Below are 72,089 nucleotides of genomic sequence, written 5' to 3'. Positions count from 1 at the left end.
TCATCCGGGAAGAGGTCCAACACGCTTTGGGCACTTCTATGCCATCCGAGGCACCCCGCGAGCCACAGGCGATGACCTACTCCACGGCTGTTCGTCGACCCCGCCCTGCTCCAACCCGTCTACAAGAAGCTCCACCGTACGGCCGTCCACTCTCGCCGCCGTCCCCACTGTCACCGCCGTCGACCGTACCGCCGTACACAGCCCAAACCCAGACGCCGAGGAAGACTGACGTTTGGCGAACGCCAGATCATCGTCCGCTGTGCTACCATTGCGGAGAGGCCGATCACATCTATCGTCGCTGCCCGTACAGGAGACTCGGACTGCGTGGTTTCTCCGTCGACGCCCCACGCCCCCGACCCGGCCAGCGCCCTACCGAGATCGACGAATACCTGTCCAACACCAACCGAGGACCAGCGCGCTCACACCGATCGCCGTCGCCCTACCCATACCAGTGGCCTAACCGCCGTAGCAATACTGATTTCGCACGTGGAAGGTAGAAGCAGCAACTTCTGGAGCTGAAGTTGCTCTACGGCGAAAAACTGGAAACCCTCCAACGACGCAAGGACACGCTGAAGACAGTGATTCACGGCATGCCCTCATCCCGACGACCCGACCTAACCCTGACGAGACTCCCGAACATGACGACAGCTACACGGCGCGACGCGTACCCGACCTGACCGAGACGTCCATTGAGAAGACGACGACAACAACGATGCACAGTGCCCGACCGTCAACACGTACAAGCAGAGATACGACGCCCCGACGAACCCGGAACGCGAGGAAGACTGCATCTGACGTCAAGGTGTCCATCGACGGCTTTGACGTAGTCGCCCTCGTAGACACGGGAGCTGACTATTCTGTAATGAGCGGACCATTTGCGTCTAAACTGAAGAAAGTTATGACCAGATGGGACGGTCCGCACATACGCACAGCAGGATGCCACCTCCGACACCAAGTGGAACGTGCACATCGCGCGTCACCATAGACGGCACAACGTACCCTGCGGCGTTCGTCGTTTTGCCTAACTGCTCCCGCGACGTAATTCTTGGAATGGACTTTTTGATGGACAACGGTGCAATAATCGATCTGCAGACTAAGTCAATAACTTTTTCCCCCCATCACTCCATGACGCCGGAACCGAACCCCGAACGACGTGCTGCTGTAACGATTGCCGATGCCCATGTCACCCGGCCACCCCGCGCAAGCTTGATGGTCGCAGTCTGCTGTGAAGATGCTGCTCCTGACGTCGAAGCTATCGTAGACACTGATGAAAGGGTGCTTCTCGACCGTGGTGTGTCTGTCGCAAGAGGCATTGCGCGCTTCAAGGAACACCAATCCCACATTTTGGTTACTAATTTCACCGAGGAGTACCAGCATCTAAACAAGGGCGCTGCAATTGCATTCCTCGAAGAAACGCAAGAAGCAAGTGACGTGATCACGGTCGCCGACTTGGAACGCACTCCCGTAGAAACCTTCAAGCTCCCGCAGCCCTTCGACGTGAATCCGGCGCTACCGCAAGAACAACGGAATAAATTATTTGCTTTGCTGCGTCGCTATAGCGAATGTTTTTCGTCGAGCGCAAAACTACGTCAGACCCCTCTAGCGAAGCACCGAATAATAACCGAAGATGGAGCCCGACCTACCCGACAGTCACCGTACCGCGTCTCTTCACACGAACGGGAAGCCATCCGGACTCAAGTCGACGACATGCTCAGCGACGGCATCATACAGCCATTGAAAAGCCCCTGGGCTGCGCCCGTCATACTCGTAAAGAAAAAAGACGGCACATTAAGGTTTTGCGTTGACTACTGGCGATTGACCAAAATCACGAAAAAGGACGTGTTCAGCCATTGCGAACTTCCCAAGGCCGAAAGACAAGAAGGGCGTGCGAAGATCTCTCGGGCTGTCCGCATACTACCGGCGCTTCATCGCAAACTTCGCACGCATTGCAGAGCCACTCATGCGCTTGACGAAAGATAGCACCCCTTTCACCTGGGAAAACGACGAAGAAAAAGCATTCTTTGAGCTGCAAAAACGCCTGCAAAGCCCGCCCGTGCTCGCTCATTTCGACGAAAATGCCGAAACGGAAATGCACACGGACGCCAGTGATATAGGCTTGGGTGCCGTCCTGTCCAAAAGCAAAGCGGCTGCGAAAGGGTAATTGCCTATGCCAGCCGAGGTCTGTCGAAGGAGGAGAAAAACTATTCTGCCTCGAGAAAGAGTGCCTGGCTATTATATGGGCGATTTCAAAATTTCGCCCATACGTGTATGGAAGGCCATTCAAGGTTGTAACAGACCACCATGCGCTGTGTTGGCTCGCCAATTTGAAGGACCCCTCTGGCCGTCTTGGGCCGTGGAGCTTGCGCCTGCAGGAGTTCGACGTTACAGTCGTTTATAAATCCGGCAGGAAACACTCCGACGCTGACGGCCTGTCCCGCACCCCAGTCGACCAACCACCACAAGACTCTGATGAAGACAGCGCGTTCTTCGGGATCGTGACGGAGAGCGACCTAGCCGCCCAGCAGCGTGCCCACCCCGACTTAAGCGTCATAATCGAGTACCTCGAGGGATGCAACGTTGCCGTTCCTAGGACCTTCAAACGCAGCTTACCAGCATTCAGCCTAAGAAACTCCGTCCTCGTGAAGAAGAATTTCAGCCCCGGAACAAGAGCGAATCACCTTCTGGTTATCCTCGCGGACCTTCGTGACGAAATTTTGGAAGCGTGCCACGACGAACCGTCTTCCGGACATCTGGGCACAGCCCGCACTATTGGAAAAATAAAGGCGAGGTACTACTGGCCCGGCCTTACCTCTGACGTCACCCACTACGTCCCGAGCTGCCGTGACTGCCAGCGACGAAAAACGCTGCCGACAAGACCCGCCGGACTTCTGCAACCGATCGCCGTCCCATCGAGACCATTTCAACAGATTGGAATGGACCTTTTAGGCCCGTTCCCTACGTCACGATCACAGAACATTGGATTGTCGTAGCGACAGACTACATGACGCGCTACGCAGAGACCGCCGCTCTTCCGAGGGGGACTGCACAAGAAGTGGCGAAGTTCTTTGTAAGCCAAGTTGTGCTGCGACATGGAGCCCCGGAAGTCCTAATCACAGACCGCGGAACGGCATTTACTGCGGAGCTGATGGCTACAGCAACACGGATCACCGAAGAAAGACGGCGTACCACCCCCAAACGAACGGACTAACAGAACGTCTGAACAAGACAATCGCAGATATGCTGTCAATGTACGTTGACGTTGAACATAAGCCTTGGGACGAAGTGCTCCCGTATGTCACGTTTGCGTACAACACGGCTATCCAGGAGACGACGCAGCTGACGCCGTTTGAGCTTGTCTACGGTAGAAGGCCGACTACGATGCTCGACGCCATGCTTCCGCACGTAGAAGACGACGACCTCAACGCCGACGTCCACGGATATCTTCAACGTGCGGAGGAGGCCCGCCAGCTCGCTCGAGTTCGTATAGCGGATCAGCAGCTGGTGGATGCGGGCCGCTACAACCTCCGACGCCGAGACGCCGAGTACCAACCAGGGGATCGTGTGTGGGTTTGGACTCCCATCCGACGACGCGGACTCAGTGAGAAGCTCCTGCGACGGTATTTCGGACCCTACCAGATTCTACGACGTGTTGGCCCACTTACCTACGAAGTGATCCCCGATGGTGACTCCGGCACATCACGACAACGCACGCGGCCTGAAGTCGTCCACGTGGTTCGCTTAAAACCTTTCTACGGACGATGACGAACTTTTATTTTCATTTGTTCGGACTGTCGCTTACGTTAGCATTGGGTCGATGCACTCTTAGAGGGGAGGTAATGCCGCGAACCATACATTGGGTTTGTTTATTTGTGTTTTGCTTTTACCGCTCGGCTGCGCCGGTCTGTGTTATCTCTGCGCCAAGGGAAGCGCGTGTTCCATTCTTTCTTTCTGCGCCGCATGTGTTATCTGTTGTGATAGGGAGAGCATTCCGATCTAACGTGAACAGCCCAGAATAATCTTCTTGGATCTACTATGTTCTCGATGTGAATCGACGTTTCGAGAACCACGCGCATAAAAGCCTGCAGAGCAGACGCCGTGGCATTCGATTCGACGAAATTCGCCTGCCCAAGTCACTTTGTTGACCGCTGCTTCGCCGCCTCTGTATTCTTTTGAGTGGTTAGGGGAGCACAAGTTCGCTCCAATAAACGTGTTTCTCATTCAACACAACTGCATCGCCCTTGTCTTCGTGACAATATAGGCTATTGCCAGACCTTGTTTAACTTTGGCCGGGTGGTTTAATGGAGTCACAGACAGACAGACAGACAGACAGACAGACAGACGGACGGACGGACGGACGGACGGACCAAAATTTCGGTGTTGGAGTCACCCAAAAAACGCTATCGTCCTTAAAAGCGCGGAAGGGAACATGGAAGCATGGAAGCAAGAATAAAAAACGATGGAAGCTCAGGCTAACGCGTAAGACGAAGGAAGCGAAGCCGTACCAAACCTTTACGACCACCACGACCAGTTAAGTCTACGATAGCACCCTACTTGCTTATTTGCAGCTCTAATGACCTGGTGAAGTACGCTGTTCAACTAGTTGTTCGATCATATTTAAGAGATGTATAGCGCAAAAAAAAAACGAAGGACGACGTCTTTTCTTCGACCTTCGTCTTTTCTTTGCGCTATACATTTCTTAAAAATGTAATGACCTTTACTCCATCACTGTTGCTAAATTAGTGAGCGTCCTTCATTCGTGTGGAAGTGTTAATTGCTGGACATTAAAATTTAGGGGCGCGTGCTATGACGTGTCTTTCTCGTTGGGAGGAAGTGTTGTCACGATTACGGTGAACGCTGGGGTATTTTTTGCCCATTTTCGCTGATCTCTCTACCAAGATATGCTTGGCTTGACAAAGATGACCCAGAGACGCTGGGAAGTCGCCGCGAGGGACGCAAACACGAGGGCTTGGCATTTTCTTTGTTTTTAAAGTACCGAGCGGCCAGTGCGAGGCGCATTCTCAAGTGCACGCGCTAGGAATTTTCTAGGCATTTTTTACCGCGGACAGCGAAAATACGATTTGCTAAACAGCTTCGCTATTAATTATAGTGTATTGAAGACACAATCAAACGCTCTGCATTGAAAAAACGTTCATTGTTGGCATAACTAACAGATAAAACCGCTTTAATAGCGTAAATTCAAATATTGTTCCGACGAAATTTTGAAAACCAAGGAAATAAAAAGTAAAGAAAATATTTAAAAAGAATTATAAATTAAAGATGAGCATCGTATACATCTGTCAAGTTAAGGCAGATGAAAGAATGAGTCCCAAAACAGATTGATTGATTGATTGATTGTGGGGTTTAACGCGCCGACGCAACGCGGGCGATGAGGCGCGCCGTAGTGGAGGGCTCCGGATTAATTTTGACCACCTGGGGATCTTTATCGTGCGCCGAAATCTCGTACACACGGGCGTTTTTGCTTTTCGCCTCCACCAAAACAGATTGGAAAGACGTATGAATAAGAAAAACGACCAACCATGCCGTCCTCATAAATAAATACGAAGCTGGCGTACTCAACGGACTAAGCGTTAAAATACTGTATATGGAGGTAGTTGGTAGAAGTTTAAAAACGCAAAATACAGAAACTTGAAAAAGCGATGCAAAAAATTAACATAATAATACGCACCTTAAAAAAGCTCTTCTCCCAAAAAGTGACGAAAAGTACAAATCATGCGTAAAAACTATCAAAACACCAGAAAAACCGCAAAAACAAACCAGTCCAGAGTTTACGGAATACCGTCTGGTCAGGTAAAAGCATGGTTATGACGATGAAACGTATGTCACTGACCAAGTCAAAGAAGCGGTTTGACGTTTCGGTAACCCTACGGGTACCTTGATCACAATGAGCATGTGCGTGGCAAACGAAACTATATATTGGGCATGAGGCGTCGCAATGAGGTGGCATAGATACGGTGCAGATTGCCGTCTGTTCTGTTGATAGCGTTGGCCGTCGTCTGAATGTTGAGGGATTCGAGCAGCAATCGAGAAGACAGAATGCGCTCGGTTGTCAGAACTTTCTCCTCGTTCCAGTCGACCACGTGTCCCATTTTCTAACAGTGCTCCGCCAGTGCACTTGTTCTTGCATGGCCCTTGTTTACGTCGTTCCGGTGCTGCGTTAATCTTCTTTGAAGATTGCCCGTTTCGCTAATGTACACTGATTTGCACTCGGCGCAGGAAATCTTGTAAACAACACCTGGAAACTTCGAGCGTGAAAGGGGGTCTTTTACGTTGACGAGGTCAGAGCGCAGTTTGCTAGTGGGTACCTTCCGGAGTGCGTAGGCTTCCTGTATACGCTGAACGATAGTCCACTCGGGGAGCGTTTTACGAGCGTGTCCAGAAAAGGAATACAGCCATTGGATTCCTCTTCAACAGTAAAGTTGATCAAAGCCTCTGTATCATTCAGATGCTGTTGGAAGCGCCGAACATGCTGCTTGTCCAAGACGCAGAAGCAATCGTCGACGTACCGTACGAAGAGCTTCGGCTGTGGTAGGAATGATTCCAAGGCTCTTTCCTCAATCGCTTCCATCGTCAAATTTGTGGTCGTGACCGAGATCGATGCCCCCAAGGCAGTCCCAAATGTCTGCTTGTAGATGTCGCCGTTATACGTAAAATACGTATTGCTTATGCAAAACTGGAGGAGCTTGCAAAGCTCGGCGCCATCGGAGTGCGGTCTGGAAGCCGTTCGTCCAATTCCAAACGTTTTCTGCAGGTTTCGACTGCCAGTTCGACAGGAATGCTTGTGAACAGTGAACACACATCGAAAGAAACCAGGACGTCGTTATCTTCCAGACCTGTGCCCTGCAGCTTGCCAGTAAAGTCTTAGTTTCGTAAGTGCGTACCTGTATTCTCCAGCAGCGGTGCAAGGACCTTGTGCAGGTAGCGGGACAACGGGAGGAGCGGTGAACGTGTAAAATCTACAATTGGACGTAACGGGGTTACATCATTGTGAATCTTGGGAAGTCCATAAATTGCAGGCGCCGACCCGTTCGTGAAGAGAAGGTGATAGTATAGGCTTTTCTTTCACTGAGGTAAGCCACTGAATATCTCAGAGAGCAGTTTCTGCAATTCCTTTTGAATTCTCGAGGTAGGATCTTTTGCAACTTTGGAGTACGTCGTACGGTCTTCGAGAAGTGCCGACAGCTAGTTCTCGTAGGCAGAGCGGTCCAGGACGACTGTAACGTTTCCTTTGTCGGCAGGAAATGTTACAGTCATTCCCTGTGCATTGTATTACAGTCATTCCCTGTACACTGATTTGCATTCCCTGCGCCTAATGCAAATCAGTGTACACTGGCGAAACGGGCAATCTTCAAAGAAGATTAACGCAGCACCGGAACGACGTAAACAAGGGCCATGCAACAACAAGCACACTGGCGGAGCACTGTGAGAAAACGGGACACGTGGTCGACTGGGACGAGGCGAAAGTTCTGACAACTGAGCGCAATCTGTCTTCTCGATTGCTGCTCGAATCCCTCATCATTCAGACGACGGCGGACACTATCAACAGAACAGACGGCACTATGCCACCTCATTGCGACGCCTCATGCCCAATATATAGCTTCGTTTTCCACGCACATGCTCATTGTGATCAAGGTACCCGTAGGGGTACCGAAACGTCAAATCGCTTCTTTGACTTGGTCAGTGACATACGTTTCATCGTCGCAACCAAAAACAAACCAGCTATGGTCTGTGCCTGCCATTTTCAAAATATACACTATTGGCGCGGTTGAGGCACCTAATTGCTATAATAACAATTAGGTGCCTCGCGGTCAAGAAATAACAACAGAAAATTATGCAGCCCTTCTTAGAACAATGACAATGACGACGGCTTGAATGCTAAGCTTCGTCCTGATAGATTTTAGTCGCCTTTGGCACAATTAGAGTTGTCGAAAATTGCAAAATTGTTGAAAGTGCACGACAATACACTACAGACCAAGGACTACTTAGCTGCAGCAAGAAACAAAAGACAAACAATTTTAAGTCGCATAATATTATTTTCAATATGTTACATCTCCAGTCCCCGTTCCCTCTGGTTACGCTGTTTTCTTCCCGGTAACAACTCACATGATGTACACACGGGTGGTTTCATATTTTCAAATCGAATTTTTCGCATTTGTGTCGCTGACGCACGTCCTGTTGGTACAGCGGGTTCAGTCGCTGTGACCATATATCACCAATGAAATCCACTTTCACTTGTTATAAAGCTGCAATAAGTAGTTACGTAATGCTCGTGCTTGAGCTATTCGTGACGACACAATTTAAACAAAACAAAAAAGGCGAGTTCAACCCGCTTCCCATTATTCCCCTTTTCGGGTCGTGAGCCAGGTAGTTGCATTAGACGAAAACAAACCAATTATTAGCAGTACCCGGCACTCAAACAAAGCGATGCCATGTGGCATATCAATTCACCCCGGCACCGCTATTCCCGCCTGTACCGTACCACGATGCAGGGATTGTTTTCTGGTACCTATTTTATTAATGTAAATTGGAGCTTTGATTGTAAGACAGGTTTACCTTAGGCAAAGCGTAAGAAAGTGTGGCACGGGTGCATTTACATCCGTTTATTATCTAGTTAAACAGCAGGGACTGTACTGTAAAAGTTAACACAAACAAAGGTGGAAATTATTTCACTTGAACCCCGAGCGCGTCTCGTCAGAACCGAAAACTTCCTGTTTGCCTTCCTCCCCACCTACTACAGAAACGATGTACCCGCTCACCCAACAGCACGTCTTAAAACACAACGATTTCTAAGTGTATACAAGGAGAACGATATTCAAAGGGCTGTGGAATTGTACTAAAAGGGGATCCTGTTGCTTAATGTTTTGTCATGAATAAACAATTGATGCAGTTGCGTAGGTGTTATGGTTTTGGTAAAACACCACCTGCGATTGAAGGACTGGGCCAAAGGCCAGAACTGCGGGTCATCCAGCTTATATTACTGACAAGAGCCTCTAGTACTGTTACTCGGAGCCTATCGCATCCCTGAGGCTTGGAATGTTTTTTTTTTCTTCCCTTATGCGTGATTGCGGAGAATGATAAAAACGTCATGTTTGGTGTGCGGTAACAATCCTAATACTAAACCCCCGCGGCTAAATCTAAACGGATCATATTGTGCACTCCAGGTGAATTGCTATAAGCACAATGTTGTTAGCTTCCAAAGTAATGTCAGTAATTAGAAACCAGCGTCCTTTTTCAGTACTCCGAACGGTTCGACCCCAGGAGGTCCAAATTAATCCGGAGCCCTCCCTTACATCGCGCCTCATTGCCTGTGTAGCATTGATTCGCTAAACTTCATACTGAATCAATCCAAACTCGCGACCATGTTGCGCACGAAAGTATAACTGGTAGAAGTGCCACATTTTATGTTTTACAAACGGAAAATGAAAATAACTGGGAGAACATAAACTTGAAAAAGCGAAACAAACAACAAAATGAAAAATAAATTTTTCCAAGAATGGCGAACGCCGCTTCCTAATTATGCGTCTGGGCATTCGAAAATAGTAAAAAGAGGCATCGCGATGTCTACCCTAGGATCAGCATTAAAAACGTCATGCCACCATACTGCGGAAAAAAGCTTTGGTGATCAGGTCAGCCGCCTTCAGGAAGCAGAATTTCCAAACCATGTTATAATTTCGGTGTGTCAGACCTTAGCCCGAGAGATTAAGCACGGAAGAAACGAGGTACAGAAGGAAAAAGAACGGGGGAAAAAACTGGCCGTCATGCCTTACATGCACAAGTTGGCACATGGGCTGAAAAATGTCGGGTCAAGATATGGTGTAGAGGTTATCTTCTCGGCAAAGAACAAAATAGGCAGGCTGTGTTCCATGGTGAACAAGAGTCGTCCACTTGGTGTCAGCCAGAACACGTGCGGTGTTAATCACAAGCGAGCCATTGTGCCTTGCAAATTAGGTGTTGTGTACCGCATTCCGCTGTCCTGCAAAAGAGTGTATGTGGGGCAGACGGGGCGTTGCCTGAATATCAGACTAGGAGACCACGCAGGGACAATGAAAAACTGCACGTATGCAAATCTGCCCGCACATTGTAAAAAGTGTGAAACGCGTGGATGTGAACCACTTTTCGCTGATACCGAAGTGCTCTTCGAGCACAGAAATCAGAAGGTTCGGGAAATAGTAGAGGCCTTCTACATTAACTTTTATCAAGATGACTGCGTCAGCCAGACTTCCTTCAAGCTCCACGAAAAGGAAGCAAAGATAGTTGGGCATATGCTTGCGTGAAATGTCAATTACCCGCCACGTGCGTCTTTTAAGTTGGAATCTGTGCTTGTTATTTAATCTTTTAGCGTATATGTCTCTTTAATCGTATGTTGTTCCTCTGCGCGTGTGCACACTTGCGTGTATATATTCTTTGGTTTTCTAATAAAAACTAGTTGAGAGTCAGCGCTTGTGTTGTACATCCCTCCGTCTTTCGTCCTGTTGTTTTGCGCGCTGTGTGTGTTTCTTTCATGGCGAACAAAATGAGAACCAAGCATTTTATGCATGCTTTTTATGTAGATAAGATCAAAAGCCAAAAGCCGGGTGAAGAAACTGGAGAACGTGAATTAAAATAGCGGGAACGGCAACCGTGTAACCCCCTCACCCCCCATTATGACATGAACGCAGTGTGGTCGGAAGTAACATTCATTCTTCCTAATACCGTGAACGGACGCAATAGATCCAACAGAATGTTTTGAAACTCGGAAATACCGAAATTAAAGATTTAACAAACTTGCAAAGATCGATTCGCGAAATGCAAAGTGTTTGTAATGACTCATCCGAATACAGACTAACATATAAATATCTCCGAGAAGAACCCTGGAACTGCGATTTAAAAAAACAATGCATATATGGCCAACCATGCAACGCCACGCATTAGCAAGTCAATGCACAATTGGCGTAACATGAGCAATCTTTTTCAAAGTGGAGTTTCAAATATTTCGTCGAACAGAATTAGGAAAACCTAACAAAACTAAACAATATAAAACAATTTATTTCAAGAAATAAAGACTGCGCATATACTCGCCTCCCCGACAAATCAAGAGTAAAATAAATACCCCTGCATTCCTACAAAATTCTAAAATATTCGAGAAAATTACACTTGATACGTAATTTCAACTTACATGTACATAAGAGGTTGAACATTATTCTAAACACAAAAAAATATGAGAACATAAAAATAGAAAAAACGAACGAACGAAAAATAAATATTCATATTTTCTATTCCTCTCAAAGTGTACTTAAGAACCCGGAAAAAAAGCACGAAATTCAGAATAGAAACAGTGCATTCAAGAAAACTTGAAGCACCCTGTATTGCCATAAATGCCCTATATTGGCGAAAGTAGCATGTTTAACCGCTGGAATAGCGTAAATTGAAAGTTTGTTCAATCGAAATTATGAAAAAAAAAAGAGATTAGGAATTTTTGAAAAAGTAATTAACAAATAAAAATAAGCATCCTACAACATTTGCCCACACACGAAACACAATAGGAGGAGCTTGAAGAGGTTCAGTGGATTAACGGATAAGAAATAGCGAGAACGGACCCGCCGTGTATTTCATTGAATTTCCTCAGAAATGTAAAATTGGCAGAAATACACATTGTGTTTTCAAAATACTATAAATTTAGGTAACTGCTCAAAGTTGGAAATGCACAAAGTTGTATTAACGACGTCGAAAATACGTATCTTACACCTATTTCTCCGGAAAACAATGACAAAAATCTTGGAGAGCTAAGAGAACGCGAACAAGAAAAGCGTGCACACCGAGCATTTGTGCTATGTGGCTCTCATTTTCAAAAAATGCACTATTGTCCCGTATGAGGCCGCAAATCGGTAGAGCAGCGTAAATGTATGTCGCGGGAAAAACGAAACAACAGAAAATCTTTCACCCTTCCATAAAATGACTACGTTGGTATGAACGCGAAGCTTCCTTATGATGTATTCCGTGAACAGCCAATTCCACACTGCCAGTTTGTGCTACTGCGGATGTCTGCACCAGTTTTCAAGAACCACAACAACAACACTTGGGTTGCACTTCGTAGGCCTAACATTTGCGTTTGAAGTCTATCGGGTGCTTCGGCACTGCTATTTGGCGTACAGTGAGTACATTTTCTGCGGGGTTGCCTGTCCAAGATATGAAAACTTAAAGGGACAGACAACCGATTTTTGTCGAGTATATATTCTCTGTCCCAAATGAAAGGGCCTCACTTAAAGCACATTGACGAGAAATGGTTTTGCTGATAACGCCCTAGAACTTTTTAAATCAAATTTTTTGATCTACGAGCCGTATGTGTCCCTCCGAAAACTAATGCTGGCAACCATGACATAGAGTAGCTCGGCAACATACTTTTGTTTGTATGCGAAATAAAACACAATATTTAAAAACTTGTTCCCAGCTAAAAAAGTTTGAATCGCCGGCTTTCCTGTTCCTTTATGTGTTTTGTTAATGCAACAGTCTATTTTGCACGCATGCGCCATCTGTTGGGATAGACGATAGGTAGAATCTGGCTTCACGTTGTGGAGGCGGGGAGTTCGATTCTCCCCGGGCGCGACGTTTTTTTTTTTTTTTTTTTTGTTAAGCTGCCGTTGGCGTATTTGGAAACTGAAATCAAATATTTTGGCAGAACAAACGCCTCTGCCTCAGGCAGAATCGTCAAAGCTCCTTCACTGGGTCTGGTTAGTGAACGCTGCCGTTGATTCAGGGCATGGAGGCTCAGTTAGCCACACTGAGAGCAACCCAGCGGTGGCGGGCGGCGTGTCTAAAAAAATTTCAAAATAATGCAAAAAATACATATACAATTTATGTTTGTGCAAATACTTGTGTTAAAAGGTTTCCAATACGTAAATAAACATTAAGGCAGTTACAGTAGATGTTAGGTTTGCCGGTCACGTGACAGGGACACATATTGTAGTGCCAAGTTTTGACACTACGAACCGCCACCCTTCCGTTTTCAGGAAGTTTGCTGCCAAATTAAAATTATTTCCGCCAGTTTGTTTAGAAATTGCTTGTGGTTACCGGGCTATATAAAACGCTGGCTTTCATGTGAGCTCGAGAACATATACGCGACAAGAATCGGTTGTCTGTCCCTTTAATATCTGGCGTTACGCCTAAAGGCCAAAACTAAAACGCGACGTCTGGCCCATCGTCGTAAGGCTAATGTCTTAACGGTATGCAGAGCAGCGTCATTCTCGTTGTACCTCGATCAATCGGTAATGGCTGTCGACGTTAACATTGACGGTAGGCCTAATATCACAGCGTCGCACGCCTGCGTCAGCTCCTCCCAATAGTTGTGCTTTCTCGGCTCACCTTTGTGGATGTGCGCAGAGAGAGCCTGGCGCAAAGCGGTTGTAAGCACCTGTACTGCAAGCAGCGGGAACAGCCAGTGGAGCGTTTTCGTGTCTGAATGGCACCGTCTGGGCGCGCGAATTGCCCGTGCAACTTTTCTTCTTTACCTAGGTCTCGCACATACCCGCCCTAGGAAATTACCCATGCGGAGATATTTTTGGGGTAAAATGCATGCGTTGCTAATTCTTCATGCCGCAAAAGCATTTGGGTCACTGAATTTTTTTCACTGTATATGGCCTAGACAGCACAATACTGAGAACTTAACTTTATTGATAACCGTCCCGTTCGTCGTAACTGCATGCACAAGGGATTTAATTTCTCGCCGGTTCTTTCCCGGATATCCAGATTACTAGTGGTTTCACACATAAACGGCACTTTGCGGTTCGCATTGAATATATGATGATCATCTCGCTTTGTGAGTAGGAGCCGATGACAGTCCTAATATGTATCTTATCTCAGACATACTACAAGGCGTCAATAATACCCTCTCTCAGATACCTACGGCTCTGGGCTCAGAGCTCCTTCGTTAAAAGACCTATTTTCTCTTTTTTCACAGCAACCATGAGCTCCCTCCAGGAACGCACCTCTTGTCCGATAAGACTACGATTTTATTTTAAAATGGGACACATTCGTATATGAGCGGTCCAGTTGGCTAGCAACGAAGTGCCAAGTTTTGGGTTACTCAGCTTACTTGCAGTTATAAATCTTCATTTTATGTCTTTTGTGGAACGAATAGCCCAGAGTAGGAAAATCAGGCTGTGTTACACTTACCCAATCAGTATTGGTAAGCAGATTTGCGGGTTCTGCCTCTCTGCGACCTCCTACGCACTCATATAAAATATATGCTCTTAGCCGCGCACTTTGCCGTGCTATTACCACTTATGAAAGATTTGAAAGGGGCCAAGAAGACAAAATTCACGTTTGATTCATGGGAATGACTGCCTCATTAGAGTACCACTGATAGCAGTTTTACTGTAAACGTCGCTGGAATAGTCCATAGATACATGGAAAAAAATCGATTGGCCATACCGACCCCTATCTCATTTCCCGTATTATGCCGTATTATGTCCAGCTGTGCGATTGGCCTAGGCGGGCCAGAACACGCGCAACATACCGCTTATAAGCTTGCAGAACGAGCTTTTCGCCCATAATTATTGAGAGGGCGCAACTAGCTATGTTTACAATATCTACAGCAAGTGCGCCGCGACAGTAGGTCTCGGCACAACTGGAATTGCCCTTCAAAAAGTCTCCTCTTTCTCCTCTTTACCTCGGCACACGGGGACTGTACTATTTGTGGGCTTTGCCCATACACGCCGTTGCACAGCTACCCCAGCGGAGCAAGCGCCCTCTCGGCGTTGGCTATGAACGCGCAGGGTGCTGTGAGAGATACTGGTTAACCCTTTCGGCTCTCGTGGTGTCAATTTCCGCAATCACATAAAAGCTCCTCTAGCGCATAGAGAACGAAACAAAAACTGCTAGTTTTGGGGGGAATTGTTCATAACTGATGCCGATGGCGATAGATATCACTGTTGTTTCAATTGAGGGGAGCCCCAGGCTTCAAAGAAGAAGAAGCTCCGGTGAAGACGATGGCGGTACGAGTTTTATTCCGAAGCTTCTAAATCTATAAATACGTGCATTAGGAAGCTGATTTTTTTGGTGGACGGGGGGAGGGGGTTAATGTTGTCGTAAAGTTTAGGAAAATATGGAAAAGTGATGTCTCTGCTCGACATAATTTTTTTAATTGCCAGATGCCCTAAATAATTACCTGAATAATAAATCTGTAATTAGTTCCACTTCGAGCGCTATTTTTGTTTACGGGCTTATGGGACCCGAAATTCCAAGAAAACATTGTTTTGCTGAAGATAAAAAAATCAGGACTGAAAGGATTAAGTCGTGTAACGTGCACGATGTCAGAGCGTGCAGTGCGACTTTAATTGCCTGCAGCAACAGGGGAAATCTCATACGTCCCATCAGGGACTTAACGCAGCACACGGTAGCGACCAGGGTACAGGGGCAGTAGATTTCTTCGCCCACGGCGGGACGGAGTCTAAAGAAGCATCAGAGAATCCGAAGCAAAGCGCGTTGGACGGTGACGCTTGCGTAGGCGCACTTTTCGCGTGACTGCGATGCAGATAGACGGGCACGGGTGCTCTGCCGTGCTAGATCCGCCCGCGCTATGGCGTCTGGTGCGCACTCGGAAGTATCCAAAACTGAAGCCACAGATGGGACCAGGCTGTCGAGTGGTGGAGTAGACTCGCCACCTAACAAAAGGTAAAACGGAGAATAGCCAGCCGTGTCGTGTAGAGAAGAATTGTAAGCGAAGGCAACTTAGGTCAGAACAACACCCCAGTTGCCCAACCCAAGGACACTTAGAAAGGCAACATATTACTTAGGGTAGGGTTAAGACGCTCGGTGAGTCGGTTGGTCTGAGCATGATACGCGGTTGTTACCTTATCGCGTGTTGAACAGAAGCGAAGAATATTGGCGACGACTTCGCATAGGAACGTTGGTCCACGGTCTGTTAACAGTGGGCGAGGGGCGCCATGATAAAAGATAAGGTCATGAATCAAAAAGTCTGTGACCTCGGTTGCGAAAATTGTCGGAAGTACACCTGTGGTCACGTGTGAAGGTGACACGTTTACTCCCGCTGTGCTATCTTTATATCAAGGGGCTTCGGGAACCAGATTGATTTATTGATTGATTCCAAGGTTTAACGCGCCCACACAACGCAGGCGATGAGGCACGCCGTAGTGGAAGGCTCCGGATTAATGTTGACCAACTGGGAATCTTTATCGTGCGCCGAAACCCTCGTACACACGGGCGTTTTTGCTTTTCGCCTCCATCAGAAAAGCAGCCGCCGCGGCCTGGAATTGAACCCGCGACCTTGTGCTCAGCAGCGCAACGCCTTAGACACTGAGCCACAGCAACGGGTGTGAACCAGAATGTTTCCCTCATCCCTGATATTGATTTGGATGTACGCACTCACATGCCCAAACTGTGTGCAGCATTTTTTTTTCGTTTCATTTCCACCGACAACGTATACCCCATCATATTGTGTATACATTCACACGAAGTCTTAGTTCTCAAGCAACCTGCTCTAGCCTAAAAAGGCAAAGACCTGCCCTTGAGGTATCAGCTAGGGGAGTTTTTTTTTCTGACGTCTAGTTTCCTTCCCTGTGCATGTCTAAGGACGTTTCAGCTTCCGTTTTAGCTCTCAATTTATTTCTTTCTGTGTGCCTTCCTTCTTTTTTGGTTACGTTGCTTGTTTTTAATTATCTACTGTTCTTTTCATATTTAGGCGTTAGTTTTCTAGTCTTTTTTAGCCATTCATGTACACACGTCTGGTCGTATAGGTACATAAAAGCTTTAGCTGTCCACCCAGGTTATTCTATTGCTCGCTCTCAGCCTTCCCTCAAAACATATTGCACTCTGAGATTCTCAGACCCTAAAATACGCCTCGCACATATCGCCCTGCACTGCTTCGTAAATTGTTTTACCATGAGCTCCTAAAGCCTAAAAGCCTACCGTTCTCTGGTTTACTTCAACCAATTACAGAGCTTCTGATTTTAAGCAGAGTACTGCATTCGCAAAGGTAAAGCCCAGGATCATCACTTCTTTCCCAATACTTCTCACTACTTCGTATTTGTTATACCTTCGAAGAGCTCTAGGCTTCAGTATATTTTTGTTTCGCTTTCCTTTATTCTTAAGTTCTTCATTTGTTACGAAGTAGCTGTCTCATTCCTTTATCTATACTTCCGAAATTTCTGTGCCTTGACTCTGGGTTATTCGTCATGTAGGATTGACACTGCCTCAGTGCTAGTGTCATTGCTGGTGCTGGTGTCATAGCGGCCTTTCGAGCTGATCCAGTGTTTTCCGCATGGGGTACTCTCTAGGTCTTCCCGCCCCCCAATTGGACCTGGTGCGCCGCCGCCCATATCTGTGCAGTGAATCTTGCAGCCCACGCGGTAATGTTACATGGCGCGACTAGAACGTTCGTACTTTCCCTTTCCTGGGGAAGCGCTTCCCAGGTAGCACGTTTCTGTACCACTGAATTTTTCTGCCGCCATCTCTATTTCACGACGCTTCATTTTCTTTCTCATCATTAAGGTCTACCAGTGCGGCGTTAAAGTGTTCCCCCGAGGCGTATTCCGCGTGGTTCCATCTAGAGAGCCCGGCGCTTTCGACGAGTACGATGGGAAGGACTTGCCTAAGCCCATTATTACCAGACGCGACCAGCGCAGGTATGTGCAGTCAGTTTGGGAAGTTTTTCGTGCATGTATTTTCCGTCTACATCACCAGACTATGCAGAAAGTTCAAAGCTACCGGCAGATTGCGACTGGCGAGACCGGCATTGCTCGTCCCACGGAGGGATCCACTGAATCAGGCGTTCAGCGGTTTCCTCAAATACCGCCCCCACTGGAACTCGTCATCGCAGCAGAAATTGCGGGCTGTGATTTCTCGGCCGCTTTTGCTATCATGTTCATTACTACATCTTATCCAATCCACGTGGACTTTTTTTCTGCTCTGTTTTACTCCACATGGTACCAGGCGTTGCGAGAAAACTTTTCCATCCTAAAAAACCGCTGACCTGCAGGATGCATAAAATACTGGCTCCATCCCGCCAAAATGCCCAGGTGCCCATGAAGAGCACCTTAACCTAATCACAGTATAAGGAACAAGCAGCGAGAACCAAAATATACATCTGGAACAAAACAGCTCATAGATAATAAATGACCAAAAAACTTAAGCAAGGACACTTACCGTATATCTGGGACTGATAATTTCAAAACGCTATATTCTCAGACGACCCGAAAGCCAAAACCGTATCAGAAACGGCTGAAGGGCAAAAAACTACCTTCAAGCTACTGCCTCCTTTGCAAGAAATAAACAGGATAAACCACACATAAGCCTGCTTTAAAAGCAGGCCTTCCCATAGGCAGGAGTACAGAGAAAAACCTCCACATGCCGACTTGAAATTAGCCCTATTTTCCGCACCCGATGCTGTGCAGTTCATGCCAATAAATGAACTGACGATTTCTTTACTTCCTGATGCGAAATTTGTGTGCGGCGCGATAAGCAGTCTTCTGGGTACGCGCATTGTGCTATTTTCTTGCAGCGGGTTGCCGTAACCGGCGAGCATGTTGTTGCAAGTCGTGTTTGAACCTCCTGCGCCAATGTCTGTGGTTCGAATGAGTGGCAAACCGAGCAACGCAGGGGAAATTGCGAGAGGGAGGAAGTGAGAGAGACAACGCCACAGCCACGCGTACCACCCCCCCTCTCACACCTTCGCCGAGTCCTCTGTTTTTTTTCGGCCTTCGGTGCTAGGTTCGCTGACTGGTTGCGCGGACGGCGACGGAAACCTACTCCGCCGCCACCGTGAAACACAGCTAGAGGGCGCAAGAGGGCTTCGACCTAAAATGAGGCGCACGGCAATTTTGCAAATACCTCCGTTACTTACATTATCGTCTTTCGACAGGCAGCAACACCGGCATGCTTCGTCGGCGTCCGTGCGATCGCACAAGCCAAACCAGAGTCTGTTCGTCTGTCAGTCTGCGCCCCTCACCCCTTGTACATCGGACCTTTTACCCGCTCCGAAGGTCCCCACCACGGACCCTCCAACTTTTGGCGGTATCATAATAGGAATTGTGCACACGTGCTTGCGGCCCATCGGCAGATCCAAGTGTAAAAATGTTGGAGAGGGAGTCCCCGCTCAAGGCAGTCAACACCACCTACACAAGACAAATTCTCCGATATATGCGGCTTTATTATTGAACAACAGAGGGCAATTTAGAACGCTGGTTTACTCAAGCATGCTTGGACCAGCGCCGGCCTGTTGACTTTCATTGTGTCGGTTTTAGGAAGCGAGTCGAAGAAGAAAACGCCTCCGTAGAGTCGCTTGTGCGCGGGCATTTTTTCTGAAATAAGAAAGCGCCCAAAAATATATATAGCTAACAACATATCAAAAAATGAAGTGCAGTAAATGTTCTGCAATGGCATATGGTTTATATTACTGCGTGAGACATGGACGAGGAACGTGGGTGAAATTTTTGCGCGGCTTTACCTCGCTCCGCGCCGACTCTTCAGTGCAGCGAACGACAGAAGGTCACACGATACACAGAGGAAAGAATTCGGGGAGAGATCTGCAAGGGCGGCACCTTCACAACGGAGCCATCATTGCCAGAGTGATGTCAAGTTTAAGCATGCCGCTTCATCTGCCTTGGCCTCGTCTCGGCTGCACCCGTGGCTCCGGCCACCTATACCACCCGTTGTAGAACGGAGTGCGTCGCCAGTGCAGGGAGGAAAAACAGCATGCCAGATCAATGCGCGCGCACAAGGCGAGAACACCGCCAGATGATGCGGATTATTACAAATACACCAATAAATCATGAATGAATACTGTTAACATTGCCAGAAAAAGCTCTTTCCTGACTGATCAAAGTCTGCAATTTTGTGCCACTGAGGAAGTCTACCCCTTATAACAAATAAAAGGGGAAGAAAGTAAACAGCGCTATAACTTTTATGAATTGACATCGAGAAAAATCCTATGTATCCTGCCGTGGACATGTAGGTGGGAGAACTGTTTTGGAGTATCGTTGAAGTGTCAGCGCAATCAATAGTACTGTTACACAGAAGTCAAACTTAGGCTGGAAGGTGGTGCGCATATGGCAAAATAGCAAAGGCAAGCGGAAGTTGCCAGGTGTGCACGGGATATTGGTGCAGAAGGCAATGTTACGTTACCACAGCTAGGGCCTGAGCCCCGGAGTTCAAGTACAGGCACACGCACTTGCTTGGGCGACCGACCTGTCGGCGCGGGGTGATACTCAAGACAACTCAGTTCTGCCTTACTGTTCGATAATGTATGCACGAGTGCTTCTTGAAAATAAAGGGCGGAAGTACAGTTAAAGAAGAGTAATTTCCCACACGAAGAGCGCAAAAGAATGCAAGCTTCGCCGTAGAATTTGTAGTAATACATACGTAAGTTCTCTTGAGGCTCAGCCCTGTCAGCATCGCTTGCTCCGGCTTCAGAACTCCACTCTGCAGCGGTTCTGCATGCAGTTTTCGTATCATGCCAAAGCTGTTTTGAGTTTTAACCACCTTAGTTGTCCCGTTTCTTCGCGTTAGCAGAGTAATTGCCTGGCTCTTGCTCGTTTTGTTGTCAACGAGTGTCGGCGTACTGTAGCCGTTACTTCCATTCTAAAGTTTCGTTTGCACTTGCTCGCCGCTGCACTAGCTTCCCACTCCATTCTATTCTGGGGTGCGTGGTGACCAGTGCGTCGAATGCGAGAGGCTGTGGGGAGCCGCACCTGCTATCGCCGCCCGAAAAACAGGCCACCAGTGTCACCATCCCTGGTAGCTCGGCAAGAAGACATCCAAGAGGTTACAATTCATTCCTGCATCACGCTATTCTTCATCCCCCCTACCCTCTGCGTCCTCTGTTCTCCAATTACCCTCGGTGCAAGGATCGGCGGCAAAAATTTGTTCGACTTGGGGCAGTTCTGGCTCAAAGAATAGAGTGTGCGAAAATGCTAACCCTTCCCTACGGTAATAGCTTCCGGTAATTATAGAAACAGAAAACCCCAATGCTACTTTTCGCCGCCTCCGAGCAATGCCTTACGCCAGACCTTCTTTTTGTATGCAAACGCATGCAAGGTTCCCCCTTTTCCCTTACAGGTACGGAACAAAAAAAGTATCATGCAGTTTTTTTACAAAAGAGCCGAATCTCCCTAAAGCGAATTTTCGAAAAATACGGGAGTTTGTTACCGAACCAAATACAACGCTGTCAAAGCTATTATATGATATGTTTGAACTAGGGGAAGTTTATGGACCAATCGAATTACAAATTGTGCGGGGAATTTGGGCGATATTCAACTGATATGTTTGGAACTAGCTCATATTGAAATTGAATACTGCAGTTGATGCTGCATTCGGATGAAAACTTCATTTAAATCGACTTTCAAGAATGGTGCGATTCAGTTTTGGCTGAAAAGGCATTGAACTTATGCAACGTGCCTTCAAGAACAGTGGAACTATAATTGGACAGCAGGTGAGTCCTCCTGGCATCCATTGGCAGCTCGTTTAGAACTCTTCCGTAGGGTGATTTTGTTGGGCCCTCCTTAAGCCCCTCACGAAGTAAGCAAGCTCTTCACTGAATTGCCATGAATTTCCAAAACGCCTCACAAGAAGGCTGCTCATATCTTTACCTTGGTGAACTGGTTCCTACCTTCAGAGGGGGGAGGAAGGACAGAAGGGGGGGTGATGTGCCAGGGCTTGTAAGCGGCGGCCATTTCGTTAAGTAGTTAAATGGTGTATGTGGGAGTAAAACCATAAACATTTCCAGAGTTGCTCCATAGGGACGTGTGCAGACAAGACGAAATCATTGTTCCGCATCTTCCAGTTTCATTTTTTTCAACTTGCCGTCGACATCGGGGGACAGACCTTTCACCGATCTCTTCATTGCCGCCTGAATTGAGGATAATCCAGCTCGGAAAAGCAACAAAAAACTTCTATAAAAAGTCAAGAACCAGTCTGAGCAATCGAGGCAAAAGCTAACTCCATTGGGCAAGTGGATGTGAATCATTTTTACCCGTAAAACCGCAGGATCTGGCCCATCTTCGATAGGAACTATGATCTGCGTGCGCTTTTCCAGAGTGTTACACCACCTATTTTCTTGCCACCTGTTTTTTAGAATAAGGGCGAAGAGATTTTCCTGTCGCTGCAGTGTTATCTGACTGTTTGTATTACTGGCTCTGGCTCAGTTCGAACAAAACGCCTCATTTAGGGACCAGAATTGTTCATGCGTTCCCAAAGCTCCCGCAAAAGCCGTTAACATGGCGATAAAAATGCACAATTAATTGATAATTTCTCTAAAATTAAAACAAAAAAGGCGTGGCGAGAAAAGTGTACGCGAGGACATCTCTCGTTGCTAGAAAGGAAGCTCATGCCCGAGCAAACATGGTGTCTGGCGGAGACGTGGGATAGGCAAATGGGCATTAAGCTGAAAGGCGTATACTTATTTCTGATGAGAAATGCGTCAGTTGCGATTAATAAACAGCGCGGAAACAGAAGACGACAGGAGGTCACACAGACAAAGCGCCGGTCTCCTCCCCACACTTCAAAAAAGGCACGAAATAACGCCGAAAAAATTGGTGCAGCTGCACCGCTTTGGCAAGGTAGACAAAGAGCGGAACTGGGGATCCACCTAGCTTCTTCAGGTTTTGCCTAATTTTCCTAGGTTTTGCTGGACTTAGCCAAGGTTTGTTAGCTTTTGCGAAGTTCCCGAAAGGATAGGCTAAGTGTTGAGGGGTGAGGCCAAGTTGAGACGTTCTGGTCGGTCGTCGGAAGAATACCCGATGGCCGGGGTGTCCCGACAAGCGAACACCTGACGAAGACCCGGACGACGCAAGCTGCACAGAGACATGACGTCATTCTTACTGCGCTTCTTTTTCGTCCGTAGTAAACATGCTTCGGTCGGCCCATAATTTGTGCGAATAAAAACGACGTCCTTCGCGCGGGGTCACGAGGCGCCATGTGTCAGGGACGGGGCGACACGAAGTTGCCGCTTCGGCGCAGTGACGTCAGAGTTAGGGGAGGCTTGGCTCCGCCTACGCAGCTTTTCAAATTTATGCGATCGGAATGGTTTACGTGCTAGGCGGCTCTTGCCGAAGTGGTTTGTTTAGTGTTTTTTTATAACACCACTGGACCAAGCTTCAACTCCAACCGCTCCTCTGTTAAGATACCGCAACCAGCTAAACCTTCTCTATTCGTTGTTACCGCACATTGTTTGCGAATAACATATATCCTCCGTGTGTGAGTAGTGTATTGCTTTTACAGAGCCCCCCGTACCGTCAAGGATAGACTTCATTTTCTTTGCCAAGTCAGCCAGGCTTCTGGTATCTTGTCCACGAGGTTGGCTTCGGAGGACGACAGCGGCCGCTGGTGATTGTCCGTAATGGGGGTGAGGAAGTCCGGCAACCGCTACTTCGGAGATTTCTTCCAAGTGCTCCTCGAGCAGCAGATTTTCGATCTCTGCAGGTAACACCTGCTGGTCCATGCACTTGATCATCTCCTTGAGACGCTGCACGATGTGCAAGCGGCCGTCGTCATCGTAGTAGCCGGCATCTCCTGCAACCACCGAATGAGGTTGTCGAGAATAAAAAGCTATACGAATTCCTACAACCTACAACCAAGTGGACACACAGACACTTGGGAGTAAATTAGAACTTTCTATACATCTGTTACGAGTAAAACACCTGCAAAAATACCAGAAGGCTACTCGAAACTTTGGGGTGAGAAAATCAAGTTTTAACAAACTACTATTTTAAAAATACATTAGAAGAGACTACCACAGACAGGTTTTTTTTTCGCGCGCAGTGAATATAATGCTTAAATTGGCTGCTAACTTTGTTTTTGTGACAACACAACGGCGGAAACTTAAGCTGAGAGAAAGTGCCGACCCGCGGTTAAAAGTCTTCCGCATAGTTATGCATATACAAAAAGGCATGTGTGCGCAAGCCGCGCAGGTTCAATGTAAAACAATGTTTGGGTTGTTACTGCGCGAGTTTCAAAGAAACTATTTTTGGAAACAACTTTCCTAGTTTGTGATGTATGTCTGGTGCTTTGGGTGTTCTATCGAATGAAATTTTGTCCTTTTCGTATGTCATTTTTATCATCTCTTTTAAGATTCCGCGACTTTCATTGCTTGCGTTTAATGGTTTATCATTTGCGCGATGTGTGTGCCCTAGTAGCGTACTGTTCTGCTTTTTTGCGCTTCGTTACGTCTACATGGTTCACACATGTCTGAGCTCTTTTGCAAAGTAATAGGGTTGGCTGAAAACAGTTCCTGTGGTTATTAGACATTTGGGTACCCTACCCGACTTGCACCAGCTTTCTTCGTCGAAAACATCGGCCGTCTCCTTCGGCCTCTGGTAGTACTCCTTCATTATAGTAGGAATGCGAAAGCAGATTTCTCCGGTCTGGTTTGCGCCAAGGCGGTGACCTGTTTCTTGATCGACAACCTGAAAGAACAAGTTCTCAGATGAATATATCCGTTTCTAGTGAGACCACAATAAAACCCTGCAACACCAATCAGTGGAAGCTGCAATGCCGTAACAGAATCCGCGAAATAACCATGCAATCGTTGAGTCGTGAGTAAGAGATGGCGGGTAATGGACAACATAGAAACGTGCGTAGTATCTGAGCGTAGATCGTTTGAGATCATACAGGTGACATAGAGGTATAAAGAGGTTTTCTAAACAATTGACGATCTTTCGCATTTGCGGCAGTTGTAAAAAGCCGGGAAAGCGTGCAAGCGCTAAAAATACAAACAAGAAATACTTAGTCAAACATTATTCAACCAAAAGTAACCTATATCATATCACTGTTGAATGTTGATATCACCCCTCGAAAATTTTAATAGCCATGCGTTATCGAGAGATTCATGTCCACAAAATTTCCCGTTCTGATATCTAAAGTTCCAGTAATTGCGCCGGAAAATAACATTGAAATATTCAAGACGCGAAGGAGATGCCAGAATTAGCTCCGCTAAGCCGGCCTAATTATATAGGAATCCGCTCTTTCGGTAACCAATTGTGGGTGTCAGGGCAGCGCTTGCCCGTATGCAACTCAGAGGTATTACAAGGAAGAGCTTTTTACTCCAGAATTACTCAAGCAGGACGCAGTCCTTAAATTCAATAAGGGTATTTGAACAAAATTGCTAACAGTAAAAAATAGTACACTAAAAAAAACAGCGACAGAAAGTGTTGTGCACCGTCGAGTACGCGGAATGCAGGGGTTCTGCTTGCATACATTCATCAAGACGTGAAGGTTCTCCAGAAACCTCTGGCGAGATGGAAAACATTGTCGATAAAAGAGGAAATGTCCAGGTGAGCGACAATGGGTTGCTGACTTTCCCAGGAAACCTGTTAGTACAGAGCATGGTCCACACCAGGAAAAAAAACGGCTGATCAGCTTCTAGTACCGTAAAAAATATTCCTTCACGGTCATGCGCTAGTTAATCATGCGCGACCATAAGAATACACAAGCGAATAACAAAAAGCTCGAGACTCTACTTCGTACTTCAGATGGCCGCGAGAAGGTGCTGCAACAAAATTGTTTAGAAAAGCAACAAGAATATTCCTGGTACTAGGAATCCCTCTTCCACTCGAGCCTCCCTTCGAGAAGATCCTTGAAATCGATTTTGGCATGTAAATCAAAGACTGTGCTTGATTCCTATGTCATAGGAATCAGTAAAACGCTGAAGTTAAATGTGCAGCGAAATGTGCGGCTGGGCATGATTTGCGGGGCGGCAGCTGTCTTGTGAGTGTGCTTGGCGAGCAACGTCCTGCTTGTGGGTCGCTTTGGCGAAGGTGCACTGGCGTCATTTCTGCGTCGGATATGACGTGAGTGAAATGTTGAGGTGTCGCGGCAAAAACACTTTCGTGTTAAAATATAAAATCTGAAGACGAACTACCCTAACTATAACGTACTCTTTAGTACTAAAGGTTTCTTCCCCACAAGAAGCCCCTGTGTGGAGGGGTGCTCCCTTTACTGGCCGCTTGCTTCAATGTACTGGCGTCACTTCCGTGACGGAAATGACGTCAGCGAAATCTTCGTGTATCCGGAAATACAACACTTTCGTGTTAAAATTCGTTATTCTCCCCTCAGCCTAGTAGCGGGGACACGTAGATTGGATGGCAGAATGAGAACACGGCCATAAGTGTTTTCTGTTGTAGTATGTCTTGAATCGAGCCACATGGAAGACGTAGAGGCGCGGGTGTCGTCTTACTGCCCTATAGGCACAATCTGGAAATCGGTACACTTGTCGCTAGGATGCCATGGAATTCTGCAGGGCCCAATATCTTGTCATAGAATCTTTTCGCAGATGCCATTAAAGCCGACGCTTCATCTTAAGGGTGATGCTCAACGTCTCCGCGTCGAGAGTGTCAGTGTCCAGCGGTCACCAGGTGTTTTTACTTCGTAGTGCGGACTCAGCGGGAACGGCGTGCCATGTCTTAACCAACTGTGTTACCACTCTTGCACGCCAGACTGGTGCGCCGAGTATATTACAGCACTTGCACGTGAGCGTTGAGGTATTTGTATTTGAAGCATAGCAAGGAGAATCGAAGTCGGCTGTGTCCCGAAGGCCTGACCCAACGAGCACTCCGCGTAGTATTCCTGATAACCGTATTGTACGTGAGAACGATGACAGATGCGTTGTCATCCCGCATTTTATGTTCGACGTGTACACAAATAGCATATGCTCGATGGTATTAGGTAGGCGTTATGTCTGTCCATTCTTTGAAAGGTAGTGCATAATTCTCTAGTGCAAGACCGTTTGCACAACTCTTCGGGAAAAAGGCTCTGTGCTGTCCGCAATACAACACCAGGGATTTGTTGTGCAAGCTCACTTGATGGACGGAGAAAGCGGCGACTTATTGTACAGTAATAACTTAGGGTTCCTTCTCCTTTGTGGTACGTGACGCACTCGGTGGTTACAACGATTCATATATTCTCAGCTTGAACGTCGATCGGATGTAGTGGCGCGCATCAGTTGAAGTAGTGCTTCGTGCTAATCTTTCCAAAATACGAGCTGTGCGGACGTACCCGGTAGCCTGGTCATCGTGCCGTGCTTCCAATATTTTGTGCCGCAGGTCTGCGTTCTTGAAGAGCAGGTACTTGTATCTCCTGGTTGGATTAAGTTGTTGAGTAAACGGGGTTTTTATGGATTAGGCACGAAAGTTCCAGCTTCAAAGAGATGGGTCTAAGGATTCCGGAAATAAGTGTTAGGTATCCAGTGTTTCAAGCCGACTTCGGAGACGACGCTAACACTAATGCTCCGAGAACCAAGTCAGCCAGACGGCTCCTTTAAATTCCCTAGTCCACTGAGACAATCGTGTTGCCCTTAATCATGAGCAGCAGAGGCGTGGGCGACATGCGAGAATGCGCCTAAAACAAGCCGCTCTTTATGAGAGGCTGAACAGTGCTTTCTTATTTTTGGAGACTGAGATAGGTTTTAGCGATTTACTTCCGAGAGTTTTGTGGAAGGAGAAGGTAACCATATCTACATCACTAGCGTCTTGTTCGTTTTGGTCTCGGCATATTCGGCTTAATTTCTCGACTCCTAACGTGCAAAGAGGCAATTTGATGCTTCCCGAATGTTTTCTGCTGCATGTCGTGCCAGCGAAAAGGCACGCTTTCTTTCGTCTGCACGTGAGTGGGTTGGTTCTGAGGGCGAAGTCTCCGACGAAGCGCCGTTATTATGTGCACAGCCCGAGAACCCTACGAAAGGCCTTTTTTGGTGAGTATCGCGAAGTTTCTTTCAGCTGATGTTTTGGGCAGGCCAGCGAACAAAAATTTGGTCCCTTCTGCAAGGGAGTATCATTTTACAAGCCTTCAACCCAACGGTCTGATGCCATGCAGTACTCAAGCCTTTTTATACGCTCTCAGAAGCTCGGCGAGAGTAGCATCAAGGTATAAAGACAGCGGTGCTGCATTAGGCCTTCCAGCACAGCTTCCACTACACCATAGAATGTTGCTGGGGTTCTGTCAAGCACGAACGGCGGCAACAGTAACTAGTGCTGTTCCTTTTGATGTTGCAGCGCAGTCTTCTTTCAGCCCTCTTTCTTCATTTCTATTTGGCAGTACTTGTTTTTTCGGTTCATGGAAGAAAATAACTTCGCATGGGAAACGTGGTCGAGATCATCGTAATTTGGTGGGAGGGGGTACACTTTTTGGGGATATCGTTCATACGCAGGCAAAGAACATAACGCAACCTAATAGAATATATTTCTTCCGCGCGTTGACACCTGCCAAATTAGGAGGTTTCGATGTTTGTATGAAGCCCTTGCCCCGCAAGGTTTCAATGTGAGGCCCTTTATGATCTTCTAAAGACCCACGGTGTGGTGGCGGCCCTGCACGTCAGGTGGGTGGTGTACAATGTCAGAAACTCGGCTTTAAATGCATTCCAGGGCGGCAATGACCTCTAATGATAACTGACTAAAAAACATTAGGTCGACGAGCATTTTCCTAAGTGTTTCCCGAGCTTCAGTGGTTATACAATTACACTTTCACAATTTGCTGGAACCATTGGTTGAAATTCTTACAAGGTGACCTCGGAAATGCTCGTGCTAGGTCTGTGTCTGAAAATTTGCGGGGTTGGTCACGGTCAGTTTCGGCGTATCCCATCACAATGTGAAATATCACCGGAAGCCATTGTTTCCCAGTGGCTCTCCGGATTGGTATTGTAGATATCTATACGAACGTGGGCAAAACGTTTCACCGGGTAGGCAAGTGACCACCATCATCCCACTGAATGACCGGCTGGTAGTTTAGGTTATAGAACATCGTGCATGAACAGACAATTCCCCCAAAAGTGTACATGTAAGAGCCGCCGTGGGGGACACGATTACGTTGGTACGTTTTACCAGCCGAAAGTGGGCACGGGGGGGGGGGGGGTGCGACTCTGACACTGGCGCGCTCGCTATGGGCGGGCCGCGAGCAACAATTTTTATCCTTCGTAGGTGCAGTTCCATGGCAACATCCTCTCACGACAAACAGCTGCAGTGGCTGCCTGAGAAATACCAGGATTCAAAATACTGAAGTGAATAAAAACCAGAGATGTTTGGGCCATCTAGCCACTATTACAGTGGTGAGCTGCTTAAGCAAAGGGTATTTTGGTTACCAATTCAGCTTAAAGGGACTCTGCAACACTTCTAATAAACTCTGCAGATCTTTTTCTTACGTCTGGAAGCATTCTCAAAGCTATAGTTATCAACAGTCCGGAGCGGCACTGCGTCATCCGCTCATCCAGGCCGAACTGCCCGCCTTCCGGTTCTGATTTGCTTTGACACTTTTTTAAAGTCGCTATCGAAAGAGTTTATTGGTTGAAAGGTAAGGCAGAGTCCAACACCCGCTACATAGTTGTGCTGACGTAATTCGAGCGCTCAAAAACAGCAACACTGGTGAAACAAAAAAAAATGTTTAAGAGCAGGTTTTTAATTTTTTTTCCGAGCTTTGAGCTGTCATATTTCGCTGAGGTACGTTGTCAGGACCTGTTCTAAGTAGTGGACGTGCTTTAAACATCGTTCAGAAAGATGTTAAGATTAGAAAGAAAGGTTAAATTGCTTTCCTTTTAAGGGCAAAGGCTTTCTCAAATTTACAAGTTGGTTGTGGTTCAGTGTGTGCCGACAGCGCAAGCACGACGAAATTTGATGAAGGGGGGAGAAAGAACCTGCGCCAGATAAAAGTTTATGTTCAGCAATTTTAACACAGAACCACAAATTTACACCAAAACAGCGAGACAATGTGTTTGACAATAAGACAGCAAGACAATCTATCAGAATTGAACGTATTGCTCTCTTTGTCGATTAAATAACACTTTGCGTCACTTTATGAACGCTTTTTGAAGGAGGCTGCTTGTTTTCAAGCTTCAGGTTTCCTGCCACACGTCATTACAAGTATGGACAATAAACACAGTCCTATAGGCAATTACTGGAGTAGATTAATTCGTAATACGACCGGCAAATTGTTTAACAAACTGTCCGCTGTGGCGCACATTAATGGGTGTAGCGCAAGGTTATAATGTAGCTTCTCTAGCGACCCGGATGCCCCTCTGCGCGTCCAAAGGAATCGAGAAAAGTTGTATGGGTTCTTAAGACGATGGGCGAGATTGGTTATATTGGCCTATTCCAGCCAGCTTCACTATCAATGAGAGTTGACCTAGAAGTGATACCACGGGACTCTCTGCCGCAGCCACCCCCCCAAACCTCTGCACGATTGTCCGACGCAACGGCAAGCTGCATGGGAGAATAATGCAGGCGTCGCTCACCTTGCTAATGAGTGACGCTAATGCGTTAAAGCGGAAATGTTCGTACGTGCACGCAAAGCGGCCGGCGGAACCAATTAGAGAACGCGAAATTCGGCAAGCTAAGCTTCGGGAGAAGAATGCAGACTGACGACAGCGACGGGCGGCAATGGACGCCTCGCCTTTACTACGGTGACGGCTTTTCTAAAACTGACGAAACGACGATAGTGAGTGCTCACAATACGGAACGTTCGGCTAACCATCTTTTTTGATTGGCAAACTGTGCTTTAGCTACTTTTGCTTGCTTAACCGGCCTGGACAATTTAAGCCGCAGCGGTTCTTACGGCGTCGAATGTGAGCGGAGCAGATGCTGTAATCGCACAGACGCCCTCCCCCGTCCCCCTCCCTGAGCTATTGCAGAACCGATAACTTCTGGACGTCGAGCAATTTCTTACTCCCAGGGAATCGGCGCACGGTCATCACTTGGATACCCAGACTAAGGAACCACGCCGGGTTTATGAGAAAACGTTTGGTAATACTACACCGCTGGAACCTCCTCGCAATATCCGCGTACTCATGAAAGACATACGCAGCGGGAGAGTGCCCAAGAACGGTTAGGTTTGTGCACCAAGTAACAAGAATGTCGCCACGTTAGCTTCGTTGCTCACTTTCTCGCTTGCTCTCTCACCTATTTTGTGGTTGCGAACATTTACGATGTCAAAATTTTCTCATCCTGTATGGCCCATATCTAACACATTTTGATGTCCTTATTATTACCCACGCACGTACAAACGTTGCGTTCGCAAGGTAAACTATCATATGTAGTTTGCGCTTGTCTCATGAAGTACGCTACCCTTGCCATTCGAATCCCACTTTGCGATGATAGCAACACAATATAGTCTTGCAAAGCTTTGAACCTCTGAAACATTCTTTCTGCGTTTTTTGTTCATCATATTCAGTGACTGTGCAAAAACCAACTGGGTTAGTCACGTTGTCTTTGTGAAATACCGATACCAAGCTTTGTCAGAACAGTTTGGAGAAATATCTTGGCGCGCCTACCTTAATCTGTGCCGAAGGAACGGGGAAACCAACGTCCGTTCCCCTCCCGCTATGCATAGACGGTGAGCAAACGATGGCCATGGCCTCGGTCATGGCGTAAACGTTCATCATACAGTCCGCCCCATCGAAGACAGAAAGAATTTCTGAGCACGCCGCCTCCGAGAGTGAATCGCCACCAACGCCCACCCTCCGTATGCTGGGGAGGCGGATTCCAAGGCGGCGCATTTCAGCCGCCAGCGATTTTAGAGCCGTTGGTAACAGCCTCACCGTCCTCACCTGCGATAGAAACGAGATCTGAGAAAAGACGGCACTACAAGTAGCTGTGGCGTGAGATAAATACAAAATTGAAACAGCTATGAAGAGTGCACATCTCTCTCGAGTAAACTCGAATATTCAGTGTGGTCGCCATACTGCAGCGTGTCATATTATAAAAGTAGCAATATCTCTGCCGTTGCAGCTTGAATAGATATGCAGGGTGTTACAGGGACGACTAAGTAATTTTAAAAAATGGTATTTTGGTAAAATTGGTTTTCTGCGCGAAGGGGTCACAGTCTGTGGCGGTCACAATAAAACGGGTTCCAAGTGCTATTTATTGAAATAGCTAACTGTAATTTGTTAATTACCTTTCTAAATTTTCTAGTTAGGTGGTTGATTGTCAAGAGGAAAATATAGAGTATAATCAAGCAAACCGATAATCATCAGTTAATTACCTTTCTAAATTTTCTAGTTAGGTGGTTGATTGTCAAGAGGAAAATATAGAGTATAATCAAGCAAACCGATAATCATCAGTACATTTGCAAAATTGTAACTGCATGCAGAGCTACACCGCTCAGAATCTCAGCTTTCTAGATGAGCGCGACGGGATCAGTGCCACAGCTGAGCGCACAGCAAAGTCACGTACGTGCGCATGTGTCACTCGGAGATGTACACATCTTACGCCCACCACGCCTTATCTTCGGCGTGTTTTCGCCGGCAAACGGCGGCAAAGGCGCTACATATTCTGCTCGAACCAAAGATAAAGCATGTTGGCCGTATGACGTGAGCAGCTCGAGTGACATGAGGGCGCGAGCGTGGCTTTGTGGCGCTCAGCAGTCGCACGAAGCCCATTGCGCTCATCTGGAGAGCTGAGGTTCTGAGCGCTGTAGCTCTGCACACAATTAGAATTCCGCACATAATGATGGTTATCGGCTTGCTTGATTATCCTCTAAAATTTCCTCCGGGGAATGAAACACGTAACTGGAATAATTAAGAAGGTAAAGACAAATTATGGGTAATTATATCGCAAATAACACTTGGAATTTGCTGTATTGCGTCCGCCACGGCACGTGACCATTTCAGGGAAGAATAAGAATTTTACATTGGAAAGCCTATTTCTCAAATTTAGTTAAAGTCTTTGAGCAGTGGGACAGTCGGTTGACCGGCTCCAACAAAGATCACCAACAACATCTGGTAGACCGGGCGAGACAGGCCGCCAAGACCCAGGGCTTCCTGGACTAAGGAGGTCCCTCACCTGGCGGTCAACCCAACAACATTAACTGCTCAGTTAAGTCTTTATTCCTCCTTCTACTTAGTCTTCCCTGTAACACTCTATATTGTGTTCATAATGTTCAGCACAATGGCGCGGTTATCGTACGTATGTCGCAGGAAGCATTCCTTGGGTAACTCCGGTTGCTATACCGCGTTCATTTCCTTGTTATCGCTTTTCCTGAACGCGGCATTGAAAAACACACAGAACCCAAATAAGTCACCGTGCGCAGCCGCGTCCAAAAGTGGTTTACACTTGCTCATTTGTTATTTTGGAAAAACCCAGAACACATCAACGAAAGTTTAACATGCACAAGACAGGTGACACACGATTTTCCAATTAAGGGTTGTTATGAAGTCGTTCGTTAATATTAAGCAAATACCAGTTTCCAGATTTTTGTTCTTTCGGATACCAAGATGTGTAAGGTAACCGGAGGAAAAAGAAAAGAAACCAAGGTGCCACAGTAAAAAGTTGAATCTACGCCCTAGGAGAATCTACATAGGTAACAAGCAAAACCACGAAGCAGAGTTACATGTATGTACCACCTTTGGATATTTCATGCCCCGTTGTCAGACTCCTAGCTATATATACACCGTTAAATGATGACGCGAAATGCTGTAAAACGTTTGCGTGGTTTCAGTTCAAATGTAATATAAATGTAAGAATGTAAGAATGGTACATTAATGTAAATGTAAAGTACATGTAAAGTAAATGTAAGAATGGTACATTGCAACTTACGGCTAGAAGTACCTCGTAAGGTTGGAACATTTGGTCAGCTAGCTACTTAAGAAATGTTTTTAGTGGAGAATGGGAAACGACGTTTTCTCTTATGGGGCTAAAGCGTTTGCTGGATGGGCTTATGAAGGAGTTTAGAGAAAGATATGCTGGCTAAAATAACCTCCTCTTGTTCGTAACCCCTAGAACCTCTTTATTTGAAACTGAAAAAAGAATTTCGATTCCCGGCCGTGGCGGCTGCTTTTCTGGTGGAGGCGAAAAGCAAAAACTCCCGTGTGTACGAGATTTCAGCGCACGTTAAGTGTCCCCAGGGTGTCAAAATTAATCTGGAGCCCCCCAGTACAGCGCGCGTCATAGCCTGCGTTGCGTCGGCACATTAAGCCCTACAATCAATCAATCAAATCAATCAGAAATAAAAGTTGCCACCTCTCCCGGCATGCGCGCGTAACGGGATTGAGGCATTGCATCTTGCGCCATCCCCCCCCCCCCTTAGCCACAATAAATAAGACCTGGTCCGATATTTTGTCGGTATTCACACAATAAAATGTCTGCCATAATTTTTTCTAGCCAAATCGTGTTTCAAAAACACTGGAAGGCAAAAAATATAGCGATGCATGTTCCAGTAAATACGTGATTGAGTTTATTGTTTTATAAGAACTTCATTAGATGGCTTGATAGGGATAACATCAGAATATGGTGCAAAAGTAGCCTAAATCCCTAAAACATGTAATTGAGTGGCACATAACCCACATTTCTTGTTTTAGGGGTGCGCATGATTGACTCGAAGTAAAATGGCAGATTTTCTGTAGTCGAACCTCCCAGCTCTGTCGCTGCAAATATTTAACTGATGGAATCTCACCTTTAATGGTACATGCGCGAGTGACATGTGTAGCAAGGCGTGCCTCAGTACTATACGTTTGCGTTTATAGAACGTTAGTCAATATTCCACCATTTGTGTCCGCAAACCACAACTGGTATGCGCAAGATCAGGACCTGTAGTGTATATGCTGGAGCGACTGAGTCAAAGTTTCAAATTTCGCTTCCGTTTTGTGACTAACGTGATTCACCGTTTGAACTACACAGGTACAAGATTTCTCTATGATTGTGCGCCGATAGGTTGGTGTATTAACTGGAGGCATTCGAACATAGTGCTAACTGCCTGTTCCGCTGTTTCTTGCAACTCACATTTTTTCACATTTCTTGCAACCTGTAATATTCACATCGTATCAACCAAACCACACCGCTGGATGAAAGGCGCACAAGCTGTCATACACCGACCGTGTCAATACATAGGCAATGTCGTGTGACGGAGTCGTCACAAGCTCTATCCGCGTGGACGTTGCGATCGAAGTTAGTGGATTTGGTTGCAGTTTAAAAGATGGAGAATGAAATGCTCTGGCGCACAAAATTTAGGCTGGAGACGTATAAACACTGCGTGCAACAGGGAACCGGCCTACCCAGATATGATAAAACGCGACAAAGGTGAACTTCACAGACGCAGGCGCCATGTGTCCATTCGTCCGTCTTAGTGTGGCCTTTTACCTTGTACTTCCTGACGAGCTCAGCGAAGTGGTGCACGTCTGCCTTGGGTGACATCATGACCACAAGGCCACCTAAGAGCACCGCCATCGTAGTTGTGACCAGACCTGAGCTGTGCATCATTGGCGCAGATATCAGTGTCCCGCCACTCTCGTGCTTTGGAAAAAGGGGCCTGGAGTGCAACAATGGCAAAAACAATCAACATAGTTTGATATGATTCAGCAGGAAACTTGTAAATATGCGGTAACGCACCCCTACTTACGTTAGATAGCTGAATATTCTGCTTTCTGCAATGTATTGCTACCAGAATTTGCCTCTAACGTGGGTTGACGAACGTAGGGAGTTACCTTGAAAGACATCTGGGGTGCACTAAGTGCCATTACTAATGCCCCCAAGCTAGCGCTGCGATTCCTAGTTCCTTGAGTGCATTCTAATATAAATATTGTTCTGTAACTTAACAAGTAGTATTTCGAAAACGAAAATGTGTCTATAGTGGGTGACTTTATCATTAGTCTGCTTGATTCCGCGAACCCCATCACTTTGAACTATGCAAACGAACGGTTTTTTGGCTACATCAGTGAACCCTCATCAACATGCTTGCATCTTTTGTAGATCATTCTTCCCATTCCCTCCGTGACCAAATTATTCGTACTCCCTAATCTCGCATGCAAGCGGGAGCCATCAGTTTTGATATTACTGGTCCCTTTCCGGCCTTTTTTTACGTTCACGAATGGGCACACAACAAATACAAATCCTACAAGCAATCCATCTTTATTCATGGAAAATTTATAAATATGTATCGAACAGGGTCTGGGCCAGCGTCTGAAAAGTCCCAAATCCTGATGACGCTTTGCAGATATTTTCTGATTTACAATAAATTCTGTTCATGACTGCACAACGTTACCATCTTACTAACTTCCAATAGCCATTAAACTGCCCAACGGTGCCCTTGGCTCACAAGCTCCCTTCTTATCTCCTTGCGGAAAAATATAACCTACCGTAATTACCCGATTCTAACGCGCCCCCGATTCTAACGCGCACCCTATTTTCCTGGCAAAAAATACCGAAAAACTTGCACTTCCGATTGTAACGCGCACGGAACTTTGTGAGCAAGAAAAACGAATGCGAGATAAACGGGCGATTTATTTCTCGAAGTAATCTCACCCATCTCCCTCCTCGTCGCTCTTCACTGACCACAACATCTCGTCCTTGGTGCCGTGAAGCGCGTTCGCGAAGCCACACTTCATAACGAACGTTCAACCATGATCGATGGAATCGTGGCCCACGCCTCGCACGCCCATCCTGCGAACTTCTCCAGAGGCGCACGCTTCAGCCGACCACTCGTTTTGAACGCGCGAGAGCCGCTACTGCCATTGCTGTTATCAAGTGCGCAAGTTGAACGATTTGACGATTTGTGTGAACGCCGATAGAAAAGCCTGGGCGCCTATTCTATACATATTTCAGACAAAAATCAATTCATTTGTAGTACTTAGAGCATTTTTCGAAGAAAAATGCATGGCGGCTTGTCCTTTTCTATAGGAAATAAAAATGCGCGTTAAAAGCGAGGTTTTTTTTTAACCAAAAAATCCGTCGCAGCCTCGTGGCTCTGTTGGAAGAAGTTCATAGTTAGGGAAGCTTCCAGTAGATAGCGGGCAAACAGTGCAACCCGGTAAAATTGAATAGACTGGAGCAAACCGCCACCGTGTTTACCACGGGAGGAGCGAGATGCAAAGAAAATGCGTGACAGGTGGGCAGGCAAGAGAACAAGGGTGTTCGCGTGGCAGGGATGGCAGATGAGTACAGTCTTTAGACAAAAAATGGCACCACCTTTCCGCGAGGGAACCCTGAGTTGATGCGAAGCATCTCGGAGGTTCCGAAACATTCACGAGATTGGGTATCCAAATAACGGACGATGACGGAAGTCCGGACGCCGCAGCATGACTCAACCGAAGCAGCAACTGAGGGAGAGGCGCGTGGACCGGGTTTATTATATACAGCAGATGGAGTGGAGAGGAGGAGATGATAGAGGAGACACGCATGCGCGCTTATCGCTCAGCTGCGGTGATGAGTAGCGCGCGCGCTATCGCACAGCTGCCGTGGAGACAGGGAGAGGAGGAGAATCGCGTGCGCTATCGCACAGCTGGTGCTGAGATGGGGAGAGGTGCGGACGGACGGAAGAACGACGACGCACGACGGATCCGAGAGCAAGAGATGCTTTGCATCTAAAAATTCAAGCAATAGGAGGAGATGTGCGGCCAATTTTTGCTGTACTGCCTTAGGGGTATTTTTGTGCTGCCTGCACACTTCCGGAGAAATGTCAGGAGATACATTCTGTTACTCTGGGAAAATGTTGTTTGCACTAACGGGGATACTTTCCCCTCAGCTTAGTTTAAGATTGCCCCACTAAGTATATGTACATTTTGCAAGAAAATTATGCACAAAGGCCTTCCGTTTTGCAGCTGAAATAACAGCTTGAAACCCGCCCCACAGACGACATTGCGAGACTATTTTCACATCAGGTGCCCCGGCCTCCTGTCTCTTGTTGCCAAAGAAGATTAAAAGCTCAGAAAAAACTGTTGCTCATTTAATCCAGAGAAATCGCATTCAGTTAATACAAGCTGCTTGACGCACCTTTCTTGCAAATTGAAGGTGGACTATCATCCAACAGTCATTGCATTTCGTAACATGATCCTTTTCTTTTTGCTTGTTCCCTTCGTTGGTTAGTCACTTGGTGAAATTTAGCCAAGCTTTCAGGCAGAATTGACACGACTCAGTGGTGTAGCAATATGTTGATATCTCTCACAGTTCAAATGCAGACAATAATGAGACTTCGTACAGAAGGCCGTTGGTGTCAGGCATTACCAACTAAAACAGGTAGTGAGGAGACAGGTTGGCTGAAAGAGCGTTGCAAACTCGTACCACTTTTCCACAGTAATGCATTCAGACAGATATATCATTACACAGTTTTCTGTTTCAGACTACCGCAGTGGTCGGACACCAGAATAATTTTCGGCGCAAGCGACGTTTTTTTGTCTTTGTGTATTTGTGAGACATTTCATTCTGTTTCTTATAAACAGGACGCTTGATAAAGTTCCACGCACGGAGGAAACGGAATAGTTTAGCTGTTTGGCGCGAATGATTTTTTAGGACACACTGTGAAAGAAATGTTTGAAATGTTTTGGTCCGCTAATGAACAGCTCAATAGATTGGTCAAAAGTACCTTGAAGTATATAATAGACACATTTTGGTTAACAGTGCCGCCGTCTCATTGTACCAGTTTATGGAAAGACGCGTTTCCGTGCAATTAGGTATGAAGCAGTCAATAGACAAGGGATTGCGAGCGCGCTTCTTGTCGGAGATACCGTTGCGATTGTTGTTTTGCAAACTGTTTTCTACGACAACGAGATTTGCGTACGCCCTAAATCTGAGGCTAAGACGCATCCTTGCTTAGGGACAAGGCCGAAACGCATTGTAAATAAGGCAGAACGTTGGGCAGGTTTATAGCTGTAACCAATTCGCTATGGATAAATTTAACTATTGTATCGCACTTTTCTAAATATGCTAAACAAGGGTGAATTGAGCGACGCATCTCCCTTAGGCGTAATGGAGCGTTTTCAATTTTCAGCATAAAAGCGCAATGTGAAATAATTTTCAGTGGGAGAACAGAGTCTCCGCCTAAATACGAATGGTAAAACACAACGCTGCTTGTTTATCTTGGACGTGGTTCTTTTGCGTTAATTGTTAGTGAGAGATTAAATTAAATATGCCGTCTTCATTAAGTATCTCTGCTACAAAGCAGCGTAGGCAGCTGGTTTGCTGCTATTGAATTACCAGAGACATAAACGCCCATCAGGCAGAAAAAGTGGAGCCACACTAGGGCTGGCTACGAAATCACGTTATTAATGGAGGTTTCCTCGAAATCACTGGCGAGCTCGACCTAAAGTGTCAGAATTATAAAGCACACATTACAGTGGACGGATGAGATAGAAGCCAACATAAGGGCACCGTTATGGGGTGTTTAGTAGAGCGCAAATGACGGGGAAACATCGTAAAAGTAATATAAATACCCACGTTCAGTATATTTTATACTTCGTCTTGCGGCTTTCATTTCGCATCCATGCCCAAACATTCGGCTATTTTATGTATGCACCCATAAGCCCACCCGTTTGAATTTTCTGGGTACCACTGAAGGGTGCGCTATTAAATGCCGTCACAACCAATGAATCTGCATGAATTCAGGCGCCTACTCAGGTAGGAAGTAACATCATGAGTAACACTAAAAAAGAGTCACGTACCATGCCGTAGCCATGTTCGCCAAGAAGCCGTAGTGAGTAGCAACCACGCCCTTTGGCTGACCCGTAGTTCCCGAAGTGTAGCAGATTGCAAGCACGTAATCACGTGGGTCTTCGATGAGAATCTCCCGAAATGTGGCCTCGTGAATGTTCACGAAGTCATTTGTCGCAATGAAACCCTTGGAGGGGCCAGTGGCAAACTGTCCCTGCGTTCGTAGAGCGTTATGATTTGCTTATCGAGTCAAGGGCAGAATTTAGTATTGGCGAGTAAGAAAATACCTAAGGTGTCGCATTCTTCGCCCAAGAAAAACATTTATGACTTAAAGGTACTTGAGAGGTACTGATTTCGCCTAAAATATTCGAAAAACATTGTGGACCCGGGAACAGTTACACCAATACTAAAATGATTTTTGAAAACATAGTAAAGTTGTATGAGTATTAGGGGCCGACAGTTTATCGGCAATGTAAGTTTGTACTAAGTGCCGAAAAACCTATTTCAAGACAGTGAATGTTTAAGCATAAAGCAAGTGCGTTTTTAAAAACTGTGCTTGCTTTTTGTGTCAACTTCAGCTTTCCATTCAGGAAAAGAGGTGAACCAAGTTTATTCATTGCATTGTGGCACGACGAGTCGAAATACATTAAATGTAAAACTGCGAAACATAACGTTGCAAGAGGCGACAAGTAAAACATTAAAAAGAGATAGCTGCAGGACCCGTAACACGGCTTAAGTTTTGAAGAATACTTGTGAATTTGTGAGGAATTTCGAATCATATTGGCCACACTAATCAAATACGTCTTATGTGCTACGTGGTATTTGAGTCTCATTATTAGCTTTTGTCTTTGCCTTTTGGTTCGAATTCGCAGTGGGAGGGTCACCCCGACCGGCGCAGGTTTGCTTATCACTGGTAACAGTTATGGCTGCCGCGATGAACAGCCAGAGAGGCGCAGTCTTTCCGACTATATCGCGCTTGAAACACACGTGGCTTCAACTCTTCAATGACTGCATCGTCTGAGAGACCTGCCCAATAGCTTTTATATGCGGCCGGCGTATCAGCCCCCAAACAGTTTGTTAGACCTGCCGGAGCCTGCAGGCATAAATGTTTCTTCCCCGCTGTTCAGTACAGCACTGTGCAGTGATATCGCGCCATCACGGGGATGAGAATCAGGCTTAAAGCTTTGCTTTGTCTAAATAAAGTTTCTAGAACTCAGGGCGAGGGTACGTGCAATAGACGCGCCGCTAAGGCCGGAAATCAAGAATCGACCGAAGTGTTCACATCATTGGTCTACACGCATCTGCGGACACTTCTTCCCCAGTTTTCTTGAACTGAACTCCAGCCTAACTTTTGTACAAAAAAATAACTTTGTGTGTGTTGTAGACGTTACCTTCAATTTCAACGGGGACGCAGCTCTAGCAGCTTTCTCCGCAAATTTCAAGTCAGTGAGAATGTGAGTGCAGTCACTGTCGCTCATCCGGTGGTGCAGTTCCCCTATAGAAGAAAAACATTATGCAAGGCACATTGTTGTTATGTTTAAGAATGCCGTATCAACATCATCATTGGAAGTTGCCAACTCGAATCTAGTCACACTGCTTCCTCCTGCTTTACTAGCCCACAAGATGGAGTTCCTCGCACCCATTCTAACGTAGCAGCAGCGCTGCTTTGTGTTCTAACTGTTTATGTGGTTCTGTTGTGTCGCTGTCGCAGCGGCATTCGCTGCATGTGCCCCTTTAATAAAGACGGTATTATTTCTTGAAATACTTGAAAGCAGAAATTTTGAACTGCCTCCGTCTGTCTTACGAATACATTAGCCACTAATCAAGCAGTACGCGGCCGGTTTTTTATTGTTCGCTGGTATTGCATTTTTTCGTTGCCAATTTTTATTTTGTCCTTCTCTGTAGCCAATTCGGCCGTTCACTGATTTCAAAGTTCTTTACTATGGGGCATCTGGCTGCGAGAAGCCGCCGCTCCCTGAGCAACTAGGCCGGCAGACACGGGGAGGAACCGCTGGTAGCTTAGCTTGAGTTTCCTTCTTTCCACACGCGTTCGGTCGTTCTTTGTTCTTCGATCGCTCTTTATCCTCGAATCGACAGTTAAGAGTTTGCAATACGCGCCCTACTTCTTCTTTACGGAACATCACAGCGCCGAGATTGGGGTGGACGTGTAGGTGCCGCTGCCTTTAACGATACTGTTGAGCCGTAATAAAGTTCCTCAAGGTCCATAAATGTACTATACGCGGCAGGCCCATGGCACTTGGATCAGAATTGTTTATTCCGGGGAAGTTGGGGAAATTCAAACATACAGGTTATATTTTTGGACGGCTGTTATCGTTGACACCGTGCATATTAAGCCTGCCTAACATGTCCCATTGTTACGGCCTATCGTACGGCGTACGATCGATTTCAGAGGAGATACAGCAACATTCTGACTCAAGCTGGCGGCTGTCCTCGTGTTCAAGTTACCCTCAAGAAGGAAGCCATCAAGACGTGGCCGGGTTCGCGTATCCGAAAATTTGGTTGCGTACGCCAGTCTGTGGGCACCATGGTATTGTGGCATAAAAGTTAAGGCACCCCGAAATAACCCCTCGCAATTCAAGCGTCTCAGTTTCCTTCTCCTTTCAACACCTTTTGCACGAAACAGCCTTACACAGCTGTTAAACGAGCCGCAACGAGTGTGGCCGCGCGAGTCATTCGATACAATGCTTTATTTCGCTACTGCTCTACAAAACCAGTCCTTCTATGTTATTATTCCGCAATTTGTACTTGACGCCTCTTGAAGTGATTAATGACGACCGTCGTCACTAAAATATATCGTCGATTTCCATAAACGGAACCACAAGAGAATGGGATATTATTCTCCCGAAATATATAATCTGATTGATTTAATTAGTGTGTTTTGTTGCCAGATACAAGCCGTGCCCTTCTAACTTATCTGAGTTAGTAGTAAAGCATGAGTGTGACCTTTTCATTTCACTGGAAGAGTGTATCGCCTGTCGTCATTATAATGGTATATACATGTTTGGTCGACAACGTTCTAGAACTAATCCGATAGATCTAGCAAGGTTAACACCGAACGATAAATGCTCACAGGGCAAACACCGCGGCATTCCATTCGCCGGAGTCTGCTTACGTGACGTGGTTTAATGCTTCTGCGTCTGTTGTATTTTTTTGTGCTTTAGATGAGCAGAAGTTCGCTCCAATAAATTTTGTTCTTCGAAACATCTTGCGTTGTCTTTGGCTACGTCGCATCTGGTCAACCTTAAACCCCCGGAAAGTCGCTAGACAAGCCCCGCCCGTGCCAGCCGCTACAGCAAGGTCTTCAGCCGGGGTATACACTCCTTCCGGAGGAATTGAAGAAAATAGATGTCGTGGCCACCCCAAAGAACAACGCGGGCAGCATAATCAACGCTACCAATCGCAATCTTGTTCTTCAGCAACCCGGGAAGGTGCAATCATTTCACGGGTCACTTGCAGAAGGTCCTGAGGTATCGCTTGAACATCTCGAGTGGATCCTGATAATTCACAGATCGCAAGAGTGCGAAACACTCAGGCAAGTGTAGACCGCTGCCCGAATTTGGTTCGAAAACCACAGGCGCCCCCTCAGAACTTGGGCGATACTCAAGACTGAGTTCTCAAAAGCGTTCACGACTTTGGTACGAAAGGAATGGGCCGAGCAGTAGGTAAAAATACCCACGAAGCGCCCCAATAAAAGCGCGCTCGTGTTTTTGTTAGGAAATCAAGCTACTGTTTTGCCCCACTGTCACGGAAATGATAGAAAAAGATACTAAGGTTTCTCATGCGTGGGGTGAAGCAAAACGTCTTCGTTTGCTTTCTCCCTAACCCGCCTAAAACGCTGGCGGAATTCGCTTCTGAGGCGGAAGCGATAGCGAAAACGCTTGAAAGTTAAGCGAGACAGTACAACCGTCCAGTCTATTCCCTAGCTACGGAGACAGTCGGAACCGGTGCCACAAGCTTTGGTACACCACGAGGGACCATCCACTCAGTCGTCAAGGAAGAGCTGCGGGAACATTTCCCGACGACGCCACAACCTCATGTTGCTTCCCTCACAGACGAGATTAGGAAAGAATTGTAGCAAGCACTGAAACATTCACGACCCGTGAGCAGCAAGCCATGGCCGACGCAAGTGCTGTCCGTTGCCTTCGCCAACCTGCACCCGATCCCATCGAGCATCCGTGACCGCCGACACTTGCCTACGTGACCAGAGAAGACTCCGTTCTCTTGCCCAGACTTTAGGAGTGTATCCAGCGGCTTTAGACGTTCCTTCATGACGTGTACGGTATCGCTGTTCCGAACCGGTCTTCAGCAAGCTCACCATCCACATTCATGGTGGTGGAGACGACTTCAGTATATATTCTCATTTTATAGGATATTAACTGCTCCCACCATGGTACGCGTCATCGACCTGGACGGTCGCCTTTCAAGAGGTTGAAATGTTACGGGAAGCACAAGTAGACGCTGGTGCAAAGCTCTAGGAGACCAGCACCGACTACGATGACCCACTAGGTGGCACGAACTCAGCTCTAGCTGTCTTGGCCGCATTGTAAATTGATTCTTTGTCTACGTAAATACTTTGCTCGACCACTAGCCGTTTCTCTCTCGTCCTATTAGTCCTGCAACCACATAACAATATGTTGAGTTCAGCCCACATATCTGCAAACAGCTTTACGTAACGTATGCAACTTATAAGGTCCCTGTGGCATGCACTGGTGGAAACTGCGTTAAACATTGGAAGGACACCACATTCAAACCATTGATTACTTAACAGCTCAGAACAACTTATTACTGGGTGCGTCGGTGCATATTTAACTTAAATTAACAACTTCGCGAATTGATACGACCAGAAAAATAAGGCAACAAGGACGCGTGTAGACTTGAATCTAACTTTGATTGATTACACACAGCCTTACAAAACAATACAGGCCGAAGCATCGCGGCGTAGCACGCCCGACAAAGAACGGTAAAACTTTGAGATAACCTATGTACAACCCAACACTGGTAATCAATGAACTTCATCCGGCTGTTATGCAAACAGATTGACGTTTCGCTGACACATTCACGACCCAATATCCTTATATATTAAGCCTCCCGTATCTCTCTCGCCCGGCTATCACGGCACCGATACAAAACCTTCACTTCCTTCAAGTGCGGCTTACACGTACCGGCCAAGCATGCCGAGCAGCGGAAGGATAGATCACCACTTTTATTATTCTGAATCTACACTTCATACCCTAGCAATAGCACATTAACACATCTTCCCGTCTACTCTGGGTATACTTCACCAAATAAAAGAGATATTCGATAATCCACCGCAATGCAGCAGCAAACCTAGGAACCGGTGCTTTTTCCCGCTCCCTTTTAATCAAATTCGACTTCATCCGATGCGGGAGACATCCCGCCTATCTTGACCGGAGCTCGAAACATCGCCTTTGGGCCATACTGTTCCATCACCTTCTCCACATTATGGGACGTCTTCTGCACATATTCCACAACTTAAGGTTCCTATTATCACGTTCCTTGTAAGTTTCGGAGTTTCTTTAGTGGTGTTTTCGGATTGCATCCTTTAGCACCGCCTGAACCACTGCTGACGCGATTAATTTCTGGAATCCTGCTTCTTCTGTTCGTAAAGTTTGTTCGTCAGAGCTTTCGGGCGCTATGTGTGTCGTGACCTCCATCAGCTAACGTGATACACTTGGTGGCAATCGCCCACTTCACAGTTTTTGAATGCACCGGATTCTACGGCAACAATTCCTTTTTGGACCTTGGGTTATATTTCCAGCATAGATGTCTGTCCCAGAAGGTTAAGGCGGTGTGTCAGAAAACTCAATTGTGTTATCATTTCTTACTTCAAGCCTAAAAGTTAAACCTCTGCCATGTCGGTGAAACGCCTGCAAGGCAACAGCTATGGCATCGCGATACGTCGAAATAGAGTGTTGTTAAGTGCGAACGTACCGAAATACAATAAACCGTAGTCGCTGTCAAGCCCTTCACTTAATATACTCTGTCAAATTAACATAAAAACAACACAGAAGAAAGGACCAACCCCTGAGCCAAATGATCAGATCAAACGTTTAGACGTGGACGTATGTATGAAGAGCTGCTACGACACCCCGTCTGTGCTCATTATCCTGCTTGGCTGGCCGCCATCAAACTGCGACATTCAAAGTGGCTAGAAGTACGTTGGTGGTGGGGCTACCTACGCGATGACTTAGGGAAGGTGAAGAATACCAAACGCCACACTGCTGGAATTTTCATGCAGCTGGGTGGCGCCGTGGTCCCCGAAGAAAGTTTAGCCACATTTGACCAAAGTTCAGCGTTGAAATCTTTTTGACAGCGCAATAATGGCCCTCCCTCAACCAGAAACTGCACAAGAATGCAGAGGACAAAGAGAGCTGTTTATTGATTGGATTCGATAGCCTCCCAAAAGCATCCAGTCACTACCAAGGGACCCCACATAATGTATCATTTTATTAATTAAACACAAAGACCAAGCCTCCTGCAGAAGCATTAGGGCATCGGCCGCTATCAGGAAGAACCTAAAGCCTGTGGCGGTGGAGGACGCAAAAATTAAGACGAAGGCTTCGTTTATGCGCAAATATTTGGAAATGCATACTTTGACCTCCGCGGTCAACAAAATGAAAGAAGACTGAACGTGTTTTTTCACCACGGAGACGCAGAACAAGGATACCATATTTCGATCACCAGTGAGTGAACGAGGTACCTGGCAGTACGAAATTACCAGGTGTTTTGCATAAGTGTGTAAAGAACTTGGGTACCACCTGCTTGAAGCAAAAACTCGAAGGATGTTATAAATTTTGTCAGTCGAGTGATGTCATTGGCCATGGTTTTTCTAGTTATGTCGAACATTTGTTTTTTTCTGTCCCTCACGCCTTATTACTTAAAGCTGTTAGAAAATGAATAGAATTTAATGCAAAGTACATTTTCAGAATTCAACCGGGCTGACAAGAGATGGGTTCTTAAATTTGCTATAGTTTTATCGCAACTACACATTAGTTCATTTTGACGAAGGTCTTCACGTGCAAAATTGAGGTATATGTGCTGCTTTCTGGGTTGGTCCTTTTTGTGCAATGTATTTTATCGACTTTGACAGAGCAGTAAGCTTAGGGCTCGACAGTGACCAGATTATTCGTGAGTTTTGGTACCTCAGCTATCATCTTGTACTACAAAATGCGACCCATTTGAATGTATGGTGGCGCCGTGGGTGATGCATTGCAGGTGTTTGACCGACATAGCAAAGGTTTAACCTTCATGCATCAGCTAAAATTATACAATTCAGTATTTTGACATCGCCATAAACTTTTGTGACAGACATCTGTGCTGAAAATATATAACCTGAAGTTGCAGAAACAATTGTTGCCAATAATTCGGAGCATTCTCAAATGGTGACGCGGGCGATTGCCACCCAGTGGGAGGTAAGTAGTTAGGAGGTTATTTACGCACTAAGTGCACGAGAGCTTCGACACAAAGATTTAAAGGAAAGAGGAAGCAAGATTCCTGAAATCGGTCTTGTCAGCAGTGGTGGAGGTGGTGCTAAACAGAATGAAACCCGAAAACACCAGTAGTCAAACTCAAAGAGAATGCGAGAATAAGAGAAACGGTATGACGTTGAGGAGAACGTTTTCAGCACCGGTCAAGCTGCGCGGGATGTGCTCCCGCATCGGAAGAAGTCGGATTTGTTAGAAAGAGTGCGGAAAAAACCACCCCGATTCCTATGTTGACTTCTGTTGGGGTGGTTTTTCAAATACCTTTTTCATGTGGGGAAGTATACGTGTACCAAACGTGAACATGTTTATGTGCTATTGCGTGAGCATCAACTGTCGATTCCGAACAACGCAAGCAGGCATCCAGCCATGTACTGATCGACTTGCTCGGCATGCACGTAAGCCACTCCTGAAGGGCGTCATTGTTTTGTGTCCGTGCAGTAATAGTCGGGTGAGAGAAATGCGTGAGGATTACTATATAAGGAAGTTGGGTCATGACTGTGTCAGCGAAACGTCAATCTGTTTGGATAACTGCCAGATGAAGTTAATTGATGATTGGTGTTAGGTGACACGTAGGTTTATCGTAGCGTCTTTTGGTATTGTTTCGCGTGCGCGCCGTGGCGATGTTGAGGCCTTTGTTTACGTGTCACCTTGTGTGAAATAACACTTAGTTGCAAGTCTCCGCCCGTGCTTGTGGACACTCCTTTTTGTGATCGTATCAATTCACGCCGTTTTTAATTTACGTTATAGAAAACTTACTCTTGGTACGTTGTTAAACTGCCGGAGACTGAGGCTTATCGTCAACATCTAACGCACAACCGTTTTAAGCGTGGCCCCAAAGAGACCGCGGACATGCGTACTATTATGAGGAATATGAAAGGGGACACAGGAACGCGTGGCAAACAGCCTCGAATCAGACACGGACGGATGCGCGGATGGCGCTGTGAAAAACAAAGGTGGAAAGGAGGGCGCTCTTCCACTAACTGTTGGCCCTCCCACCACGCTGGCATTTCTACAAAGCAGCAGCCTACGTCATTTCGCCGATACTATGGCATCGTCGTACAGCCGACAAAGCGCACGGCGGGATTGAGGACAGTTGTCAGAACAGCTTCCCACTTTCCACTTTGTTTCCGACGGCGGCCGATGCGTATCACTCATAGCTGGTTCTGAGGGTGTTTTATACGCATTCCTGTGTTCCCTTTCATATTGCTCATTATAGTACATTCAAAATGAAATGCGTGGAGAGAAACGATTTCCGAGTACCTGCCGCCTTTAAGTGAGACACCGTGACACGTTCATGTGGGTATTAGCAGAGTATCATTAGGTTAGCTCATAACAGTCGGCTTTTACTTATAGGTTGTTCTTAAAAATTTTTAATTAGCCCATAAACACGATGCAGACGTACGTTCTGTGAGCGATGTTTTGGCAAGGACAATGCTTGCGCCGGCGAAGACGCAACCCCAGAGAGCCACAAAATTTTCGACGGTATCTTCGGTATGGACGCAGACCCTGTCCCTTGGTTGTACGCCATGCCGTTGCAAGCCTGCTGCATACCTCTGAATTCTCACCAAGAGCTCGCCACGAGTAAGCAGGATAAATTTATCCGCCTGCATGCAATGATTGAGGCATTAGTCAACACATTAGAAACCTTCAAACAATATGGCTTGAATATTAGGCACCGCTTCGGTACTTTTTATTTTTGCCTTCAACGAGAACATTCACACCGCGTTCTTTCTTACGTGCAATGTTTTTGTACAACGGCAGCTCCTTGGAAAACATAGACGTCTTGATTCTTTAACCTCCATTATGTATACCCGTTGTGGCGAGGTGAGGGTCTTTCGTCACCTTCGTTGCCCCGCCCACATTGTGATGCATCTGCAAATAACGCGGAATTTTACTTGTTCAGTACGGAAGCTGTGCGTTTCCGGGATCGCAAAAGACGACATCTGGGCTTAGCTTCTTTCAATATAGCGTCTGCTAGCGCGCTTCGGCCGAGTGTTTTTGCTGCAAAGGCACCGTGAAATAAATTTGCTCCCCCTCGCAATTACAGTTTTCAACGGGAAGACAGGGCAGGAGAAACAATTTGGAGCCTTGTACGCAATATGGTCGCCAACAATTCGGAAAGCTATTCGCTTCGCACTTTTCCCGACACTTTTGCGCCCTAACCAAAAGGCATCCTAATTTCTGCTCATTGGAGCTTTCTGAGCTAGCTCAATCCAATCCGGGAAACACCGAGCACGTTCCTACAACCACGGCACCCACAGCACCACACGGTGCGCAGCTATCATCCGGTGCAGCCTTTTAGACGGGGAAGTCGTCTTGCTTCCTTGACGCAGCGCAAACAAATCACGCTTGACAAATAGCGTGCGCATGTAATGAAACATTAAGTAAAAGCACTTTAGGGGCCCCGTTTGTCGTCGTCGCTTCTCCGGGGACAAGGCATCTAGCCACCATAGTCACGCAGTGTCAGGCACCCAAATACAACCTCGGCAAAGATCATCGCTTCCCATGATCAGGATCGAACCGGTGCCCCTCACGTAAAAAGCCGATATCAATTTTATTGCGTCACGGAGGCACACATCTCTCACATGCAAAATTTAGAGGGTGATCTCTGCACAGCGCCGTTGCAACATAGGCTACAGTTGCTGGGACGCAAATGAGCACAGGATATTATAAAACGACATGAAATCATGAACTCACGCATTAATCGAAAACTCCATCCAGCGTTTTTCTACAGGTCTTATTAGAAGCTGTGGTACCCCCACTTGACTTTATTCATTATGAACGCCAGGCTGATACTTAAATTATTCAAGAGAGGGCGCCACAGACCCTCAGACTAATTCATATGCTCCGCACTTTACAGTTTTGACATTCAGTTTACCTGCCTTAATATTTTCAGTTTTGGAAGCAGTCCGCTGACTGAGCAAACGGAGTACTTCATCTGCTTCCTGTCACTCTCCATCTACTAAAGGGAGGGCATGATTATGATGCCCTCTAACTAGGGGATGGAGAGTGAAAACGTTCAAGGGGTAAGACGCGGAAGCAGTGCGGAGGTAGAGGAACGAAAGTGAGTTAAATCTGCCAATTTCCCCAGTAGATCAAATACAAACGTTAGTAACCAAGGCAAACGTTATAGAAGCACCATAGTCATCGTTTGCGCCCACTACAAATGAGAACGAACACATCGTTTTGTGCGGCGCCTTAGTTACTGATGTGTCATACAAGTCAATTAATAACGATGCGGGAGTTTGCCAGATGGATGGCGTTAGCAAATTGACCAGGCTGACAAATACCTAGAACTCGGCAAAAAATGTCTTTCCAGCCGGATTGCAAAAGGCAATCAATTTTCAAAGTGAAGCGCGAATGTCCTCCATTGTTCCGTGTAATACAGATGTTTTTTTTTTTCATGTGAAAAGATTTATGAGACTCTGCTCAAGGCCGGGTGTTCATGTGCACGCCATGGACGCAAGGACGTTCTGCCCTTTGCAACATAAGCCTGCAGCTTACAACCACTAGGAATAGATATTGAGGCGCTGTTGGGAAGAGCTCTTTGCTAGAGCTGACTCGGAGCGGTTCAGTCCTAAATAAATGCACACAATCTTGGCCGGTATTAGAATGAGCCCAAGCAGCTTGTCATGATCATAAAAGCTCCAAAGTCTATTTAATACATTGCGGCAAGTAAATTTGAGAAACGTGTTCAGAAAATTATTTTGCGAAATTTAAAATTCTCCTCGTATGCAGTAGATTGTTTAAAAATCTTCACCATTTTTTGAAACAAACCCAGATCATATCTGCTGGCTGTCAAGAAGCACACGCAAAATGCCGCGCCTTTCTAGAACCTCACTGAAACAATAAATAATCACGAAGGTTGAAGTACAATTATTATATGTTACCTACCAAGCACGGAACAGTAACGTCGTACTCATAATCGGATCTAGTTTTTTACGCTCTGTACGCAGTGGATCAACCTATGCTTTCAGGACTTCTAATCCTTGTTGTTGAGCTGCTCCGCAAGCGTTCTTCCTTAAAGCAAAAATATTTGCAGAAAAATAAAAGATAAAGATCTCCCGGGTGTAAAAAGAACCCAACCTATAGCTCATTTCTGCCTTCATTGGGGACAGTTTGGTTGTGTGTGTAGTATCAGTTTCTTATGCCGCGCTGAATGGATCATTCGCTGCCAATATATTTGGCTTTGACACATGAAAACAGGGTTATGCTTGCTACAGGTATAAGAACCCCGTTCAATAACATGATTAAAACGGGGCTCAGTGGACAATATATCCACTGTAGAGAAACACCGTTTATTGATAATGCTCGGTGTTTCAGTGTATGGTGAGAAGGCGCACTTGGCTACAAATATTAGGATTTCAGATTGTGTTATTGCAGCTGTGATTTAATATTGCAGCATAGTTCAATTCCAGCACTTTCCTTTGGAAAACTTCCACCTTTGTGTAGGAAGTCGTCAATAATACACATTTTAACCAAGCACTCTGTGCAGTTTTTTATAGCGTGCTTAAAAATGTTATTCGTGCTATCTTACTTATGATCCTCTGGAGTTCAGCTAGTTAGAAAAGCCCCGACATATTTGTGTTTTTTGAAACAGTGCCAGTAATTCCACGGTGCTTTCAGATAGGCGGCAGAAGCCTGTGGTCCACCCGTGATGCAGCTACTGGCTGGGGCATTTATGCGAACTATCTAGAATTATTCGAGCATTTTTAGCAACTCAGCACTCACCAATGCGGGTTTCCACGGATCATTGAGGAGCGCCTTCTTTGCAGCTTGGTAGAAGGAGCAGCATGGCACCTCGACCTCGGGAAACGGGGAATAGACAATTCTATCCTCGATCCTGGCCTTCATTCCGCCCAGTTTAGGTCAGGTGGTGGCGCCTCCTCCTCTCGTGGCCAAATCCCTGAGGATGTCATGGCAGGAAATTTTTAATAACGGTAAAAGAAAGACTAGGAAAATGCACAAAACTCTGTATTAGGAACGCGGCCAAAGCCAAATTTTTTCACTAAAGTTCGTGTTTGTCCTATGTGCTGTTCTGGTCCCAAATCACTCAGTCACAGCCTTACGTGAAATTCACCATCCTGCTATTGTTTTTTGGAACTTCCGCCCACTTTGAAATGTAGGCTCAAAACGCTCGACCATCTTGACACCGCTAGATCACGAAATTGGCAAGCTCAACAAGAAAACAAGCCCGACCTTCTCAAAAACGCCGTTGGTGTTGTTTGTGAGTGTTCCGGTACACTACTGGGGAGATTACAGGGCCGACTGTGTATGCCTTCCTGCGCGCGCCCACGCGAACGCATGGATATCAGATGCGCCCGAGAGCATATAGGTTGAAGCGCTTCGTGATTCGTTGCAGCGCACAAATTTGTGATATCAATTATCAGCAGTCTAAATATTCGATGTTCTTTTTGACTACGTTCTTAAAGCATGTTATATTTTTAAAGCACACTTAGAAAAAGTTTTGCGGGTTCTTTTTAACGCGTGAGACTGGCTATCCTCTCTGTTTAAAAGCAAAATACTTTTTGCCTAGTGCCCACATCTTAAGATAAAACTTCTTCCACTAAATAACCCATACCATTTTCAGGTGGTCAGCCTAAATAGCAACCCTCGTTTTACTGCACGTCGGCGCACTGTAAGTTAGTCTGAGAAATTTGTTTTCCTAAAAAGCACAAATCGGCGAAAACAAAATTAAACTTTACGAATTTGTCAACCACTGAATATTACTGCTGAACGAAAATACATTTGCCACGCTTTGGAGCAAGCGTCTTCGTACAAACGTAAGCCTGTTTTGGAAGAAATAGAGAAATAACGGACGAATTTGTGCCAGTAAAAGCTGCTTCATACAAGCGATCGCCACGATAGATTTGTAGCTAAAAAAAGTTAAGCGCGAGGACACCACTGTTTAAAAGGCAAAATTCAAAAATGATCGTCTGTCCAGCAAGCTTACGCAACAAGAAACCTAAAGGGAATAACTTGGACAGCCAAGAGAAAGTTTTGTATATACACTATGAGGACTGCAGAATATATCTTTACAATTACGGCCGGCCATAAAGCTCTCACCGGAAACTCCTGCAGTACCCTAAAACAATAACGATCGGAACGTGCTGATAGTCATTTTCCTATCGCACACAAAATAATTACTTTCCTTCGCTTAAGAAAATATTACTCTCTCCTAATATATTCCTAGTGAGATCCAATTTGCGAACCAATGTAACAGATTATAATCATTGCACGTTTCAGTCGTCCCTCTCCAGAGCAGACAAAATAAAACAGGGTATCGTTTTCAATAAGCGAGTGCTGTGAATACTGCTCTTGCCTTGCTTTTCTTACATCTACTAATGCCAACCGCTATTCTTATGCACTTCTAACTGAGCATTAGTTTTATTTCTGTAATAAATCTGGGTAATTTACATTGGTCTAATCATTCATTTGAAGAAGTAGGGGCCGGATTTTTAGGCATTAGAAAGCGCGTTTTAGGCGTCTGAACTGGGGATGCAAAACACCGCTGTAGGCGTCCAACGTCGGCAAAATAGGGGTCATATTTTTGAAATGAATGCCACTAATTTGAAACAAATATACGTGCGATGTGTATCGACGACAGGAATACTGAAATCGTTCTTGTTAATAATGGCACAAAGTTGGCCACATGTGGACATAACCGTAAGGTTACCTCATAAAACTGCCCAACTAATGGCGATTCATTCGCTTGATTCAACAAGCGCAGGGCGCACATTGATATTTGAAAGCCTCTGTCGCTTGATCGGCGGCCGCATAGACTAAAACAGTAATGAAAAAGAGCATTTGGGAGCTGGTAATACGGCTTTAAAAAAGCTGTACCATATGTCTGCCTGACGGAATTTAATTACGACGCAACAAAAACACACCCAAATAATAAATGCGAGGGACTACGATTTATCACAAAACTTATACGATTTTACTTAGAAGTGATAGGTGCAACTCTAGCAATTGTTTTATATACAAAGACACCCGCATTGAAAAAAAATGGCGTCCTACCACTAGCAAATACACTTGCACACACCTGAAGAGCCTCTTTAAAGGATGTTGAGAAACTGAACAGTTTTTTGACGGAAAAGCACGTTTTAAAGTTCATCTGCGGTGTAAATTTTCAGGCGTTATAAAACGCAGGTGCACAATCATGTTTTCCCACTGCCGCTTCAACATGGCAGTGATCTGCTAGCAAAGGCATGTTCGATGCTTAAGCGTTGCGTTGATAATAGAGTTGGATTTTAACGTGCTTAAAGGAGAACGTCACAGCTCATGTTTAAAAGAAATGAAGTTGGAGAGCAATCACTGTTAAAATTGTGTAAACAAAAGCATCCAACACCATCTGAAGATTACTTTATACGAAATTCCGGCTCTTGTCATTGAGAATGAGCGTCTCAATATTCTTGTGCTAGGGGTTCCTTTTCGGGAGTTGGGTGGGCTGGAGGACTACGTTCAGCCCAGTTCGTCGTGAGATCGACCCATAGATCGCACAGCTCGATTGACCCCGTCGCACAGCTAGTGTGAATGCTCCGCTGAGTTGTAGCGCGAAAATGCACACTTGGCGCGCTTTGCGTTTTTTTCCCGCCGTATGTGCTCATAAAAGGCGCAGACAAGCGTGGTATGTTTCAGTTGGGTTACTCGACGTTCAATGTGTTGCATGGAAGCGGCAATAAGCTTTCATTACGATGTCGAAAAAGCGGCTACCCGTCGGAAATCTCAGAACGGCAGAAATAATGACAATGAACCTGTACGCCATGGCCCGTAGCAAGCTCGATTTTGGCAGAGTATGTATTTGCACCTTCAATGAGAACAGAAATAGGGACAAATCAGTGAGCCTAAATCTTTGGAATTCACTTTACCAGAGCAGTTTTGATCGCTCTCATCAGTAGCGTGATGCATTGTGGGACGCCTTGAAACGGTAACATCACTTCACTGCCCCGAATTTTTTTGTAAAAGATTACAATTTTTTTTGTGTGTGTTCCCAAGGCAGCATAGAATGTGCGAATTTTCCCCATCGCGGAGATTCTAATACCATCGTTCAAACAAGTATTTTATGCGCAACTTTAATTAGGTCAAATTTTAGTGACTTTAAAGGCAGATGTGATGATTGATTGCAATGGGGCGCGCAGTAGTGGAGGGCTCCGAATTAATTTTGAACACTGGGGATCTTTAACGCGATTCGAAAGCTCTGACACATCGGCATTTTTGCTTTTTGCCTTCATCAGAAGAACCACCGCCGCGGCCGGAAATCAAACCGCCGTCATTGTTCTCAGCAGCGCAACGCCTTAAAGGCCACTGAGAACCCACGGCGGGTAAAGGCTAAAATTTGATGAATAACGGCGTCGTGTCATTATCTTAGGCTTTTATCGCAAGCTCAATCGCGAATTAAATTCCTAATTCGTGCAGTACATTGAACACGCCATGTTGAAATAGATTTTTGCAAATTGACTAGCCTTGATATAGTGTGTAAGCGAAGCTTCTTCTACCTCAAAGTAAGCACCAATATTCAGTTACGGCTGCATGCAGCCACAACAAAATTTTTAAAAACGAACGCCAACTGTCGACTGCGCCCTGTTGACTACTTGCATTTGTTTAAAATCTAACAGGTGCCTATGGGCCTCGTGCGCTTGTATGGTGGCGCCACTAATGTGCTGTGTTCAGCGCCATCTTGCGGGCAACGGAGGCATAATTTCTGAAGTCCGTGAGCAAACGACGTCCGGAGGATAGTATTCCGCGCAGTACGATTATTAGAAGAGAAAGAAGAAATGACCGTGCGCTACGAACAGCCAAACGGTACTTCATTAAATAGAATATGGTTCGCAAAGGCGACAGGAAAGCGATGCATCACACAAAAAAAAACAGTTTTATACAAGCGCGGAATTGTCTCCGCGCAGCGCGCGGTCACGCTGTCATTTCTCAACGGCTTCCACTGAACACCAGCAGCGCCGCCCAAATAAAAAATAACAATAAAAGACGGAAGCCCGCGTAGTTACCAAGAGAACGAGAGGAGTGCAGGAGTGTGCGTCTGTGTGTGCATCGCCTCCCGGAAGCGATGATGTATGTGTGAGGGAGGGTGTGATCGCTCCGCCAGTGGAAAATTTTTTGTGGGGCCGCCGGCCCCCGAAGAGCATGAAATAACGGCATATCGTCCCAACGACGCCAACAACGCCTTGGAGTTGGTTGCTGTGGTCGCTTTGGTGGACTTGAGTTATTGAGCCTTAGATCAGAACGACTGGGTTAGAACTGCTGGCATAACCAAGCAGTTGGAGTACAGCTTATTGTGAGGAGAAGACCGACTACGCGACTTCATGGTGCTTGAAGAAGCGAAGCGAATTTCTCCCGTGTATACGCTCCACTGTGCCTTGTACAAGTGATTTGATGTGTTGTGTGTGCGAAATCGCGGCGAAACGTTTGTGTGTATATTGCGACACCAAGGATAAGCGGCTTCAAGAGCCCGAAGATTCAGGTTTGTAGAGGCAGGTATTTGAAAATGCCAACTGCTTGAGTAAACTCTACATCAAACTGCTGAAACTGCTGAAACTACGATGAGTTCGTTGGATGGGCTCATAAAAATATCGCAATGCTTTTTGAAGTCCTTTCATAGGTTTGTAAATGCGTACTTAATATACGAATAATTTTGGACGTAGATGCGCGAGACGAGGCTTTCATGAAAGCCTCTGGACGTTTATTTACCTTGTTTATCGCTCGACTAGACACGGGCACAGGTATGGTAGATCGCACAACAGGAACTTTAATTGTGCACAAATGATTCATCTCGCATTCGGAGTGCCCTTGATAAAATAAGACCATTTTGAATAATGTAAGACCATTTTGAATAATGGAGATTGTTTCAAAGCTGACAGAGTTGTACGTGATGTTTTTGCGTGACTACGCTCATGCCAGCGTGAATAGTTGTGCTGGTGCAAGTTATTTTTGTCAGCAAAAATATTTTGCGCAACAAGCCCCACTTGAACTCGTTTTTCAAACGCAAACTACAAGTTGTACATGTTTGAGATATGTGAGAGTCCTTTCTATAAGAGTGTAGATGCGAGTCTCCGAATTGTGGCTGCTTTGTGTCTATCGGTTTACGGTTGTGTCGCAGTGTAGCGTAAATATTTACGTTTCTGTTTTCATTTTAAAGCTCCATATTTTGCTGGTATGACTACATACAATTCAAGCAAGCATATCCGTGGGTTGTTCCTTGTATTTTGTGATGCGTGCACAGATGCGTGCACACCAAAGGCTATTTGAGGCGCTACAAAAATATGCACTGGATACGCGGAATTTTTTTTTTTGCAGCGGTCTTGCGCCAAGTAGGTGCACATACTCAAATGCATTTATGGATCTGTCCTTTTTATTTCTTTTCGGGTACTATGTGCTTCGTGAACGTCGGCGTCGCAGCCAGCTGATCCGTCTAATGTCGTCTGCTTTTATTGGAGAAGGGGCGCTTTCTAAATTATTTCGGCTTGTATTCCCGCACAACTCGTCAGCGTAATATTTCTATTATTATAACAATTGTGAATTAAAAAAAAACATGGTAATTGTTGTATACTTAATTTACGGTTGTTGTTTAAATTAAGCCGCGTAGAGAACTACTGTATATGTTTATTTTGTTCTTCAGAAAAAATTCCGCCGCCGCTCCCAGGTAGCGCCACATGTTTATTTGAAACTGCAGTGCACGAGGCCCATAGCATCGATATGTTTGGAATCTCGCATGGTGTGGCTTACGAAAACCGTTAAACAACACTCATTTCCTAAAACATAAACATGTAAACTGAAGTTACCCTGTTAAAGATGTGGTAAAACGTTGTTTATTTTTTAACCACATAACGCAACGGGTTCACGGCAACTCCGCTGTCTTGTCAACTGAACGCCGCTTTTGTATTGTCATTCAATTCTTGAGGATTCGCTAAAAAAGCGTGGACAAAGGCATGGGGTTTCCTTTTTTGTTGGTTCCTACCAACGTTCCAAACGCAGTGACAAGAGAACGCATGTAAGGCGTAAAGCGATACGTTGGTGATCAGTATTACTCGCGTTTGGTAGTACCCTAGGCGTCGTGTTGCGTACCCGTGAACAAGCAGTACTTCAACAAGTAGCCACCAGTATTGTGGAAACTCATTAGCCCCATTTTGGTAAGAGATTGTCCAGACGGTGTGGCTGGCCTCCTTGAAAAATGTTTTAACCAAGCGTTATGGGAAAATAAAAAAATCTAGTGAGCCATTGAACCCACCTTGTACATATGTGGGCAACAATGTGCTTTAACTTACGGGATTTTTACTTATTTTTCAAGCTTGGGTACACCTTAGGGGTTAAGGCCTGATCATATTAGTTATTTGGTTATGCTGAGAGAAACTCGTTTTAGAGGCGAAGCCCCTCTGCGGCTCGGCCTGTCGGCGTCTCCTGTCATCGTCGTCGCCCCATTTAGTGACAGTACTAAAACACCGGAACACTTGTTTTCAGACGCCTCGCGTTAGAATTTTTCTTCTCCCGGTACCAGAACGCGTACTAAAATAACACACCGGGACGCTCGTTTTCCAACGGCTCGCGCTAGAACGCTTCGGGCTTCAAAGACACGAGACCTTCACAGCAAAGCTGAATACCTCTACCGGCCAACGGTTTTATTTCCATGTGCAAAAAGGGTAAGGCACCAAAAAATACACTTATGCACTGCATGGTTCACCTTTTTTTAGTTTTCACGTAATGAAAATGGCCCGGATTGTTTTTAGAAGAGGTGATTCAGATGGCGATTTCAAAATGGGTTATACAAAATGACACTCGAAATTCCGCGGGATAGGCAAAAACTCATAACTGATTGAGGTAACCAAAGAATCCAACTGAAATACTCTTGCGGGTCTGTAGAAACATACTTGATTATATTACATATAAATTGGCTTGGATGTCGCACCGTATAAACAAGGAGTGTCCAAAAATTGTCTTTTTTTTCTGAAAAGGTGCGGTTAGAATTCTCCGACATAGGTTCTTGAACGTGTAAAACACATCCCGTTAATGTATGAGGCATAGCGCATGGGCCGTGTGCGTTTAAATTGTTCTTGTTTGTTTTTTCTTTCTAAAAGAACACAGCATAATTTCTCGAGGCTGTGGCAAATGTACGGTTATGCACTTGTCTTATCGCCTCTTACACGTTTCAAGATGTTATTTTTTTTCAAGAAATAGCCACCAGCCAAGCTTCAACAACGCATACATTAAAGTTCCTCAAACACCCCATGACGGCCCTCATTAGTAAGAAAAGTGCAAACTCTCGAAGCAATTTTCATAACACGTTTTATGCCCAAGCAAAGACCACAGTGAAGATGTTTTGTGAAACTTGACTAGCGCACTACCCCCAAATGGCGGCTGATTATTGATTTTCTAGATGAAAATCGCAATCAGAGGTAGCTATGTCATTGCTTAAGGCCAAGCAAGTCCACATATTGGTTTTGTTTTATCGTGCATGACGTGTGTTGCGCCGCGCGGTACGTGAACGAGCAGACGACGCCAGAACACCATCCTCTCTAAGTGCGGTTCCTGCTGCTGCTTCCAGGAGCCTACTGAGTTTAATCTTGGTGTGAATAGAGTTGTGAACAGTCAATGCTGCCCCGTAACTTGAATAACAATCTCAAAGTGCACCCAAAAGCGAAACTTGAGGATTTGGGAACAAGCGCCGAAATTGGCATTTATAGGCACTATAAAAAGATCGTAAACTGGATCATTAACCTCTAATTTGTGCCCATGTATCAAAACGGCCCGTTAGGAGCACAAGGAACAGAATAGGCATTCGCCTAAAATCCACTGCCTACAAATAAGACTGCCTTATAGAGCCTATATGTTACGTATGATTTTCGCTCTTATAATAATATTTTTAATCGCAATACTTCTCTTCTTGTCGCACAAAGGGGATTTCGCTAAGCTCTGTAATCACTACCCTATCTAAACGCGTTGATGTAAAACGTGTGGTGAAAACCGTATCGCCGTCGAAGCGGCGCGATGACGTGTGCGCCGATTCATGGCAATATATTTTTTCTATTTCCGGTGCAGCGCTCGATGGTTTTATTTTTCCACTCACCTTTTCAGGACTTCAAAACACATTAAAACCTGTACCTACATTCAAAAATAATCGCCCACAATCTAGCGAGTAGCCCCTAGTATTATCCGTCACTTACGCTTTTCTGGCGGTGGAACAGCAGCGACCACTTGCGCACCTATTTGTTCGAGTGGGTTGCGTACGGATTCGAACAGTTGGATGTTTCTCCGCAGATCTATTGCCGGTTGTTTCTAACGTTGGCACTGAAGGTCGCGTTTTACAGCTGGCGCGCAGTCTTCCCGCAAGTGTTTTTTGATGGCTTTTGCTTGTCACTTCCCGGTATGCCGCTTCGTCCTTGGCTCCATCCGGTGGGAGAATGAATCCAACTGGCGAATTTAAAAACACGTGGCTAACCCAGAAGTGCTTTTGTTTCGCCCGCTCTCTACTCGGCTTCCGCAAGGCAAATGCGGGAGAGTAAGCAAACCCTGGCAGTGGAATGAAGGAGCTGTGCTTTTAGGACACAGTTAAGTGAAAGCTAAGCATCACAACATTGTGAAAGACTGAGAAGACACTACTTGTGGCTATACCTCATTAAAGCTGAGTGTGATGAATGGCCACGCGAGCAATTGACCGCGCATTTGAGCGAGGCAGAACGACAGCGACGACGACAATGAAGAGGGGCCGGGCACGTGCGTAATCGTGAAAGCTCAAACGACGACGGCTCGAAGCCAAGCAGCGAAAGAGGGCGCGGTTACGTGGAAAACAAGCCGAGAGACGCCTGGTCCACGGGCCACGTGAACTAGGTTGGGTGAGGGAAAAACATTTATTAAGCCGGTGAATTGGGAGTGGTTCTTTATTCCAGGAAGCCATGTGATGACCCGGCAGCCTTCGCTCTGGAGGCCAAAACTGTCTGGACGTCCAGATCGCTGCTGGTCACCAGGTTCTCCCACAGCTCAGAGTTGGGAAGGGGGATGGAAGAGGGAGGAAGTTGGGGTTGCGCTTTCCCTGTAATATTATGTGGGGAAGAGTACCGGGTTGTAAGCAGAACTTGCATTGGGATGGAAACTGTGTTGGAAACTTGCGATGAAGGCGGAGTGGGTGGGGTAAGGTATTGCTCTGCCGTCGGGGAAGCCGGGATTCTTCTTCTTTTGAGAGTTGAGGATGTAGAGGAGGGAAGTGCTGTCGTTCGAACCGGTAGTATTGAGTGATGTCTTGAAAAGTCAGTAGAAGGACGGATGGTGCAAGGGTACCCTGGAGGCTGTCACACATTCGAAACCAATTCTCTTTGCATAGTTGAATGGCGAAATTCAGTGGCTTCTGCATTAAGCGCTGCAATACGCAGCTGGAGCTTGCGGTTCCGTCTTTGCCTTTTCCATCGCTTTGTGAGGCTCCTACGGGCCTCCCAGAGGTAGAGAAGCTTAGCATCCACGCCGGCGGTCTGGATGGAAGTGATTAGAGATTATGTGTTTACCCTGACTGTTTCAATAATGTCATCCATCCAGTCGGATTAAGGTTGGTTAGGGTCTATAGGGCGAGAAGAATTGGCCTTGCGGAGCGCATCCTAGTTAGTGAGATGAGCGACTCCTGTCTTGATGTTGTAATCGAGATTACGAATTGTAAGTTCGATAATATCAAGGTCAGATCCAAGATTCTCGCCAGTGAATGAACATAACACATCCAGGGTGCCAGTAATAAAGACAGGTCTGGGAAAGTGTTCTTGGCTGTGCTGGTTCACGTTCGTGGTTTTGAGCCGGGATGGTTTAGAAGCAGGAGGTGAAAATCATCCATCACTCGCGCCAGGAGAGTGCAGCGTTTCATTTTTTAGGGATAACCCCATTGAGGAAGAGCAGCGTTAAAATCTTCTAGAATAAGGACCGTCGCTACCCTCTGCCAAGGCTCGAGAGCACATCTGGGCGCCCTCATAGTGGCGCTGGTGCGCTGACCGCTGATGCTTCGTTCCGGCTGTTGGGTGCTGCCGATACTTCTTGCAGCCGCTAGAATCACATCGCGACGGGACGTGAGCTCATTCGCTACCTGGCATTGCTTTCAGATCTTCGGACCTCCCGGACAATTTTGCGTACTTTCAACTGTTGGCTGTGCTTCCGTGCGAACCAAAACCGTTCTGTCTATAACGTCCCACCGTCTACTGGTTTGTGCACGTCGTTCATCCTGTTAATATGGTCGTCAGCATGTTAAACAGCGTTCGTCTGTCTTCGTGCGTGGTCCTTGTCCCATTCATAACACTGAGGCATATTTCAAAGCAAATGACGATAGCCACTATGTGTCCTTGCGACGTTGACAACACAGCATAATAAAGTGGCACCGGCAAAGCACTTCGAAAACAAGTTTTACTGCTAATTTTTCAAGATTGTTGCGCACGTACAAGACTAACTAAACTCGTAGATATATGAGATAAGACAAATCATGCCAAATCTGGCGTCCGATATCTGAAGCGGAGGAAACGCCCCTTAACATCCCACGGGCCGCGTCACGTAGAACCTACCCGAAAACCTGTATTGGTCAACGCGCTCTCATTCGTCCTCTAAAACAATGCCTAACGGCGCAATTTGATGTACAACGCAGTTAAAAGGTGCTGCAGCGTTAGCTGTATATGGTGTCAGGCCTCTTAGCAGATTGTTAGTGCAGTGTTTGGGGCACCTAACACCAGTGAGCGAGGTCGCAAGCAGCGTTCCCCACACGCGTTCATGTATTTGCGAAGAGGTACACGAGAGCTCCCATTTCTTGCGGATACGCTTTTTCGAAGCAACGGTATTATGTTTGCTGACGGTCCAGTGTTGTTGTAATTATCACAGTCTCGAGGCCTCAACATCGGTTCGACAATAATTTCGCTGCCGCTTATTTGGCCGTCTCAGTGAGATGGACACCGCATGGCCATGTTCACTCGATAGAGACGTTGATGGTCTTCTTATCAAGGATGCTCATGATTTGTTAGAACTGCGTGGCTCGTAGACAATGCGATACACATTGACAAAATTTCAGAAAAGCGTTCCGAGTAGCCGTGGTATCTGCGTGCGTTTGTACAAGGTCAAGGACAATATTTTCTAAACACTGTGACTAGGCGAAATGATAATCTCCAAATTGGTGCTATGCAGTGACAATCACTAACTCTATCGGCGTTATACGATGGCAAGTGGCTTTGATAAATAAGACTCGTTTAGTTTTCTCCATGTAGCACATTCTTTAAAGTTCGTTTTTTGCACAACACACCAGCGGTGCAAAAAGCCCGATACACAAGAGGCAGTATATAGGTGTTTGGGCAACTGTTAGTTGCAAGAGGAAATGTTTTGGCAATTTGAGATGCATCAGCATACAACTCAGTCTCAAACGGCAGACATTAAATTGTGTGGGTGACCTCAGCTGCATTTGCGAATTCTTCTACATTACGAATTGGATCTATATAGTTCATGGTGGAGCCCTCCATTGTTTCGCAAGCTTGAGAAAGCTCCACAGCACATTCCTAATTGAGAACCACTGACCTAGGTACTAAGGAGTTATAATAAACTGAATATTTTATCATGAGGCGTACAACCGAGGTGTGAGAAGCACTTCTTCGCAGGGTGAAGTAGCAGGCCAGCTTCAGCAAGACCACACATTTGTGACGTTTTTGCTGCCTGAAGGAATGCATTCGCTGGTGATCAGGTATTTGTGTCTACTAGAGGGATGCTTACTGCACCAGCATTGTTCAAGAAATGCTCAGATAGGCACCTCGGAACTCTGAAAATGAACAAGTAAACAGGAATGTGCAACATTGGATAGGCCTTGGAATGCATATGTGTTATCTCTGAGGGGTTGTGCATGTGCCCATAGCTTAGTCAATATGGAGCACTAGGCATGTGGTATCACTCGATGTGGGTTTTAATTCAGGCTGGGGTTCTTTTCGGGTAAGAGGTCGGGGTCATGCTTCTTCTCTACCAACACACCTGAGCTCCTAACGAATCTTTTAAAACGTGCTCTTCTTGTTTGCATGGGTACTTGATAGCTGTTTTCCTTGCATTGTGCTGCTGATAGACACTCCCATATTTCCACTTGCCTGCCGACTTGCTTGCTTGCTTAGGAGGTTTGTTGTGGCTTTTTAAGCACTTTAAGACTTTTCAGGAGCAGTAAAACTGCTATCTTTGTATTACAAAGTATTTAAAGCGAGCATTTCAATGGGTGCATGCTTGTTTTACATTCTATTATATATAAGCGATATGGAGTTCAGTTTTTAAAGAGGAATTCATGATGACATGCTTTTTAAAATAAGACAAGCCACTTTTTTTTACTGTACATAAGCTGGCACGACTGCAAGTGGAACGTTTTGACATAGTTTAGTCTTATTATAAAACTGTCTTTCGAAACATTTTCAGAGGATGGCATTCGGGCCTTGCTGGCATTCATTGTAGACAGATGTGGGGATTCATTTGACGCTATTTTGACAGAGGTAAGCTTTAGGTAACAGTTGAGCCAAGGCGTAAGGAACTAAGGAGCCAAGGCGTAAGCAGAGAGATATGGGAAGTTGAAAAGATGGTGTTAGCTAAGTTTAGCATAACTAATAGACTGGTTTGCCTTCCTGCGACGAATGTGATGGGCAGCTGACAGTTCCAAATGGCTACAGCATGGCCAATAACCAGGCTGAACAAAAAGGCAATGATCTATTTCATACAGGTGTAGCAGAAACAACAGTAACAAAAGCATAGATTCTGGGTTTCAGCTGCAGATTGCTCACTGGTCACTCAATAATGGGTCAAAGTAACAGTCGTTTGCTAGGAAAGGAATGTCATTGCTGAAGAGGTATCATGATTTTCCATCTAGATAAATAATAATTGCCATCCTGCATCTCGAGAGATAACAAGGCTAGTCATTATCATCGTCATCAGCCGTCTGCTCATCAGCCGTATGCTCATCAGCCACTGACCCATAAAAACTGTTGTCGTGATTCTGATTCTCATGAAACTAACGAGCGAAACAAACACTACCTGTCACTATCTGTTTTAAAGCACAGCGATCTTACTCGTCCTGTTCCTCTCCAAGGGGCAAGTCATCTCTCAGTGAATAGCAGGTTCCATTGGTACAGTTGATACGTTGGGAGAATACCGTACAATAGAAACTTTTGTGCTTAGAAACAGGATTCAACAAATTCTGTGGTTACATTTCAAGCTCAGATGGCTACTGAGACTGGTCATAAATGCGCCTCTACTCGGACACAAGTTGAGGATGGCTGTGCGGTTATTGGAGGCGTTGTGTGGGGGCCAGTGTTCGTTCGGCTTCAACATTCACGGAGCCTCAAAAAAACAATATGTTTTTCTTCAACAAAGCGCCAATACTGATGAAGATGGGTTCCTTTAAAAAGTTGTTGTAATTGTCCAGAGCAGAAAAGGACGGGAGTTTGGGGAAGCACGACTGGTTTAGCTGAAAGGGACGAAACCTCTTGGTACATGGTAACGTTGAATTCAGTTGCTCCTTTACCGCCAAACATCACAGCTGCATGACTGACTTCCTGTTTATTCTAATGCAAACAGGAGCTGCATCATGAAACTGCTGCGAAGGAAATGAAGAAAGGGAATGCATTGTTTGATTACAGATTTCTCAGCAATAAAGCATCCTTCGGCAGCGCATTAACCCTGAAATGGCTATGGGAAGGTCTGTTTCATTTGAAACCAACTTGCTGTCCTCTTTCCACTCTCAAATGTTCTAGGTCCCTATCAGGAAAACCGTTACGGTCTAAGGTGTTTCAATTGAAAACCTTTATTTCGAATGTAGATCCTGCACTCCGTAAAAATGAGTTGCCTGTCCTTTTAGGTGCGGCAAAATCTCGCGAAGCGCATCAGTCTGCCAGGGCGCCATATCCTAATGTCAATGCACACACTATGAAAGCAGCTTGCACTTAATGCGTCACATTGTCTGCGTTTTGCTTTTTCATGCATAGTTTGTTGTCCCTGCAGTAATTAATAGTAGACTCAGTCGTACAAATCACAGAAACGGCTCGTTTCAAGTTGAAAATACTCACAGTAAGACACTTTTTGCTGCGCAGGGAGGAACAATCAGTTGCAGTGATGAGGCATAAGGGTAACTTGTTGTTCCTAAAGGGTCCCTGAAGGCAACCAGCAAGTTGGTTTCAAACAGAAGTCGGACCTCCCCGTAGCAATTTAAGCATTTATTTAGTGCCAAGATGCCTTAAGTGCTGAGAAATCGCTGTTCAAATGCTCATCTAACGTGACGCAAACAGCGACTGCAGTCGCTGTTTGCATCAGGATAAACCGGAAGCAAGTAAAGCAACCGTGATTCATAGCAGTATAGAAGCAACTGAATACAACATTACTACGTACCAAGTAGATTGGTCAGTTTCGTTCAAATCGCTCATGCTTTCCGAAACTCGCCTGCCATTTGCAGTTCGAGATCACTAAGCAAAATGTTTCTCCATTGGACCCGTGATAAGTATTTACGCTTCATTGAAGAAAAACGTTGGCCTTTTGAGGCCCCGCAAGTGTTGGCGTCGAGCGAACTTCTCGTGCGTAGCTCGCATGCTGCCTTGGAAAGCGGTTCTGCCACCCTAAGTATGGACGAGTAAGTCGAGTAGCACCATCCAGCGGCAGCCAAGAAAGAAGTTGCGCGCGTCAGGCCATTTGAGCCCGTCCGGTAAAATTGCGTTTGCGGTGAAACTGTGCGTTTTTGCTAGTTTCTACCTTGTTTAAAAAAAAACCAGGTGTAACAGGGGTATAATGGTGTTCTCCGTGAGCCAACGTATCAACCTAGTGAGACTTGCATTTTAACTTCACTGTCATTTAAAGTTCTACTGGAGTATATTGTGCGGTGGCACTATCTTTTTATTGCTGCAATAGCCTAAACGGTTAATGTACTTGCTCTTGATTTTATGCAGCCTTTGCATTCCTAATTTATTTACTGAAATTTGCAGGGAACCAGGCCTAACGATTTTATTACTATACCGAATTATGAAAGTTCATTTAACCATAGTGTCTGTTTTGAATTTTACATGTGGGGCATTTTTTTTCTTTTTTTTTTTTGCTTTTTCAGGCAGATGTTCCCCTGAATCCCTGCCTGCTGTCCGTGAACGGGGAAGTTAGCCTCCACATCGATGGCCAGCATGTTTGGACTGCATCATCTTTACTGGGAGGACTGTGTAGTCTGTTTGTATCGTTCTGGGTTTTCAACATTCAATTTCCCAAGAAGCCACACAGAGCTCTAACGTTTGTGGAACATGCCTTTTTGTACCTTGCCAGGACCAAACCACATGTGAAGGGTTTAGAACTAATTAACCTTTACCGCATCAATATCGCTCACTAATATTTTAGTTGTTTTCAATCCGGTAATCATTAGAATGTAGTCAAAAAGAATTGTGTATTATGTTTCCGACTTTTTATTTTCTTTTTTTTACTGAACAGGGGATATTTGATAGACCATTCTGTTTGCTGATAATACAACTATCTTTTAGTAAAGCAACTATATTAACAAACTTACTTTAACTTGAAACAATTATCCAAATAATTTTGGCAACTGGTACCAAACGAATCAATTAGAAATTATCCGAAAAACACTAATTTCATAGAATTTTGTTCTCACTCTAAAGAAGCTGTCGCGATACCAGCCATTCTGTTTTATGTCCTTGCAATTTACCCGCCAGACTTGATTACTTTTGTTGCCACATTTGTGTCTTGACCAAAACGGACTCGTATTTTCGGCAGCATATTTTTCGTTCTTTTCATTTATCCCTTTCATTTACCCACTCATTTATTCATAGCCATCTCATTGCTGTCTGTCTCCTACATCATTTATCTCTTGTGCCTTTACCACCTACAAAATGCTGGTTACCTTTCAACATCAAATCGTTACACAGCTCTCGCTCATTTGACCACCAATTGAAAAAAATTTTTTGTTGTGGTAAACCACTGCAACCATTTTTTTTCCTTTTTGTACCGAGTACTGATGCGTACTGATGAGTTCTGACACGTACTGAGGCGTTCACGATCCGCTAGTATTATATAATTATTTCACTTACCATGCGGTTGTGTTTGTGCGTAATATTGTTTTTCGCGTATTTCCAGTCTTGTAGTAATATTGTTTATGCTGTTTGTTCAACTAGCATTCTATTACGGTCTTTCATTCCTAACTGGCGTGTTATTTAGCAATGTACCATTCGTGGTTTCTTATAGGAGGCCGGGCTAAGTTTGTATTTCGGAACCTCCTAGTGTACACCACGTACCCTGTAAACTTGTATGCGAAAGTTCGTTTTAAATAAACCTGAAACCGAGAAAAAACGTGTGAAAGCAGTAGCCCAGCAGGGAACTAGAAATTCTCCTTTGTGGCCTTGAAAAAACTCCTTGTGTAAGGCGTACAAAACCACCCAAACTTTCGTAAAACGCCTTTCAAAAGTAATATATGCTTCCGTTGAACCTCGTAAAAACGCCCCTAAAATAACATAAGTACTTCCCGAGGGAGCCAAAATAGACTGCTATTCAACCGCCTAAAAATTCCATAAACAACACTTAAAACACCCTCGAGGAAGTACAAAATACTCCATTTTGATCTCCTTAATTTCTTCGAAACATTTTTAACACTCCCTAAATACCACCTTTCTATCGCCTGAAAACGCCCTTTTTGAGGAGGTAAACAAAACCTCCTTGTTCCATGTAGTAAATAAACTCGTACAAGGAGGACCACTACAGGACACGGGATTTATAACCTCTAGGGAGTATATGGAAGGAAAAAAATTTTAGAGTGTGGCAGACGGAGACTCGCCATTCGATAGCCATTGAGTACGACCGTATACGCCCAAAAAGCCCACATTTGGACACGGGCCGAACACGTCTGCCGAAAAAAGGCCGGATAGAAAATCACTGGCCAAACTTCATGGGCTTTACTCATCTGGGACGCGCGTGGATGGCGTTACCACAACACGACCAAGATCAACATTGGCGCGAACAAGAACCCAATTAAGCAATATATAAATCGACGTTGGTTCGGGAAGCATGTACGTGCTCACACTAATAAATTTTGGAGCGATTTCTCACTTATATTGGACTCCCATTTGTACCATATGTCGTCGTCGCGAACGCGCGGTGTCCGGGTCGTTCGCTTTTCGCGTGGTCTTTCGGCGTGGTGCGTAAGCGTAGAACTTTCGCACCACATTCCGCCACTTTTTTCAGTCGTCAGCGGAGTGCAGGATTCATTAGCAGATTAATAAAAAACGGGCCAGACGGAAAGTACAAAATCACACTGCCCCGTCCGAACGCGATGCTGCGGCACAGAATATCGCAGCAGACTACGCGCGCCACCGGATGATCTTGAAGACGTCAGCGAGAAGCTGGTCATCATTGGCAGTCACGCTCAGGTGGTGAGAGGAGGTGGACGAAACGAGGGAGAATAGCAGCGCGAGCGAAAATGCGGTTTTAATTTCCAGTGACTCAACTAATCATCGTCGCTTTAAAAAAATTCTCGAAGGAAGTCAATATAGGACACTAATGTGTTTAAAAATGTGAATACCCATGTACGGGTATTCACATTTTTATCGGGACCCATGAACGAGTGAATACCCATGTGCGGGTATTGACATTGTTAAACATTTTTACAGAAGTTTTTACAGGGACCCTGCTCTTGCAGGGTCCCTGTAGAAATCCCACTCTGTTATTTCCGCCCTTGGGGTATCCTGTAGCACAGAATATGCCCCCCAAGTGTGCTACAAAAACCTTCTCCTGCACTTCTAACTTCGCTAAACCCTTTATTATCCCACTTAACGGCTCATAGCTTAACGAGCTTTACAGCCAAGATTACCTCACTAGGCAAGGTGCGGGCTTTGATTGTTGCCAGGGTCAAAATCCAAAGTCGGCCTGTCCGGACCCACAGATTCTGAGCACCCTCTGCACTTTCGCTGTTCTAACAGCCGCTGACAGCTTCTGGGGACTGAGGGCCAAGAGTTGAGTTGGTCTCTCATGGTTTCAGGCGGCCAACTATCACCACTGGGTGTCGAGATTTTTCTCTGGTGAGAAAGTGCTGCTTATGTCCTCCAGAGCTTTCCTGGATTGATTGAACCTTTTTACTGTAGCCCCTTGGGTAGCCGGGATGATGGTTACTACAGGCACAGGCAGCACGCCTTACCTCTATGGGTTTGGCCCGATGACGTTCAAGTATTGTTCAGCAGCTGAGTGCTCGTTCGCAGCAAGTCGATGTTGAAGTCCCCGATTATGCACAAGTTGCCTGAGCTGAAAGTTTTCCTGCACACTTCCCGCATTTATTCCGTAAAACAAAGCGCACTTTCGGAGGGAGGACGATAAATAGCTAGTAAACGAGTTACAAGATCGTTTTTGGTTTGCTCAAAAGCCAGAGCTTCTGCCGATGAAAATACAATGTTAATGTTTGAAACTAACAAACTGTGCATAATGAACACCGGAATTCCACCACCACTGCTATTTTCCCGGGTATGGAAGTGTTCCCTGTAACCCGGAACACAGAAGGTGCTGCACAGGTCGTCAGTGACGTTAATTTCAGTGAGTGCAAGAATGAAAACCGTGTTTGAGAGAGGGTTCGAGATTAGGGCCAACTCATCCCTGTATTTTCGAATGCTCCGAATATTGACGTGGAGAACAGTGCATGAGCTGAACACAATGGTTGGAAAGCCTTGAGAAAGGCATCAACATTTTGAAATGATGAAATTTTTTTTTCTGCCAGAGATTAGTACTTCGAACCCGCTAAGTGTCCATTACAGCTTGCTTGGTTTCAGATGGGTGCAGATGATAGCCGTGTAGGGTCCCCTCGAACGGTTTGAACAGACAATTTTTGGGCCACAGGTTAGGATCCCGAAGGCGCTGGAACGCCTCGTCTTCCAAGGCAACGTTGAAAGACGAATATGAGGCATAGCGCGTCTTCAGTCGACTACAGGTCAGAGGCTGTACTCCAATGCTGAAAAAGTGTTCTTGGAGGTGGGCCTGTGTGGTATCCTGTGGCAGCTTCGAGAAAAACATTGCCTTCCGCCGAGGTCGTGAGGCCACCACCGACAGTTCACTGGTCACACAAACACCAAGACGCGCAGGCCGCCGGGTCTTTCCTGTCATGCCGGAAGCAACGCCTGGCTCCTGCAGCCCCGCCGATGGCGTGCGCCTATCGGCTTCCGACGAGACACGATCTCCGCGCTCATTGTTAGCTTGAAGAGTGGGCGACGAAGAGGAAATGAGGGGAACGCAGCATTCTCGGCAGAGCCGGGCGTCTGCGGGGCAGCGGGTTTCGTTCCGGCGGCTGTCCTGGTTGGGAGCAGCGGGAAATGAGCCGGCCGTGGCAGCCCCCTCAGCCGAGCCAAATCACCGCGGCGAGAATGAAGCGCTGGACACATGTACGACAGGTGCACGCGATTCGCATGCGACTGATCGTTGCGATAGATCGTTAGGACCTGTTTTGGCGTCGTTCGCTGGTCGGGGGAGGCTGATGACGTGCGACTCGCAAGCCAGATACAGTCGTGCCATCGTTGCGATCGTCGTGAGGCCACTGCCAATGAGAGCCCGCTGAGCCCCAACCACCCGCAACCGGCTTGCGTTGCTCGGGTCGGCTCGGGTGTTGGGAACTTTAGGCTTAGTATCCTGGCGGATATTTGATCGCCGCTATCTGTGTAACTACGAATGACAATCCATTCATGACAAACAATGCTTCATCTTTTAAATGCAGAGCATTTCAGTAACTTACGATGTCACCCGCGTTGACGTCCGTGGTCGTAGTCCGCACCTCTCCCCCCTCCCCCTACACAATATAAAAAAAATACTATCCGGCGCCTGGTTTCGATCCCTCGACTCTGCGGGCAGAACGCAATGCACATGGTGCTCTACCCACTGCGCCACAAAGCCGACACAGAATGGGAGGCTACGAACGCGCCTTATATCCTTGACTCATTCAAACTACGTCAAGAAGCTGCCGATACTACGCATTCACTACCACCAACTCCCCAAACACTAAACGTTAACGCAATACACCCACACCATATGCGACGCATTTACTCGAGTCACCCTCGCGGGGAGATGGGCCCAATTTTAAATGCAGAGCATTTCAGTAACTCACGATGTCATCCGCGTTGACGTCCGTAGTCGTAGTCCGCACCCCTCCCCCTACACTATATAAAAAAAAATTGGGCCCATCTCCCCGCGAGGGGGACTCGAGTAAATGCGTCGCATAGGGGGTGGGTGTATAGCGTTAACG

The 72,089-nt window shown here is 46.0% G+C and overlaps 1 protein-coding gene across 1 annotated transcript; it reads right to left on the bottom strand.

The window, feature by feature from the left end:
- Positions 1-19,146: 19,146 nt before the first annotated feature.
- LOC144175883 (uncharacterized) lies at positions 19,147-60,185 on the bottom strand. Its single transcript, XM_077704938.1, has 10 exons — positions 60,037-60,185; positions 51,596-51,770; positions 48,267-48,468; positions 40,730-40,833; positions 39,350-39,552; positions 35,058-35,226; positions 31,256-31,531; positions 24,266-24,410; positions 23,239-23,517; positions 19,147-19,310 (listed from the first exon to the last, which is right to left on the bottom strand). The coding sequence occupies exons 2-10, from the start codon at positions 51,716-51,718 to the stop codon at positions 19,183-19,185; spliced, it is 1,629 nt and encodes a 542-aa protein (XP_077561064.1). The 5' UTR covers positions 51,719-51,770; positions 60,037-60,185; the 3' UTR covers positions 19,147-19,182.
- Between the last annotated feature and the right edge of the window lie 11,904 nt (positions 60,186-72,089).

Source organism: Haemaphysalis longicornis, unplaced genomic scaffold, assembly GCF_048455015.1.
Source record: "Haemaphysalis longicornis isolate Haplotype H1 unplaced genomic scaffold, Haemaphysalis longicornis Haplotype H1 scaffold_3, whole genome shotgun sequence".
In the NCBI taxonomy this organism is placed as follows: domain Eukaryota; kingdom Metazoa; phylum Arthropoda; class Arachnida; order Ixodida; family Ixodidae; genus Haemaphysalis; species Haemaphysalis longicornis.
Note: the sequence above shows the minus strand (reverse complement) of the source record. Positions and strands in the feature narration are given on the sequence as shown.

What these genes read in the sequence shown, in the direction of transcription:
- LOC144175883 (XM_077704938.1), bottom strand. Translation starts at nt 51,718, where the DNA reads ATGAAGGCCAGGATCGAGGATAGAATTGTCTATTCCCCGTTTCCCGAG. An exon ending in AGCTCGTCAGGAAGTACAAG is followed by an intron (nt 31,532 to 35,057) that starts GTAAAAGGCCAC and finishes TTTCTATCGCAG; the next exon opens with GTGAGGACGGTGAGGCTGTT. An exon ending in TTCCTTCGGCACAGATTAAG is followed by an intron (nt 24,411 to 31,255) that starts GTAGGCGCGCCA and finishes TTGTTCTTTCAG; the next exon opens with GTTGTCGATCAAGAAACAGG.